The sequence below is a fragment of the Moschus berezovskii genome, chromosome 2 (genome assembly GCF_049115385.1).
Source record: "Moschus berezovskii isolate FMDL1 chromosome 2, NW_MosBer_1.0, whole genome shotgun sequence".
Lineage (NCBI taxonomy): Eukaryota > Metazoa > Chordata > Mammalia > Artiodactyla > Moschidae > Moschus > Moschus berezovskii.
Window position 1 is genome coordinate 138,507,168 of NC_142461.1, and position 72,089 is coordinate 138,579,256.

Here is a 72,089-nt window from a genome sequence, read left to right on the forward strand (position 1 = left end):
GGCTCCAAAATCACGGCAGATGGCGATTGCAACCATGAAATTAAAAGATGCTTTCTCCTCAGAAGAAAAGGTATGACAAACCTAGACAGTGATTAAAAGGCAGAGACATTACATTGCCAACAAAGGTCCATATTGTCAAACCTATGGTTTTTTCCAGCAGTCATGTATGGATGTAAGAGCTGGACCATAAAAAAGACTGAGCACTGAAGAACTGATGCCTTACAACTGTGATGCCGAAGAAGTCCCTCGAGAGTCCCTTTGGACATCAATGAGATAAAACCAGTTCAGTTCAGTTCAGTCTCTCAGTCGTGTCGGACTCTCCGCGACCCCATGAATCACAGCACGCCAGGCCTCCCTCTCCATCACCAACTCCGGAGTTCACTCAAACTCATGTCCACAGAGTCGGTGATGCCATCCAGCCATCTCATCCTCCGTCGTCCCCTTCTCCTCCCGCCCCCAACCTTTCCCAGCATCAGAGTCTTTTCCAGTGAGTCAACTCGTCGCATGAGGTGGCCAAAGTATTGCAGTTTCAGCTTTAGCATCAGTCCCTCCAATGAACATCCAGGATTGATCTCCTTTAGAATGGACTGGCTGGATCTCCTTGCAGTACAAGGGACTCTCAAGAGTCTTCTCCAACACCACAGTTCAAAAGCATCAATTCTTCGGCACTCAGCTTTCTTCACAGTCCAACTCTCACATCCATACATGACCACGGGAAAAACCATAGCCTTGACTAGACGGACCTTGGTTGGTAAAGTAATGTCTCTGCTTTTTAATATACTATCTAGGTTGGTCATAACTTTCCTTCCAAGGAGTAAGCGTCTTTTAATTTCATGGCTGCAATCAGCATCTGCAGTGATTTTGGAGCCCAAAAAATAAAGTCTGACACTGTTTCCACTGTTTTTCCATCTCTTTCCCATGAAGTGATGGGACCAGATGCCATGATCTTTGTTTTCTGAATGTTGAGTTTCAAGCCAACCTTTTCACTCTCCTCTTTCACTTTCATCAAGAGGCTTTTGAGTTCCTCTTCACTTTCTGCCATGAGGGTAGTGTCATCTGCATATCTGAGGTTATTGATATTTCTCCCAGCAGTCTTGACTCCAGCTCGTGCTTCTTCCAGCCCAGCGTTCCTCATGATGTACTCTGCATATAAGTTAAATAAGCAAGGTGACAATATACAACCTTGACACACTCCTTTTCCTATTTGGAACCAGTCTGTTGTTCCATGTCCAGTTCTAACTGTTGCTTCCTGACCTGCATACAGGTTTCTCAAGAGGCAGGTCAGGTGGTCTGGGATTCCCATCTCTTGAAGAATGTTCCACAGTTTATTGTGATCCACACAGTCAAAGGCTTTGGCATAGTCAATGAAGCAGAAATAGATGTTTTTCTGAAATTCTCTTGCTTTCTCAATGATCCAGCGGATGTTGGCAATTTGATCTCTAGTGCCTCTGCCTTTTCTAAAACCTGCTTGAACATCTGAGAGTTCACGGTTTACATACTGCTGAAGCCTGCCTTGGAGAATTTTGAGCATGACTTTACTAGTGTGTGAGATGAGTGCAATTGTGCAGTAGTTTGAGCATTCTTTGGCATTGCTTTTCTTTGGGATTGGAATGAAGACTGACCTCTTCCAGTCCTGTGGCCACTGCTGAGTTTTCCAAATCTGCTGGCATATTGAGTGCAGCACTTTCACAGCATCATCTTTCAAGATTTGAAATAGCTCAACTGGAATTCCATCACCTCCACTAGCTTTGTTCGTAGTGATACTTTCTAAGGCCCACTTGTCAGAGGGCAGACACACTGAAATCATAATCACAGGAAACTAGTCGATCTGATCACATGGACCACAGCCGAATGTGGTCCACTGGAGAAGGGAATGGCAAACCACTTCAGTATACTTGCCTTGAGAACCCCATGAACAGTAACAAAGGGCAAAATGATAGGATACTGAATGAGGAATTCCCCAGGTCGGTAGGTGCCCAGTATGCTACTGGAGCTCAGTGGAGAAATAACTCTAGAAGGAATAAAGGGATGGAGCAAAAGCAAAACCAATACCCAGTTGTGGATGTGACCGGTGATAGAAGCAAGGTCTGGTGCTGTAAAGAGCCATATTGCATAGGAACCTGGAATGTTAGGTCCATGAATCAAGGCAAATTGGAAGTGGTCAAACAGGAGATGGCAAGAGTGAACATAGACATTCTAGGAATCAGTGAATTAAAGTGGACTGGAATGGGTGAATTTAACTCGGATGACCATTATATCTACTACTGTGGGCAGGAATCCCTGAGAAGAAATGGAGTAGCCATCATGGTCAATAAAAGAGTCCGAAATGCAGTACTTGGATGCAATCTCAAAAATGACAGAATGATTTCTGTTCGTTTCCAAGGCAAACCATTCAATATTACAGTAATCAAGGCCTATGCCCCAACCAGTAATGCTGAAGAAGCCAAAGTTAATCGGTTCTATGAAGACCTACAAGACCTTTTAGAACTAACACCCCAAAAAGATGTCCTTTTCATTATAGGGGAGTGGAATGCAAAAGTAGGAAGTCAAGAAACACCTGGAGTAACAGGCAAATTTGGCCTTGGAGCACGGAATGAAGCAGGGCAAAGGCTAATAGAGTTTTGTCAAGAGAATGCACTGGTCATAGCAAACACCCTCTTCCAACAACACAAGAGAAGACTCTACACATGGACATCACCACATGGTCAACACCGAAATCAGATTGATTATATTCTTTGCAACCAAAGATGGAGAAGCTGTATACAGTTAGCGAAAACAAGACCAGGAGCTGACTGTGGCTCAGATCATGAACTCCTTATTGCGAAATTCAGAGTGAAATTGAAGAAAGTAGGGAAAACCACTAGACCATTCAGATATGACCTCAATCAAATCCCTTATGATTATACAGTGGAACTGAGAAATAGATTTAAGGGACTAGATCTGATTGATAGAGTGCCTGATGAACTCTGGACGGAGGTTTGTGACATTGTACAGGAGACAGGGACCAAGACCATCCCCATGGAAAAGAAATGCAAAAGAGGGAAATGGCTGTCTGAGGAGGCCTTACAAATAGCTGTGAAAAGAAGAGAGGCGAAAAGCAAAGGAGAAAAGGAAAGATATAAGCATCTGAATGCAGAGTTCCAAAGAATAGCAAGGAGAGATAAGGAAGACTTCCTCAGTGAGATAAAACCAGCCCATCCTAAAAGAAATCAGTCCTGAGTATTCATTGTAAAGACTGATGCTGCAGCTGATGCTCCAATACTTTGGCCACCTGATGTGAAGAGCTGACTCACTGGAAAAGACTCTGATGCTGGAAAAGATTGAAGGCAGGAGGAGAAGGGGATGACAGAGGATGGGATGGTTGGATGGCATCACTGACTCAATGAACATGAGTTTGAGCAAACTCTGGGAGATACTGAAGGGCAGAGAAGCCTCTCGTGCTGCCATCGGAAGGCAAAGAGTCAGATCCTACTGAGCGACTGAACAACAACACAGTAAAGGATTTTCAAAAGATCAAAAATAGAATGAGAAAACACAAGAAATTGTTAACTCACTTAACAAAGATCTAGAAGAAATAAAACATAAGCAAACAGTAATGAACAACACAATTATTGAAATTAAAAATACTCTAGAAGGAGTTATTGATTTAAAAAATATGCACAATGTAAGAGTCTTGAGTTTTATTTGGGGAAAAATGATGGCCAGGGCCCAGGGAACAGTACAGATAACTCTAAGAAACTGGCCCAATGAGGTAGTTGGGGAATGTCAATATATGTGATTTTGGTGAAGAAGGAGTTCATGCAATCAGGCACTTATTTTACAAAAGGTTTTCTGCTAATCGTCAGAAGCTGATGTCACCAGGCAGGGATTTAGTGCTTTTCTAGATACGAGGAGACACAAACATTGTGATTATGAAATCAGTTCCTGGAAATAGCTAGCTATCTAAAGACCTGTTCCACTAGTTTACCAGGAGCACAAAGTGCACTCCTTCTCCACCCTAAACTTCCTTCAGGACATGTTGCAGGTCAATAGCTGCAGCAGCACAGGATTCAATCTCCGGAGAGACAAATGGAAAATGCCCTTGACAATCACCAATGTGTAGTTGATAGGGCCCCCCTCTTAGTCATAAATTTGACCATAATTTGGGAGGCATTTCACGACCGTTTCATCCCACGTTGTTAGGATGGCTCATTCCTAGTTCTGGAGAAGGTTTTGCTGATAGGCCACTCAATGTGCTATTACTGGACTGGGTCTTTAACAGTTAAAGATCTCTGGACACCTGTCTTCTGTCCAGGAAAGTATTCTCTCCTATTGCATCTTCCCATATCTGGAGTTACACTATTACAATCATTGATTGTATACAGAACTATATGTTTCATCAACCACTGCAAGTCTCCTAGTCATTATTACTTTCATTGGAGACTCAGTTACATATTTGGTAATTGCAAGAAACAACAATCTTGTAAAACTGGCAAATACAAATAATATCATTGGTCGTATTATTAAAGACCTAAGTGAGAATTAAGCTTAGAACTTACATTAGGTGTACCACAGTACATTCTTGGGTCATTTTACTTAGTCTATTCTGTACCAATAAAATATTTTTTATTTTTAAGAAAATTATATAAGACTCTTAGCCCAATTTCCTAGTGTTACTAGGTTGATTATTCTAGTTCCCAAGATAAAGGCGGGGGCTTAAAGCTTAAATGACCACAGACTGATGCTAACCATATAGATCCATCCCATTATTATGGGAGTTTTCCTTTAAACAGATGAGAGGTTACAGTTTTTGATTGAGACTTAGGTCATCATTTTGACTGAGTTTGAGTGACCTGAAAAGAAAATTTGAGAATCCCAGGGACGGCGGAGCCTGGTCGGCTGCCGTCTATGAGGTCGCGCAGAGTCGGACACGACTGAAGCGACTTAGCAGCAGCAGCAGCATGGTCAGGGTCAGAGCAGCTATTATCAATAGGCCATCTGAGAGGGTCCCATCTAGTAATATGAGTAGATAGAACGAGACTGAACTCTCATTCTTCTAAAATAAATTTCCTAAAGGTCATCCAATTAGAGCCTTGGAGTGGAGAAATCCGCCAAGGTAATTTGGAAGTATTAGACTCAGGCAATCAGCCACAAACCCAACAATTGGATTGAGTTTTAAAACTAGCATAGGATGATGTCCATGATAGAAAACATTTGATTTGTGTGTGAAGCCCCGAGAAGTCAAGAAAACATTATAAATTATCATGAGTCGGGTCCAGCATCTTGGGCAAACTGTCTACTTCTGATATCTTCCTCTTGTCCTGGTGTAATGTAGTTTTCTCTGACAAAAAAAGTCCTTCCATTTGGGTTGGAGACAGTCCCTTAAATTATTTTCCAGTCCTGGTTGCAAGTTGTGAGGCATCTGATCTTTGTCCAATGATACATTACTGAGATAAGCTTCAGAAACAAACTTAGAGTGTCCTTTAATAACTCAATTAAAGTTTATGTTAATATGATAAAGAACTATCCAGGAAATGAGTCTTAGTAGATACAGACCTCCATTAACAAAACTAGGACTTAACATTTATTGAAACATCTTTTTCTCCCTAAGATTACCCTCATTTTTACCAAATATAGCCAAATTAAGATGACATTTTTTGAAAAATGTATAGTCTCGGCAATGGCAAGCCAATCCAGTACTCTTGCCTAGAAAATCCCATGGATGGAGGAGCCTGGTAGGCTGCAGTCCCTGTGGTCACTAAGGGTCGGACACGACTGAGTGACTTCACTTTCACTTTTCACTTTGACACATTGGAGAAGGAAATGGCAACCCACTCCAGTGTTCTTGCCTGGAGAATCCCAGGGACGGGGGAGCCTGGTGGGCTTCCGTCTATGCGGTCACACAGAGTTGGACACGACTGAAGTGACTTAGCAGCAGCAGCAGTAGCAGTAGCAGCGATAAACTTGACCTGATGATTTATATAGCCGTAATTGATTATAGACATTTTTTTTTTTTTTTCGCTTTGCTGAGTCTCAGTCTGAACTTTAAGAAAAAAAAACAAAAAACTGAAGGCTAGGAAAGTTATGCCAAGGGCTTATCACAGATTTTGCTTAATAAATTTATGTGAATTTCTCCCTTCTCAAGAGCGCCAAGATTCTTTGAGATTTCTGTTCTTGTTAGTGAGATAGGCTTCCTAATTTATCTGATAAAGCTACTGGAAATCTAAGAGTTCCCAGTCTCTAGAGGGATCAGAGAGAGAGAAAAGATAAATGTTTTACTTTTGCTTACAAAAGAATAATTTTACCAAACTACGGTAAGTCATAATTAGTTTGAGGGGAAGGGTTTCCTTGCACCTAGAAAACATATATTCAAACCAGTAACTTTTTCAGATAGAAACCATAAAAGTTATAAGCATATTCACCAGTTCATTAAGTCCTTTTGTTAATTTTTATGAAGTCATCAGGTTTCCCAATAGAATCCTTTAATTTTTTACCCAGTTCAGCATTATGGTCTGAAAGTAAGAAACATATGTTTATACAAAAGTTCTTTCTAGAAATCTTCTTGAAGAGGAAGCATTTTGCAAAAGCAATATTATTTATCTATTAAATAAAAAATAACCATAACTGCCTATAATGACAAAAAACTTAAGAAGGCACATTCAAAATCTGACTACAATATAATTGACAAAGAAACCTGGTTACTGCTATAACAACACTTTAAGATAGTAACTGGAATCATGACTGACAATATTTTGCAGGACGTATCAGAATTTTAGAAACTCCATAGAATTTCTAGGATATCTATATTAGTAACATTTATCATACTATATCGGAGAAGGTGATGGCACCCCACTCCAGTACTCTTGCCTGGAAAATCCCATAGACGGAGGAGCCTGGTAGGCTGCAGTCCATGGGGTCGTGAAGAGTCGGACACGACTGAGCGACTTCACTTTCACTTTTCACTTTCATGCACTGGTGGAGGAAATGGCAACCCACTCCAGTGTTCTTGCCTGGAGAATCCCAGGGACGGGGGAGCCTGGTGGGCTGCCGTCCAAGGGGTCGCACAGAGTCGGACACGACTGAAGCGACTTAGCAGCAGCAGCAGCAACAACCATACTACATAACCGAAGGATATTTATTACTCATTTGACAATACTTCCCTGCAATTCAATATACCAGATGAACCTAATAAGTTTAATATCGCTCTTTGGGATGCTTCAGGGGCCCTTTGAAGCATCCCAAAGTTAGCTATAGGTCAAAAAAATGTTTCATTAGAATTTTATTCACTTAGCCAAAGAAACAATAAGGTATTTCAAAGTCAAATATGGAACAGATCATTTAAGAGGTAAAGAAACATTTAAGTGGTAAAGAAACTGTTATCAAAGTTCAACATCTGAAGAAAGCTTGTCCTCTTAATACAGAGAAAAGTCAAAATTCACATTTTGCACCTACCTACTTTTAATTTACTCAATTTCATTTATTTTAAACTTAGTCATTTCTGAGCATGCACAAAACTTTTTTCTCAGGGTCAACTTTCCACAAAACTTTTTTTTAAATCATTTTCTGTACCCATTAATTAGTTCTCCTATCCTGAAAAAGCCATCTGTAAGCCAAACCTACTTCCTTTTCCTTTAACAAAATGAAATTCCATTCATCAACCTTGTTTACTAAAAACACACATCCTACTTTCCCTAAGTAACCATGAACTATCCTTTGTAGTAGCATTCAAAAGATTGATGAACATAAATACCACTGATAATTTCTAAAAAACATTTGCTTCCTTATAGAGGACATCTCAGGATGGCATCAAACATATTCATTAATTGTCCAAAATCTCTTTAGTTTCTCTGTAAGAGGAAGATACTGTTCAGTAATTGCTGTTATAACAAGATTTTACTTAACTTTTATTAAACCAAGGCACAATGAAAATACTATGCTTAATGTGAATGATGCTTATATTAATTAGATCAACAAACACATTAATACCAGGTATTTAATGTTAAATATTTTCCAGTTCATGTGAACATAAAATTCATTTAGGTTAATTTTTCTTGTATTTAGAATTGTTTGAGTTGTAAGTGCTTACTTTTCTTAAAGCCAATTAAACAGAGCTCATTTACAAATATCAGCAACAATATCCGAAGACAAACACACATACTGAGACATACATATATCCAAATGGAAACAAGAGATCTCACAGCTTTGTTTTCCAAATTTAGTTATGAATCAGATAGCACAATATAAAACTCACTAGGTTATAAATAACAGTTGGAATAAAAAAGGTTTTTAAAGGCTTCTTTTCCTATTTTTTCCCTCTCAGTTTCAGGAATTAAAGATGGTCTAGATAGGTGTCCCTGAAAGCCATAGTCTCAAGGTACAAGAAGAGGAAAACATCTTCTCCTAGTAGGACAATTTCAAAAAAATTTTTAAAATCAATTTTCTCTGGATCTAAAGAATATCATGGCCACACTGTCAAAAAATCTTTATTTTTTCTGTGATCATAGTTTCATAACCAAAATTTAGACCAGATAGTTCTCAATTGGCCCTGATAACAAAGGCAGACTAATAAAATGTTCTATCAAGAATTGTCCCTCTGGGAGGTAAGGATCTTGTTTTGATCAGCCCCATACTGTTGATTGTAGGAGAAAAGTCCTGAACGTAAGGGAACGTCTGTCCATTTTCCCATCCTGTGGCAATAAAGATCTAATATTTTTAGGCCATTTTTCTTTGTCATTGGATCATAAGCTATAGGTTGACCAGCCATTTAAAATTTTTCCTGAGGGATTCTTAGGTGTGGGGTGGTGGTGGAAGCTTAGAGGAAGCACTTCCTATATAAACTGCTCAAGCAGTTTGTACAGCTGTCTGCACAATCAAGCCAATCTGTGTGCTCAAACCAAAATAACGAAACCGTACCAAAATATCACCAGCCAAAATTTACACTCCAAATAAAACAAATGGCAAAGAGATGCCCAGAAATCAAAAACCAAATGGAACAAATGGAAAAACGATGCCCAGAAATAAAAAGCTACATGGCTTAAATGCCCTAAATACGAGTTTCCAGTCCCACTAGACCTGAGTCACTGCTAGTGGCCTTTTTGAGTTCTTATATAGTTTCATGTAACTTCTTGGTAGTTTCCTGCAAAGAAGTTACTCTATTGTTTCCTCTTTTAGAATGTTCTGCATACCAAAGTAAGCATTTCATTCAGGCTATCTGATCTTACAGCCGACTTTTTCTAACTGTGTGCCCAAAAATGTCAATTTTGGAATATCAAAAGACCCTCAATTTGGACATTTTAGCATAACTTCCCCAATTAAGTAGGTACTTGCAAGTATAACTGAACCCTGGCTGGAGATAGAGGCTGCTTTCTGATGTCCCTCATTTCTGTGTTTCAGAGGCTCTACTTATTTTAAGTTGAACTTGCTGAGGAAAAAATTCACTCTTGAAACTGTGGTGGGCCAGTACACTGCTTGTGAACTTAACTTCCTCCAGGAGTCACTCCAGAGTCATTTGAGCCCTCTTACACGTCTTAGTTACTCACTTTGGCAGTCTAAGACCACCACAGTGCTCAGATCACTGAGTGGTCAATTCTTATCTGTGACCCCTGGATAAGCAAGTGTTTTAATTAATGAGTGAGTTTCCCTATGGGATCATTGCATGGTAAGAGGACTCGGCTTCGACCCATCCTATAAATTTCTCAGTTACCTGAGTAAGCTGTAGCAGCTGAGAGGAGTCTTGTCCCTTTTCTATGATGTAAAGCTCTCATGTAGTATCTTAAATTTTATCCCCCCAAATTCTATTAAGGCAGCCAATTTAAAGAAAAGCATCAGATTAGCCTCTTACTTAACTACTCACTACAGACCACTCAGTCTCCTACAACTGAGCAACCTCAGGATCTTTCAGTTGAGCCCTGCATATTCCTAGTATCTTTCAACCAAGCCCTGCCCCCAGACCTTTCCGCTTAGTGGGTATTGCCCTGGTATCTTTCAACCAGCCCATCCCAGTATCTTTCCACTCATTTTCTATATACTAAGTGGGTATGCTCCGGTATATTTCAATCACCCCCTCTCCCTACCCAGTGCCTTTCAACTGGGAGGGAATAAATAATCTGCTCCAGTGCCAAATAAAAGTCACAACCATCAATCAATATGGGATATCTGAGAACCAGGAAAGGCTTAACCAAATTCATCTGGACTACCTGAGAAGGTAGATGGGTTCAAGGGGCTGCTGCTGGTACCAAAGCTCCAGTTCCTTGTAGAGTTCAGGTGAAGAAGGGATGATCACTCTCGGTTCCTTCATGGTTGCCATAACTGTAAACTAAAAAAAGATGTATAACATGAGAGTTGTGAGTTAAGTTTTATTTGGGGGCAAAATGAGGACTACCGCCCAGGAGATGGTACCTCAGATAGCGTTGATAAACTGGTCCAAAGAGGTAGCGGATGAAGGTCAATATATGTGATTTTGGTGAAGGGGGAGTTTATGCAATCAAGTAATTATTTTAGAAAAGATTTCCTGTTAGTCAAGAGGACCTAATATAGCCATGAAGAAATTTAATACTTTTCTAGATATGAGGAAATGGAAGGATTGTGATGATGAAATCAGTTCCTAAAACATCAAACTATCTGAAGACCTGTCCCACCAGCCTCCCTGGAGCACAAAGTGCCTCATTCTCCACCCTCAACTCCCTTCAGGGTGTGTCAAAGGTAAATAGCTGCAGCAGCACAGGATTAACTCTCTGCAGAGGCACATCACAAATGCCCTCGGCAAACATCAATTTGTAGTTGGCAGAATAACTGAGACAGAAGAATGTATAAGTGGGCTGAGAGAAAATTAGAAATAACTGCAAAGGAGCAGAATAAAGAAAAAAGAATGAGAAGAATGGAGGACCATCTTAAAGACCTCTGGGGCAATATTAAATGCACCAACATTTGAATTATAGCGTTCCCAGAAGAAGAATAAAAGAAAGTATATGAGAAAAACTTGAGGAGATTATAATCAAAAAATTTCCTAATATGGAAAATGAAATAGCGACCCAAGTCCAGGAAGCTCATAGAGTCCCATACAAGATAAACCTAAAGAGAAATATGCCACAAAGCATCTTAACCAAACTAACAAAAATTAAACACAAAGGAAAAATACTAAAAGCATCAAGAGAAAAGCAACAGATAATATACAAGGGAATACCCATGAGGTTAACAGCTGAACTTTCAGCAGAAACTCTGCAGGCCAGAAGGGAGTGGCAAGATATATTTAAAGTGACAAAAGATAAAAACCTACAACCAAGATTATTCTATCCAGCAGGGACCTCATTCAGATTTGATGATGAAATCAAAACTTTATGGACAATCAATAGTTAAGAGAATTCAGCAGCATCAAACCAGCCTTACAATAAATGCTAAAGGAACTCTCCAGGGAAAAAACACAATAGAAGAAAAGGACCCACAAAAATAAACCCCAGGTTCTTCCCTGGTGGTCCAGTTGCTAAGACTCCAAGCTTCCAAATCAGGGGCCCCAGAATTGATCTCTGATAGGGAACTAAATCTACTATGCCACAACTAAGAGTCTCCAAGCTGCAACTAAAAGATCTTGCATGCTGCAACTAAGACCCAGTATAGCCAAAGAAATAAATATTTAAAAACCCAAATAATTAAGAAAATGGAAGTAGGAACATATATATTGATAACTCTTATAAATGTAAATGGATTAAATGCCCCAAACAAAAGACACAGACTGGCTGAATGGATACAGAAAAAAAAAAGACCTGTATATATGTTGCCTACAAGAGACCCACTTCAGACCTAAGGACACAAACACATTGAAAAGGGATAGAAAAACACAGTCCATGTGAATAGGAAACAAAAAGAAAAAAAACAGGAGTAGCAATACTCATATGAAACAAAATAGACTTTAAAATAGGAACTGTTACAAGAGATAAGGAAGGGCACTACATAATGATCCAGGAGTCAATAAAAGAAGAAGATATAACAATTATCAGTATTTATGCACCCAGCATAGGAATACCTCAACACATAAGTCAAATACTAACAATACAAAAGTGGAAAGTGACAATAAGACAATAATAGTATGGGGCTTTAATACTCCACTTATACCACTGGGCAGATCATCCACACAGAAAATTAAAATGTAAACACAAATCTTAAGTCACATATTAAACTAGATGGAGTGAATTGATATCTTTATCATATTCTATCCAAAAGTATCAGAATATACTTTTTTCTCAAGTGCACACAAAACATTCTCAAGGATAGATCACATCTTCGGTTCACAAATCAAGCATTGGTAAATTTAAGAAAACTGAAATCATATCAAGTATCTTTTCTGACCACAATGCTATGAGATTAGATATTGATTACAAGAAGAAAAAAGTGAGGGGGGGGCGGCATGGAGGTGGCTTCCCTGGTGTCTCAGACAGTATAGAATCTGCCTGTGATGCAGGAGACATGAGTTCCATCCCTGGGTTGGGAAGATCCCCTGGAGAAGGGAATGGCAACCCATTCCAGTATGCTTGCCTAGAGGATTTCATGGACAGAGGAGCCTGGTGGGCTACAGTCCATGCAGTCACAGAGTCAGATGCGACTGGGCAACTAACACAAGAGCAACAGAAAAAAAACACCCTGAAAAGCACAGACACAAGAAAGCTAAACAACACACTTCTAAATAAGCAAGAAGTCCCTGAAGAAATCAGAGGAAATAAAGCAATACCTAGAAAAAAATGACAGTAAAAACACATGACCCAAAACCTATGGATGCAGCAAAAGCAATGTTAAAATGGAGGTTTATAGCAATGTATTGCTTGTAAGCCTACCTCAAGGAATGAGAAAAACTTCAAATAAACAACATGACCTTACACCTAAAGCAACTGGAGAAAGAAGAACAAAACAAAATTGGAGAAAGTTAGATAGTTTAAGGAAATAAATCATAAATACTATAGCAAAAATCAGTAAAATGAAAAGCTGGTTCTTTGAGAAGATAAACAAATTTGACAATTACCCAGACTTGTCAAGGAAAAAAGGGGGAAACACTCAAATCAATAAAACTAGAAATGAAAAAGGAGAAGTTACAACAGACAATGCAGAAATACCAAAGATCATAAGAGACTACTCTGAGCAACTATATGCCAAAAAAATGAACCACATGGAAGAAATCAACAAATTCTTAGAAAAGTACAACCTTCCAAGACTGAACCAGGAAGAAATAGAACTCATGAAACAATCATAAGCACTGAAATTGAAAATGTGGAAAAATCTTCCAACAGACGAAAGCCCAAGACCAGATGGTTTCCCAGGTGAATTCTGTCAAATGTTCAGAGAAGAGCGAATACCCGCCTTCTCAAACTCATCCAAAACATTGCTGATGGAGGAGCACTCTCAAACTCACTTTATGAGGTCACCAGCACCCTGGTACAAAAATCAGACAAAGATGCCACAAAAAAAGAAAATTATAGGCCAATATCACAGATGAACATAGATGCAAAATTACTCAGCAAAATACTAGCAAACAGAATCCAATGACACATTAAAAGAATCATACACCATGATCAAGTGGGATTTATCCCAGGAATACAAAGATTCTTCAATATATGCAAATCAGTCAATGTGCTACACCATATAAACAAATTGAAAGGTAAAAACCATATGATCATCTGCATAGATGCAGAAAAAGCTTTTGACAAAATTAAACACCAATTAAAATTCTACATGAAATAGGCATGGAAGGAACCTATCTCAACATGATAAAAGCCATATATGACAAATCCACAGAAAGCCCTATTCTCAATGGGGAAAAAATTAATACATTTTTTCTGAGATCAGAAACAAGACAAGGGTGCCTATTCACACCACTATTGTTCGATATAGTTTTAAAAGTCCTAGCCAGGGCAATCAGAGAAGAAAAAGGATAAAAAGGAATCCAGACTGGAAAGAAGGAGTAAAACTGCTTACAGATGACATAATACATGTGTCAGACTCTGTGTGACCGCATAGACAGCAGCCCACCAGGCTCCCCCATCTCTGGGATTCTCCAGGCAAGAACACTGGAGTGGGTTGCCGTTTCCTTCTCCAAATACTATACATAGAAAACCCTAAAGTAACACCAGAAAATTACTAGAGCTAATCAACAAATTTAGTAAAGTTGCAGAGTACAAAATTAAATCCTTCGCATTCTTATACATTAAAACAAAAAATCAGAAACGGAAATTAAGAAAGCAATCCCATTCCCCAGTAAAGCAAAAAGAATAAAATACCGATGAATAAACCTACCTAAGGAGATAAAAGACCTGTATACAGAAAACTATAATCACTGATAAAAGATATCAAAGGCAACACAAGTAGATGCAGAGATATACCATGTTCTTAGATTGAAAGAATAAATATTGTGAAAATGACCATACTACCCAAAGTAATCTACAGATTCAATGCAATCCCTAACAAATTATGAATGTCCTTTTTTCCTAGAACTAGAACAAAAAAAATTTTAATTTGTATGGAAGCTCAAAATTTTAAATTTGTATATTGCATCCTGACTAGCCAAAGTAATCTTGAGAAAGAAGATAGGAGCTGAAAGAATCAGCGTCCTTGACTTCAAATTACAGTACAAGCTACAGTAAACACGAATGAAGAAAAAATTTAAAAAGATGGAATATTACTGGCACAAACACAGTAATATGGATCAATAGAATAAGATAGAAACCCAGAGATAACCCACGCCTATGGTCACCTTGTCTGTGACAAAGGAGTCAAGAATATATGATGGAGAAAAAATAGTCTCTTTGATAAGTGGTCCAGATGCATGTAAAAGAATGAAAATAAAAACTTCCTTACATTATACACAAAAAATAAACTCAAAATGAATTAAAGATCTAAATGTAAAGCCAGAACCTATAAAACTCTTAGAGGAAAACAGGTAGAGCACTCTTTGACATAAATCACAGCAAGATCCTTGCTGACCCACCTCCTAGAGTAATGAAAATAAAACCACAACAATATTGTAAAGTAATTAGTCTCCAATTAAAACAAATTAATTAATTTACAAAAAAAGAAAAGCAAAGCAAAAATGAACAAGTGGGGCCTAATTGAACATAAAAGCTTTTTCACAACAAACGAAACTGTAAACAACATAAAAAGACAACCCTTAATATGGGAGGAAATCATTGCAAACGAAACAACCAACAAAGGATTAATCTCTAAAATATAGAAGCAGCTCATTCAGTCAATATCAGAAAACTAAACAATCATACCAAAAAGTGGGTGGAAGACCTAAATAGACATTTCACCAAAGACATTCAGATGACCAACAAAGAAAAAGTACTCAACACATCCCATTATTAGAAAAATGCAAGTCAAAACTGCAATGAAGTATCAATTGAATTGATACAGCCACTATTTATTCCATGTCCTGGCTATTGTAAATAGTGCTGCAATGTCTATTGGGGTACATGTGTCTTTTTCCATTATGGCTTTTTCAGGGTATGTGCCCAGTAGTGGGATTGCTGGGTCATATGATAGATTTGTTCCTAGTTTTAAAAGGAATCTCCATACTGTTTTCCATAGTGGTGGGGTCAATTTACATTCTCACCTAGAGTGAAAGAGGGTTCCCTTTTCTTCATATCCTTTCCAGCATTGTTTGTAAATTTTTGATGATAGGCATTGTGATGGGTTTGACATGATACCACATTGTAATTTTAATTTGCATTTCTTTATTAATGAGGGAAATTTAACACCTTTACATGTGTTTTTTGGTCATGTGTATGTCTTTTTTGGAGAAATTTCTGTTTTGATCTTCTGCCTATTTTTTGATTGAGTTATTTACAATGAGCTTCTTATATATTTTGGAGATTAGTGCTTTGTTCCTTAATTTGCAAATATTTTCTTCTATTCTGAGAGTTGTTTTGTCATCTTTTATAATTTCTTTTGTGGTTCATAAATTTTTGAGTTTACTTAGGTCCCATTTGTTTAATTTTATTTTTATTTTCATTACTCTAGTAGGTGGGTCAAAAAGATCGCGCTGTGGTTTATTTCCAAGAGTGCTCCGCCTATGTTTTAATCTGAGTTTTATAGTGTCCAGCCTTACATTTATGTCTTTAATTTAGCTTGAGTTTATTTTGTAGGCTTCTAGTGAATGTTCTTGGAGAAGGCAATGGCAAGCCACTCCAGTACTCTTGCCTAGAAAATCCCATGGATGGAGGAGCCTGGTAGGCTGCAGTACGTGGGGTCGCTATGCGTCGGACACGACTGAGTGACTTCACTTTCACTTTTCACTTTTCACTTTCACACATTGGAGAAGGAAATGGCAACCCACTCCAGTGTTCTTGCCTGCAGAATCCCATGAACAGGGGAGCCTGGTGGGCTTCCGTCTATGGGGTCACACAGAGTCGGACACGACTGAAGTGACTTAGCAGCAGCAGCAGAGAATGTTCTAATTCTACTCTTTTACATGCACCTGTCCAGTTTTCCTGGCCCCACTTATGAAGAGACTGTCTTTTCTCCATTCTATATTCTTGCCTCCCTTGTCATAGACAAGGTCACCTTGGGCACGGATTTATCTTTGGACTGTCTATCCTGCACCATTGGTCTATATGTCTGTTTTGTGCCAGTACTATACTGTCTTGACTACTGTAGCTTTTTACTATAGTTTGAAGTTGGGGGGCCTGATTTCTTTTATTTGTTTTCTCAAGATTACTTTGGCTAGTCAGTGTCCTTAGGGTTTCCACAGAAATTGCAAAAAAAAAAAAAAAGTTTTAATTCTGTAAATAATGCCATTGGTAATTTAAGAGGAACTGCACTGAATAGATTGCTTTGGGTAGTATACTCATTTCCACTATATTGACTATCCAATCCACCAACATGCTAATCTCTCCATCTGTGTCATCCATGGTTCCTTTCATCAGTGTTTTATAGTTTTCTGAGTAGAAGTCTTTTGCCTCCTGAGGTTAATTTATTCCTAGGTATTTTATTCTTTTTGTTGTAACAGTAAATGGTATTGCTTCCCTGATTTCTCTTTATGATATTTCATTATTAATGTATACATACACAAGAGATTTATGTACATTAACTTTGTATCTTGCAACTTTACCAAATTCTTTGAGTAGCTCCAGTACTTTTCTTGTGTTATCTTTAGTATTCTCTATGTGGTAGCAACATGTCATCCATAAACAATGAAGGTTTTACCTATTTTTCAAATTGCATTCTGTTTATTTCTTAATCTTTTCTGATTTCCATGAGGAGGACTTCCAAAACTATGTCAAATAAGAGTGGCAAGAATGGACATACTTGCCTTGTTCCTGATTTTAGGGGAAATGCCTTTAATTTTTCACCACTGAGAATGATGGCTGCTATGTGTTTGTTGTATAAGAGCTTTATTATGCTGGTTACATTACCTTGATGCCCATGTTCTGGAGAGCTTTTTTCATATATGGGTGTTGAATTTTATCAAAAGTTTTTTCTATATCTATTGAGACGATTATACGGTTTTTATTCTTCAAGTTGTTAATATATTGTATCACATTGCTTGATTTGTATGTATTGAAAAATCTTTACATTCCTGATATAAATTCAACTTCACTATGATGTATGATCCATTTAATGTGTTATTGGATTTTGTTTGCTAGTATTTTTTTGAGGAGTTTTGTGTCTATGTCCATCAACAATATTCATCTGTAATTTTCTTCTTTTGTGATTTCTTTGGTTTTGATATTTTGTGATCATTACCTAGTAGAATGAATTTGGTAGTGTTCCTTCCTCTTCAAGTTTTGGGAAGAACAGGAGCTTAGAAGAAGAACAAGCGTTAGATCTTTCCTAATTGTTTGATAGAGTTCACCTGTGAAGCCCTCGAGTCCTAGACTTTAGACTGTTGGAAGATTTTTAATTATAGTATCAATTGCATTACTTGTGATTTGTTTCTTTATATTTTCTGATTCTTCCTAATTCAGTCTAGGAAAGTTGTACATTTTCAAGAATTTGTCCATTTCTTCCATTTTACTAATATATAGTTGCTTTTAGAAGCCTTTGAACAAGATGGTAGGTGAAAAGAAGAGAAGCGAAAGGCAAAGGAGAAAAGGAGAGGTATACCCATCTGAATGCAGAGTTCCAAAGAATAGCAAGGAGAGATAAGAAAGCCTTCCTCAGCGATCAGTGCAAAGAAATAGAGGAAAACAATAGACTGGGAAAGACTAGAGATAGCTTCAAAAAACTTAGAGATTCCAAGGAATTTTTCAAGCAAAGATGAGCACAGTAAAGAACAGAAATGGTATGGACCTAACAGAAGCAGAAGATATTAAGAAGAGGTGGCAAGAATACACAGAAGAGCTATACAAAATATATCAGGACCCAGATAATCACAATGGTTTGATCACTCACCTAGAACCAGACATCCTAGAATGAGATGTCAAGTGGGCCTTAGAAAGTATCACTATGAACAAAGCTAGTGGAGATTATAGAATTCCAGTTGAGCTATTTCAAATCTGAAAAGATGATGCTGTGAAAGTGCTGCACTAAATATGCCAGCAAATTTGGGAAAACTCAGCAGTGCCCACAGGACTGGAAAAGGTCAGTATTCATTCCAATCCCAAAGAAAGGCAATGCCAAAGAATGCTCAAACTACCACACAATTGCACTCATCTCTCACGGTAGCAAAGTAATGCTTAAAGTTCTCCAAGCCAGGCTTCAACAGTATATGAACCATGAACTTCCAGATGTTCAAGCTGGATTTAGAAAAGGAAGAGGAACCAGAAAGCAAATTTCCAACATCTGTTGGATCATCGAAAAAGCAACAGAGTTCCAGAAAAACATCTGGGGCTGCTATTGCTAAGTTACTTCAAATGTCTGACTCTGTGCGACCCCATAGACGGCACCCCACCAGGCTCCCCCATCCCTGGGATTCTCCAGGCAAGAACACTGGAACGGGTTGCCATTACCTTCTCCAATGCATGAAAGTGAAAAGTGAAAGTGAAGTCGCTCAGTCATGTCCGACTCTTCACGACCCCATGGACTGCAGCCTACCAGGAAATCCGCCCATGGGATTTTTCCAGGCAAGAGTACTGGAGTGGGTTGCCATTGCCTTCTCCGAGAAAAACATCTACATCTGTTTTATTGACTATTCCAAAGCCTTTGACTGTGTGGATCACAACAAACTGTGGAAAATTCTTAAAGAGATGGGACTACAAGACCACCTGACCTGCCTTCTGAGAAATCTGCATCAGTTCAGTCTCTCAGTCGTGTCCAACTCTCCATGACCCCATGAATCACAGCACGCCAGGCCTCCCTGTCCATCACCAACTCCCGGAGTTCACTCAAACTCATGTCCATCGAGTCGGTGATGCCATCCAGCCATCTCATTCTTGGCTGTCCCCTTCTCCTCCCGCCCCCAACATTTCCCAGCATCAGAGTCTTTTCCAGTGAGTCAACTCACCGCATGAGGTGGCCAAAGTACTGCAGTTTCAGCTTTAGCATCAGTCCTTCCAATGAACACCCAGGATTGATCTCCCTTAGAATGGACTGGTTGGATCTCCTGGTGGTACAAGGGACTCTCAAGAGTCTTCTCCAACACCACAGTTCAAAAGCATTAATTCTTCGGCGATCAGCTTTCTTCACAGTCCAACTCTCACATCCATACATGACCACGGGAAAAACCATAGCCTTGACTAGACGGACCTTGGTTGGCAAAGTAATGTCTCTTCTTTTTAATACATTATCAAGGTTGGTCATAACTTTCCTTCCAAGGAGTAAGCGTCTTTTAATTTCATGGCTGCAATCAGCATCTGCAGTGATTTTGGAGCCCAAAAAAATAAAGTCTGACACTGTTTCCACTGTTTTTCCATCTCTTTCCCATGAAGTGATGGGACCAGATGCCATGATCTTTGTTTTCTGAATGTTGAGCTTCAAGTCAACCTTTTCACTCTCCTCTTTCACTTTCATCAAGAGGCTTTTGAGTTCCTCTTCACTTTCTGCCATAAGGGTGGTGTCATCTGCATATCTGAGGTTATTGATATTTCTCCCAGCAATCTTGATTCCAGCTCGTGCTTCTTCCAGCCCAGCGTTCCTCATGATGTACTCTGCATATAAGTTAAATAAGCAAGGTGACAATATACAGCCTTGACGTACTCCTTTTCCTATTTGGAACCAGTCTGTTGTTCCATGTACAGTTCTGACTGTTGCTTCCTGACCTGCATACAGGTTTCTCAAGAGACAGGTCAGGTGGTCTGGTATTCCCATCTCTTTCAGAATTTTCCACAGTTTATTGTGATCCACACAGTCAAAGGCTTTGGCATAGTCAATGAAGCAGAAACAGATGCTCTTCTGGAACTCTCTTGCTTTCTCCATGATCCAGAGGATGTTGGCAATTTGATCTCTGGTGCCTCTGCCTTTTCTAAATCTGCGTGCCGGTCAAGAATCAACTGTTAGAACTGGACATGGAACAGACTGGTTCCAAATCAGGAAAGGAGTATGTCAAGGCTGTATATTGTCACCCTGCTTATTTAACTTATATGCAGAGTACATCATGAGGAACGCTAGACTGGATGAAGCACAAGCTGGAATCAAGTTTTCCCGGAGAAATATCAACAACCTCAGATATGCAGATGACACCACCCTTATGGCAGAAAGTGAAGAACTAAAGAGCCTCTTGACGAAAGTGAAAGAGGAGAGTGAAAATGTTGGCTTAAAACTCAACATTAAGAAAACTAAGAACATGACACCTGATCCCATCACTTCACAGCAAATAGATGGGGAAACAGTTGAAACAGTGGCAAAATCACTTCAGATGGTGACTGCAGCCATGAAATGAAAAGATGCTTACTCCTTGGAAGAAAAGTTATGACCAACCTAGACAGCATATTAAAAAGCAGAGACATCACTTTACCAACAAACGTCCGTCTAGTCAAGCCTATGGTTTTTCCAGTAGTTGTATATGGATGTGAGAGTTGGACTATAAAGAAAGCTGAGAGCTGAAAAATTGATGCTTTTGAACTGTAGTGTTGCTTGAGAGTCCCTTTGACAGCAAGGAGAATCAACCAGTCCATCCTTAAGGAAATCAGTCCTGAATATTCATTGGAAGGACTGATGGTGAAGCTGAAACTCCAATCCTTTGGCCACTTGGTGGGAAGAACTGACTCATGCTGGGGAAGATTGAAGGCAGGAGGAGAAGGAGACATGGCATCACCAATTCAACGGACATGAGTTTGAGTAAACTCCATGAGTTGGCGATGGACAGGCAGGCCTGGCGTGCTGCGGTCCATGGGGTCGCAAAGAGTCAGACACGACTGAGCGACTGAACTGATTGAGTGGTCTTTAATGATCCTTTGTATTTCTGTGTTGTCAGTTTTCATTTATCCTTTTTCATTTTTAAATTTACTAATTTGAGTCCTCTTCCTGTTTTACCCGAGGATTCTGTCTAAAGGTTTATGTTTTTATCTTCTCAAACAACCGACTTTTATGAATCTTTGCTATTGGTTTCTTCATTCCTATTTATTTCTGTTCTGATCTGTATGATTTCTTTCCTTCTACTGACACTGGGGGTTTTTTATTCTTCTTTCTCTAGTTGCTTTATATGTAACATTAGATTGCGTATTTGTGATTTTTCTTGTTTCTTGAGGTGAGATTGAATTGCTATAAATTTCCATCTTAAAAGTGCTCTGGCCACACCCCACAGGTTTTGGTTCTTCATGTTTTCATTATCATTTGTTTCTATGTATTTTTTAATTTCCTCTTTAATTTCATCAGTGTTCTCTCGGTCATTTAGCAGCACACTATTTACCCTCCTTGTGTCTGTTTTTACAGCTTTCTCTTGTAATTAATAACCTCATAGCATTGTGGTTGGAAAAGATGCTTTGGACAATTTTAATTTTCTTAAATTTTCTGAGGCTTTTGCCCTGCCCTGCATGTGTACTCTATTTAACCTAATAAATTAGTCACAACCTGAAAGTAGACAGTGTTTTATTTGGTGGGAATATTCAGACTCGAAGCCTGTGAGACAATATTTCACGCAGCCCTGAAAAAGTGCTCCAAGGAGGCAGGAGAGGGAATCAGGCTATATACAAGTTTGCAGAATTGTGGCAGGCAGTCTGAACATCAAAGATTATTTTAAGTAAGGAAAGCAAGATATTAAGGAATTTAGCATTCTTTTATGTATGGGAAGATGCAAGAATATGGAATTGTTGGTCTTTGGTATCACATGTATCTAAACTATCTGGGACCAGCATCTAGTATATTTACAGATATTTTTCTCTTTCTTAAATTCCCTTAGAACCTTCTTGCTCACCACAGAGGGATATAATCGCTAATGATTTTATCATTCTTAACTTTCTCATGTAGGGAATGGTGCCACTTATCTGCATGACTCAGAAATTCATATTGGATGGCAGAAATTGCAGATAGCTATTGTTGCTGCCAAAATCTTGGCTTTCTCTGCCCAATGGAGCTAAATAAGAAAGTATGGAGACAGTGTTTGGAGGAACTCGGAAGATGGCAGAGTAGAGAACACAGTAGGCTGCTCTCTCAAGAATTGTGTCTCTCTCCATAGGGAATCTGCTGCTGCTGCTGCTAAGTCACTTCAGTCGTGTCCTACTCTGTGTGACCCCATTGACGGCAGCCCACCAGGCTCCCCCGTCCCTGGGATTCTCCAGGCAAGAACACTGGAGTGGGTTGCCATTTCCTTCTCCAATGTGTGAAAGTGAAAAGTGAAAGTGAAGTCGCTCAGTCATGTCTGACTCGTAGCAACCCCATGGACTGACGCCTACCAGGCTCCTCCGTCCATGGTATTTTCCAGGCAAGAGTATAGGGAATCTAGGGGATCATATAGTTGGGGCTTGCAGTCAGAGATGGAGATAAAGAACAAAGGTGTGGGCATCCTATATTCTTTCTTTTTGCCTTGTTTCCAAACAGTCATTAGGCCAGCATCAGGTAGCCTGGGTGTGGCAGTCAGTCCTGGTAATTGGGTCCATTGTCCTTTATGGATGGCACTGTGACTTTCTTTCTGCAATGCAAAAAGAGAAAAAGAAGGAAAAAAACTACAAGGGATGGTTTCCAAGAGCACCATAAAGTTAAGCATCGAGATATGGTTAGCTTAAAGGAAAAAGAGGGAAAAACAAATTACAAGGGGTTGTTTACAAAGAGAGAGAGTACCATAAAGTTAAGCATCAGTATGTGGCTAGCATAAAATTAAAAGATGCAGAGTGTGGCCCATTCAGAATTAGAGGGTGATAGATGTGGGATGTAGTTTACATAACAGGTTAGTCTTCTGAAAAGAAGAAACTTAGTAATCAATGCAGACTGTAGATCAGGAACAGGTAAAATAGAGAAGGACTCAAAGGGCAAAAGAGAAAAAGGAAACTTCTTAATTCACTGCAGCACTATGATATTCTTGTTTATTGATAAGGCAGGAGACATTCCATTTCATATCTGCATGTCATAGAGATGGGCTGAAGGTTAGGGCTCCCTCTGCTCTGAGTCCAGCAAAGATCCCCTCCCAGACTCTGGCTGTCAGTGTTCTCTTTCACAGATCCCTGTCTTATAGCACAAATTCCCAGGAAGAGGGAGACCCATTATAGCACAATCCCTCAGTAAAAACCTGGCTGGGAGCTCAACCCTTCCAATAGCCAGCAATAGGCAACAGCTGGAAGGAACGAGAAAGGGACTAATTTCCATGATGAGTGAACTGCTATGTGTTAAAGAATTTGCCTTATGTTCAGTTCAGTTCAGTTCAGTTGCTCAGTCGTGTCCAACTCTTTGCGACCCCATGAATCACAGCACGCCAGGCCTCCCTGTCCATCACCAACTCCCGGAATGCCCTGGCCGCCATGGGAATGACCTAACCAAGGAGATGACCTAGCACTACCTGTCCCTGGCTAGTGACCCCAGAGCCTTAAAATGCTCTGTCCCTTCCATTTTCTGCATTCATTACTGGTCAGAACAGCCTGTCCTGGCAGCCTTGTGGGGGCCACTCACCACCACACATGTGCTGACACAGGGCAGATGTACAGAACAGGTTAGTGATCTACATGTAACTTTGGAAATAAATTCTTCACATTTGTGTCATTTCAAGGGCCTTGGGATGCTGAGACTGTTCCTGTCCTGGGACTGGTCAGAAGGTACCCTCCAGGAAGCTGAAGCAAAACTGAAAGTGTGGAAGGCTCAATGCAAACAGATTCAAACTGCAGTAGATGGACACATTGATCCTGCCCCCGAGGGAGAGGTAAGGTAAGAGTGACTGCACACCACCTCCTTGTGGAGCATCCACTGTATGCACAATCTCACAGGAAGCAACCTTAAGCTGCCAAACTGGTATCAGATGAGAAACGGACCCAGCGAGGTTAAGTGTCTTGCCAAGTGTCACATTTTGAGGAGACTTAGGATTTTTCCCTAGACATGCAGAGTCCCCATTGCTGTGTCCCCCTGAGTTGCCAGAGGGATAGGAGTTACTCACTGTGCTAAAAGGGTGAGACCAGCAGGCAGTGGATGAGGTACTGAGATGCTCCCAGGAGCTCCCACCTCACAGCTGCTCCCACAGACAGCCAATTTGCAGAAGATGATCTAAACAGAGGCTTTTAGTTTTCTGGCAGCCGTATAATGCCCCTCGGTCTCTGAGCATGTCACCTGACCAGGCTGCAGAATTGAAGCAGTGGAGGGACTCTCCACCCATAGGCTCTCGTCACAGGCCTGGCTGCATGTGTGTGTGTCACGGAGACACTAGGGAGCTAACTTTGCAACTACTGGGTGCAAAGCACTCTTATACACATCACTTCATCTTCAGGAACCCTTCTGAGGATAAATAAATTGAAGCACTGCTGCTGCTGCTGCTGCTGCTAAGTCACTTAAGTCGTGTCCAACTCTGTGCGACCCCATAGACGGCAGCCCATCAGGCTCCCCCATCCCTGGGATTCTCCAGGCAAGAACACTGGAGTGGGTTGCCATTTCCTTCTCCAATGTGTGAAAGTGAAAAGTCAAAGTGAAGTCGTGTCTGACTCCCAGCGACCCCATGGACTGCAGCCTACCAGACTCCTCCACCCATGGGATTCTCCAGGCAAGAGTACTGGAGTGGGGTGCCATTGCCTTCTCCGAAATTGAAGCACACATGAGGTCAAAGCACTTTCTCATTCCAACCAGCAAATAAGTGGCAGAGTACCAGGTGTGTCTCCCTTCAAATGATGTGTTGTTTCCATCCTCATTCCTGCCTTCTTAAGCAGGTAGTGGTACTGGACCCTTCATTATCTGCCCATCCTCATCGGCATCTCAGGTAACAGCATCATCATTATCACCATGTCATTATCACTCCTATGTTGTGGTCACTCTCATCCTTATGTAAACGGCCTCATTACTATCATTATCCTCACCATCACCATAGTCATCTACCATCATCACTACCGCCATCACCTTGCTTCTCTTCTTCACCATCTTCACCACCACCCTGACCACCGCCACGCCATCAGCACGCTGCTTTCATTAAATGAAACTCTCCACTGGTTCCTCATTGCTCTTAACACAAAGACTAAGATCTTTACCCTAACACCCGAGACCAAGAACAGCCCATCCTTGTCCCTCCCTCCCTCTTCAGTCTCCGTGCTCCACCTCACTTGCCTCCTGTTGACTCCTTAAACAACACGAGAACCTTGCCACCTGAGAACATTATTGCCCACTTTGCAGATCAGCCAATGTCAGTTTGAAAGACCCTTCAAGCAACTATCTCTTGACACCTAGAATGGAACACAGCTCTCTGTTTTACACTCATATATTGGTCCTTATTTCTTTCATGTGATTTACCACAATTTGTCTCAGTTCCCTTGCAGGACTCATGTCTAACTTTACTATCAGAATCAGCTCCATGGAAATAAGAATTAAGTTTGTCCTGCTCTCCAGCATATTCTTACAGCCAGTCATGCAGAGGGCTCATGTAAATGCAAAGGTGGGGGTTAAATGGCTTGTTCTTAAGGCCAGTGGACTCAGACAAAGGAAGAAAAAAATTAGAAAGCAAGTTTCCACTTGATAGGGGAGGATAAAAGGGGAGGCAACTAGGGGGTCTGGGACAGTGCAGATGGTAGGAACGTTGAGGGGCCACAGCTAACAATAATAAAATAGTAGGTACAAGGAAACCTGTGTATCCAAGAGTATGAACACCATGATTTTATGTACTAGGTCTGAACATACAAGCTAGGTAAGACAATGACAAACAGTTTAATACTGCCACCTCATGGCAAGGCTCAGAGCAACGTATTCTTGCAGGAAAGAGAAGGGAAAACCCCATGAAAATGCGAAAAGGGAAGAGAGAGAGATCAAGAGGCAGAGTAAGGGACTCTGGGGCTCATCTCCCATCAAAAACACATCAAAACTACAATTACATGTAGAGTGACTCTTGCTGCAATTGATCTATGGACTAAAACAACCAGCTCTTCTACAACCAAAGAAAACACAGATCCACATGGAGTCTGGTAGGAAGGGAGGAAATGGGACACACTGGGGGACACAGATGGACTAGTTTCCTGTGATTATGATTTCAGTGTGTCTGCCTTCTGATGGTGATAGAAGCAAAGTCTGGTGCTGTAAAGAGCCATATTGCATAGGAACCTGGAATGTTAGGTCCATGAATCAAGGCAAATTAGAAGTGGTCAAACAGGAGATGGCAAGAGTGAACATAGACATTCTAGGAATCAGTGAACTAAAATGGACTGGAATGGGTGAATTTAACTCAGATGACCATTATATTTACTACTGTGGGCAGGAATCCCTTAGAATAAATGGAGTAGCCATCATAGTCAACAAAAGAGTCTGAAATCCAGTACTTGGATGCAATCTTAAAAATGACAGAATGATTTCTGTTCGTTTCCAAGGCAAACCATTCAGTATTACAGTAATCCAGGCCTATGCCCCAACCAGTAACGCTGAAGAAGCCGAAGTTGAACGGTTCTATGAAGACCTACAAGACCTTTTAGAACTAACACCCAAAAAAGATGTCCTTTTCATTATAGGGGACCAGAATGCAAAAGTAGGAAGTCAAGAAACACCTGGAGTAACAGGCAAATTTGGCCTTGGAGCACGGAATGAAGCAGAGCAAAGGCTAATAGAGTTTTGTCAAGAGAACGCACTGGTCATAGCAAACACCCTCTTCCAACAACACAAGAGAAGACTCTACACGTGGACATCACCAGATGGTCAACACCGAAATCAGATTGATTCTATTCTTTGCAGCCAAAGATGGAGAAGCTGTATACAGTTAGCAAAAACAAGACCAGGAGCTGACGGTGGCTCCGATCATGAACTCCTTATTGCGAAATTCAGACTGAAATTGAAGAAAGTAGGGAAAACCACTAGACCATTCAGATATGACCTCAATCAAATCCCTTATGATTATACAGTGGAAGTGACAAATAGATTTAAGGGACTAGATCTGATAGATAGAGTGCATGATGAACTCTGGACGGAGGTTCGTGACATTGTTCAGGAGACAGGGACCAAGACCATCCCCATGGAAAAGAAATGCAAAAAAGCAAAATGGCTGTCTGAGGAGGCCTTACGAATAGCTGTGTAAAGAAGAGAAGCAAAAAGCAAAGGGGAAAAGGAAAGATATAAGCATCTAAATGCAGAGTTCCAAAGAATAGCAAGGAGAGATAAGAAAGCCTTCCTCGGTGATCAATGCAAAAAAATAGAGGAAAACAACAGAATAGGAAAAACAAGAGATCTCTTCAAGAAAATTAGAGATTCCAAGGGAACATTTCATGCAAAGATGGGCTTGATAAAGGACAGAAATGGTATGGACCTAACAGAAGCAGAAGATATTAAGAAGAGGTGGCAAGAATACACAGAAGAACTCTACAAAAAAGATCTTCATGACCAAGATAGTCACGATAATGTGATCACTGACCTAGAGTCAGACATCTTGGAATGTGAAGTCAAGTGGGCCTTAGAAAGCATCACTACGAACAAAGCTAGTAGAGGTGATGGAATTCCAGTTAAGCTATTTCAAATCTTGAAAGATGATGCTGTGAAAGTGCTGCACTCAATATGCCAGCAAATTTGGAAAACTCAGCAGTGGCCACAGGACTGGAAAAGGTCAGTCTTCATTCCAATCCCAAAGAAAGGCAATGCCAAAGAATGCTCAAACTACCGCACAATTGCACTCATCTCACACGCTAGTAAAGTCATGCTCAAAATTCTCCAAGCCAGGCTCCAGCAATATGTGAACCGTGAACTCCCAGATGTTCAAGCAGGTTTTAGAAAAGGCAGAGGCACCAGAGATCAAATTGCCAACATCCGCTGGATCATGGAGAAAGCAAGAGAGTTCCAGAAGAGCATCTATTTCTGCTTCATTGACTATGCCAAAGCCTTTGACTGTGTGGATCACAATAGAACATTCTGAAAGAGATGGGAATCCCAGACCACCTGACCTGCCTCTTGAGAAACCTGTATGCAGGTCAGGAAGCAACAGTCAGAACTGTACATGGAACAACAGACTGGTTCCAAATAGGAAAAGGAGTACGTCAAGGCTGTATAGTGTCACCCTGCTTATTTAACTTATATGCAGAGTACATCATGAGGAACACTGGGCTGGAAGAAACACAAGCTGGAATCAAGGTTGCTGGGAGAAATATCAATAACCTCAGATATGCAGATGACACCACCCTTATGGCAGAAAGTGAAGAGGAACTCAAAAGCCTCTTGATGAAAGTGAAAGAGGAGAGTGAAAAGGTTGACTTGAAGCTCAACATTCAGAAAACAAAGATCATGGCATCTGGTCCCATCACTTCATGGGAAAGAGATGGAAAAACAGTGGAAACAGTGTCAGACTTTATTTTTTTGGGCTCCAAAATCACTGCAGATGCTGATTGCAGCCAGGAAATTAAAAGACGCTTACTCCTTGGAAGGAAAGTTATGACCAACCTTGATAATATATTAAAAAGCAGAGACATTACTTTGCCAACCAAGGTCCGTCTAGTCAAGGCTATGGTTTTTCCCGTGGTCATGTATGGATGTGAGAGTTGGACTGTGAAGAAAGCTGATCGCCGAAGAATTGATGCTTTTGAACTGTGGTGTTGGAGAAGACTCTTGAGAGTCCCTTGGACTGCAAGGATATCCAACCAGTCCATTCTAAGGGAAATCAATCCTGGGTGTTCATTGGAAGGACTGATGCTAAAGCTGAAACTGCAATACTTTGGCCACCTCATGCAACGAGTTGACTCACTGGAAAAGACTCTGATGCTAGGAAAGTTTGGGGGCGGGAGGAAAAGGGGACGACAGAGAATGAGATGGCTGGATGGCTGGATGGCCACAAACTCTGTGGACATGAGTTTGAGTGAACTCCGGGAGTTGGTGATGGACAGGGAGGCCTGGCGTGCTGTGATTCATGGGGTCGCTGAGAGTCGGACACAACTGAGCGACTGAACTGAAGCAAACCAATCACAAGTAATGAAATTGATACTGTGATTAAAAATCTTCCATAAATCAAAAGTTCAGGACCAGATGGCTTCACAGGAGAATTCTGTCAAACATTTAGAGTAGAGCTAACACCCATTCTTCTTCTAAACCCCTATTCTTCCAAAACCTTGCTGAGGAAAGAACATTCCCAAATTCATTCTACTAGGCTGCCATCACCCCAATACCACACCAGAGAAAGATACCACACAAAAAAAGAAAATTGCAGATGACTATCACAGATGGACATAGACACAAAAATCCTCAATAAAATATTAGAAAACAAAATACAACACATTAAAAGGACGATACACCATGATCAAATGGAATTGATAGCAGGAATATAAAGATTTTTCAATATATAAAAATCTAGCAATGTAATGCACAATATTAACAAATTGAAGAATAAAAACCATTTGATCATCTCAACACATGCCAAAAAAACTTTTGATAAATTTCAACACCCATTTATGGAAAAAAAACCACTCCAGAATGTGGGCATCAAGGTAATCTACCTCAAAATAATAAGGTCCATATATGGCAGACACAGAGCAAATATCATTCCCAATTGTGAAAAATTAAATTATCTCCCCAAAGGTCAGGAACAAGACAAGTATGTCTATTCTTTCCACTCTTAATTCAACATAACTTTGTAAGTCCTACCCAGTAATCAGAGAAGAAAAAGAAAAGGAGTAAAACTTGGGAAAGAAAAAAGTCATCACTTCGCAGATAACGTGTAACTATACATGGAAAATATTAAAGATATCAAAAGAAAACTACTGGAGCTACTCAATCGAATTTAGCAAAGTTTCAGGATACAAAATTAATGCACAGAAATTTCTTGCATACTATACACTACAATGAAAGATCAGAAAGGGAAATCAAGGAAACAATCCCATTTATCATCACAACAGAAAGAATAAAATACCAAATAATGAATCTACCTAAGGAAGCAAAAGACCTTTACTCAGAAAACTGTAAAACACTGATGAAAGAAATCAAATATGACACAAGCAGATCGATAGATTACCATGTTCTTGGATTGGATGAGTCAATATTGTGAAATTGAATATATTAATACTACCCAAAGCAGTCTACATGTTGAGTGCAATTCCTCTTAAATTATCAATGACATTCTTTACAAAATTAGAACAAAAACTTTTACATTTTCTATGGAAACACAAAAGACCTTGAGAAGCTAAAATAATATTGAGAAAGAAAACTAAGCTAGAGGAATCAGGCTCCCCGCCTCCAAACTATACTACAAAGCTACAGTGGTCAAGACAGGATAGTACTGGGACAGAACAGAAACACAGACCAACGGCACAGGATAGGAAGCCCAGAGATAAACCCACATCCTAGGTCACCTAGTCTATGACAAGGGTGGCAAGAATGTACAATGGAGAAAAGACAGTCTCTTCAATAAGTGGGGCCGGGAAAACTGGACAGCTACATATAAAAGAGTGAAATTAGAACATTCTCTAATACCAAACAAAAATAAACTCAGCATGGATTAAAGGCCTAAATGTAAGGCTGAACACTATGAAATTCTTAGAGGATAACACAGTAAATTCACTCTTTGATGTAAACTGCAGCAAGATCTTTTTTGACTCATCTCCTAATGAGTCAAAATTAGGAGTAATGAAAATAAAAGCAAAATTAAACAAATGGGACCTAGTTAAACTCAAAAGCTTTTGCACCCCAAAAGAAATCATAAACAAGATGAAAAGAGAATCCTCAGAATGGGAGAAAATATTTGCAAATGAAACTGAAAACGATTAATCTCCAAAATATACATGAAACCTAGATGTCCATCAATAGATAAATGGATGAAGAAGATGTGGTACATATATACAATGGAATATTAGCCATAAAAAGAAAGAATTTAGTCAGTTGTAGGGGGTCTGGGTGTACCTAGAGTCTATCATACAGTGTGAAGTAAGTCAGATAGAGAAAAACAAATAACGCATATATACTTTTAATTTATTTTTAACTGTTGGATAATTGTTTCTGCCATACAACAATGTGAATCAGCCATAAGTGTCCCCTCTGTCTTCAAACTCTCTCCCACCCTTCCACATCACATCCCTTTAGCTTATCAGAGTACTGGGTTGAGTTCCCTCTGTTATAAGATAACTTGCCATTAGCTATCTATTTTACATATAGTAATGTATTGAGTGAACTCCGGGAGTTGGTGATGGACAGGGAGGCCTGGCGTGCTGTGATTCATGGGGTCGCAGAGAGTCGGACACGACTGAGCGACTGGACTGAGCTGAACTGAATGTATATATTTCAGTGCTACTCTCTCAATTTGTCCCACCATCTCCTTCCCCCACTCCATCAGTTCTGCTCTGCATCTCTACTCCTGCCCTGCAAATAGATTCATCAATACCATTTTAGAGTCCATACATATGTATTAATATATGATATTTATTTTTCCCTTTCTGACTTACTTCACTCTGTATAACAGGCTCTAGAATCATCCACCTCACTTCAACTGACTCAAAAATCTTTCTTTTGTGGGTGAGTAATATTCCATTGAATATATGTACCACAACTAACTTATCCATTCATCTGTCAAGAGACATCTAAGTTTCTTCCATGTCCTGGATATTATAAATAGTGAGGAATGAACATTGGGGTACTGTGTCTTTTTCAATTATAGTTTTCTCAGAGTATTTGCCCAGTAGTGGGATTGTTAAGTCCTATGGTATTAATAGTTTTATTCTTTTAAAGGAATCTCCATACTGCTTTCCATAATGGCTGTATCAGTTTATATTCCAACCAGGAGTGCATGAACACTCCCTTTTCTCCACATTTTCTCCAGCACGTATTGTTTTTAGATTTTTTAACTATGGCCATTCTAACCAATGTAGTTTTGATTTGCACTTTTTCATGCCTTTGTTGGTTATCTGTATGTCTTCTTTGGAGAGAAATGTCTTTAACGCTTCTGGCTATCTTTTGATTAGGTTGTTTTTTTAAAAAAAAAAAAAAACACTTAGCTTCTTTTATATTTCAGAGATGAAACCTTTATAAGTTGCTTCATTTCCAAATATTCTTTCCCATTGTGAGGGTTGTCTTTTCATCTTCTTTACAATTTCCTTCACTGTGCAAAAGCTTTTAAGTTTTTTTAATCTTTTTTTAAATTAATTTATCTTATATTGAAGAATAATTGCTTTACAGAATTCTGCTGTTTTCTGTCAAACCTCAACATGAATCAGCCATAGGTAAACACATATCCCCTCCCTTTTGAACCTCCCTCCCATCTCCCTCCCCATCCCACTCCTCTAGGTTGATACAGAGGCCCTGTTTGAGCTTCCTGAGTCATACAGCACATTCCCGTTGGCTATCTATTTTATATATGGTAATGTAAGTTTCCATGTTACTCTTTCCATACATCTCCCCTCTCCTCCCCTCTCCCCATGTCCATAAGTCTATTCTCTATGTCTGCTTCTCCATTCTTGCCCTGTAACTAAATTCTTCAGTACCATTCTTCTAAATTCCGTATATATGTGTTAGAATAAGGTATTTATCTTTCTGACTCACTTTACTCTGTATAATACATTCTAGATGCATGCACCTCATTAGAACTGACTCAAATGTGTTCCTTTTTATGGCTGAGGAATATACCATTGTGTATATATACCACAGCTTCTTTATCCATTCATCTGTCAATGAACATCTAGGTTGCTTCCATGTTCTGGCTATTGTAAATAATGCTGCAATGAACAATGGGATACATGTGTCTTTTCCAATTTTGGTTGCCTCAGGGTATATGCCTAGGAGAGGGATTGCTGATCATATGGTCGTTTTAGTTTTTCAAGGAATCTCCATAACATCTTCCATAGCGGCTGTATCAATTTACTTTCCCAACAACAGTGCAAGAGTGTTCCCTTTTCTGCACATCCTTTCCAGCACTTATTATTTGAAGGCTTTTTGATGATGGCCATTCTGACCAGTGTGAGGTGATATCTCATTGAAGTTTTGATTTGTATGTCTCTAATAATGAGCAATGTTGAGCATCTTTTCATGTGTTAGCCATCTGTATGTCTTCTTTGGAGAAATCTCTGTTTAGATCTTTTTCCCACTTTTGATTGGATTGTTTGTTTTTCTGGTATTGATTTGTATGAGCTGCTTGTATATTTTGGAAATTAATCCTTTGTCAGTTGTTTCATTTGCTTTTATTTTCTCCAATTCTGAGGGTTGTCTTTTCACCTTGCTTATACTTTCTTTTGCTGTGCAAAAGCTTTTATGTTTAATCAGGTCCCACATGTTTACTTTTTTTATTTCTGTTACTCTAGGAGGTGGGTCATAGAGCATCTTGCTTCGATTTATGTCATCGAGTGCTCTGCCTATGTTTTCCTCTAAGAGTTTTATAGTTTCTGGTCTTACTTTTGGGTCCTTAATCCATTTTGAGTTTATCTTTGTGTATGGTGTTAGGAAGTGTTCTAATCTCATTCTTTTACATGTAGCTGCCCAGTTTTCCCAGCACCATTTAATGAAGAGGCTGTCTTTGTCCCATTGTATATTCTTGCCTCCTCTGTTTAAATAAGGTACACATAGGTGCATGGGTTTATTTCTGGGCTTTCTATCTTGTTCCATTGGTCTATATTTCTTTTTTTGTGCCAGTACCATACTGTCTTCATGACTGTAACTTTGTAGTATAACCTGAAGTTTAGGAAGCTTGATTCCTCCAGCTCCATTCTTCTTGCTCAAGACTGCTTTGGCTATTCAGGGTCTTTTGTGTTTCCATATTAATTGTGAATTTTTTTGTTCTAGTTCTATGACAAATGCCATTGGTAATGTGATAGGGATCACATTGAATAGGTAGATTGTGTTTGGTAGTATAGTCGTTTTCACAATATTGATTCTTCCTGCCCAGGAACATGGAATATCTCTCCATCTGTTTATGTTGTCTTTGATTTCTTTCATTCAGTTCAGTTCAGTCGCTCAGTCGTGTCCGACTCTTTGCGACCCCGTGAATCACAGCACGCCAGGCCTCCCTGTCCATCACCAACTCCCGGAGTTCACTCAAACTCATGTCCACAGAGTCGGTGATGCCATCCAGCCATCTCATTCTCTGTCATCCCCTTCTCCTCCTGCTCCCAGTCCCTCCCAGCATCAGAGTCTTTTCCAGTGAGTCAACTCGTCGCATGAGGTGGCCAAAGTATTGGAGTTTCAGTTTAGCATCAGTCCTTCCAATGAATACCCAGGACTGATCTCCTTTAGAATGGACTGGTTTCTTTCATTAGTCTCTTATAATTTTCTCTGTAAAGTTCTTTTGCCTCTTTAGGTAAGTTTATTCCTAGATATTTAATTTTTTTTGTTGAAATGATGAATGGGATTGATTCCTTAATTGCTCTTTCTGATTTTTCATTGTTAATACATAGAAATGCAAAAGATTTCTGTGTATTGATTTTGTATCCTGCAACTTTACTAAACTCACTGATTAGCTCTAGTAATTTTCTGATACTGTATTTAGAGTTTTCTATGTACAGTATCATGTCATCTGCAAACAGTGAGAGATTTACTTCTTTTCCAATTTGGATTCCTTTTATTTCTTTTCTTTTCTGATTGCTGTAGCTAGGACTTCCAGAACTCTCTTGAATAATAGTGGTGAAAGTGGGCGCCCTTGTCTTGTTCCTGATCTTAGGGGGGATGCTTTCAGTTTTTCACCATTGAGAATAATGTTTGCTGTAGGCTTATCATATATGGTCTTTACTATGTTGAGGTAGGTTCCTTCTATGCCTGCTTTCTGGAGAGCTTTTCTCATATATAGGTATTGAATTTTGTCAAAGGCCTTTCTGCATCTATTGAGGTGATCATATGGTTTTTGTCTTTCAATTTGTTAATATGGTGTATCACATTGATTGATTTGCATATATTGAAGAATCCTTGCATCCCTGGAATAAACCCAACTTGATCATGGTGTATAAGCTTTTCGATGTGTTGCTGAATTCTATTTGCTAAAATTTTGTTGATGATTTTTGCATCTATGTTCATCAGTGATACTGGCCTGTAGTTTTCTTTTTTGTGTGTTGTCTTTGTCTGGTTTGGTATAAGGGTGACGGTGGTCTCATAGAATGAGTTTGGAAGTGTTCCTTCCTCTGCAATTTTTTGAAAGAGTTTTGGAATGACTGACATTATCTCTTCTCTAAATGGTTAATAGAATTCTCCTGTGAAGCCATCTGGTCCTGGGCTTTTGTTTTATGGGAAATTTTTTATCACAGCTTCAATTTCAGTGCTTATAAGTGGGTTCTTCATAATTTCTATTGTTTCTTGGTTCAGTCTTGGAAGATTGAACTTTTCTAGGAATCTGTCCATCTCTCCAGGTTATCTATTTTATTGCCATATAGTTATTCATAATACTCTCCTATAATCCTTTATATCTCTTCATTGTCTGTTGTAACCTCTCCTTTTTCATTTCTAATTTTGTTGATTTGATTCTTCTCTCTTTCTTTCTTGATGAGTCTAGCTAAAGGTTCATCAGTTTTGTTTATCTTCTCAAAGAACCAGCTTTTATTTTTATTAATCATTACTATTGTTTCCTTTCCTTCTTTTTCATTTATTTCTGCTCAGATCTTTATGATTTCTTTCCTTCTACTAATTTTGTTTTTTTCCTTCTTCTTCTTTTTCCAGTTGTTTTAGGTGTAAATGTAGGTTGTCTACTCAATGCTTTTCCTGTTTCTTGAGGTAGGATTGTCTTACTATAAACTTCTCTCTGAAAACTGCTTTTGCTGCATCCCATAGGTTTTGAGTTATCTTGTTTTCACTGTCATTTGTTTCTATAAATTTTTTTATTTCCCTTTTGATTTCTTCAGTTATCTGTTGATTATTTAGAAATGTTTTGTTTAATCTCCATGCGTTTGTGTTTCTTACAGTTTTTTTCTTGTAATTGATATCTAGTCTCATAGCATTGAGGTCAGAGAAGTTGCTTGATATTTCAATTTTCTTAAATTTACTGAGATTTTATTAGTGACCCAAGATGTGATCTGTCCTGGAAATGTCCCATGTGCTCTTGAGAAGAAGGTGTTTCTTCTGCATTTCAATGGAAAGTCCCAAAGATACCAATGAGATCCATCTTGTCTAATGTATAATTTAAGATTTGTGTTTCCCTACTAATTTTCTGTTTTGATGATCTGTCCATTGGTGTGAGTGGGGTGTTAAAATCTCCTACTATTATTGTGCTAATTTCTCCTTTTATGTTTGTTAGTGTTTGTCTTATGTATTGCAGTGCTCCTATGTTGGGTGCATAGATATTTACAATTGTTACGTCTTCCTCTTGGATTGCTCTCTTGATCATTACATAGTGTCCTTCCATATCTCTTGTAATATTCTTTTTGTATTAAGGTCTATTTTGTCTGATATGAGGATTGCTACTCCAGCGTTCTTTTGCTTCCCATTTGCAAGGAATATATTTTCCATCCTCTCAATTTTGGTCTTTATGTGTCTTTAGGTCTGAAGTGGGTTTGTTGTAGACAGCATATATATGGGTCTTGTTTTTGTATCCATTCAGCCAGTCTGTGTCTTTTAGCTGGAGCATTTAATCCATTTACATTTAAAGTAATGATTGATATATATGTTCCTATTGCCATTTTCTAATTGCTTGGGGTCAATTTTATAGATCTTTGTTCTTCTGTTGTATTTCTTGACTATATAAGTCCGTTTAACATTTGTTGTAAAGCTGGTTTGATGGTACTGAATTCTCTTAAATTTTGCTTGTCTGAAAAGCTTTTTATTTCTCCATCAATTTTGAACGAGATCCTTGCTGGGTACAGTAATCTTGGTTGTAGATTTTTCTCTTTCAGTACTTTAAATATACCCTGCCATTCCCTTCAGGCCTGCAGACTTTCTGCTGAAAGATCAGCTGTTAAGTGTAGGGATTTCCTTTGTATGGTACTTGTTGCTTCTCCCTTGTGGCTTTTAATATTCTTTCTATGTGTTTAGTCTTTGTTAGTTTGATTAGTATGTGTCTTGGTGTATGGATGTGAGAGTTAGACTGTGAAGAAAGCTGATCGCCGAAGAATTGATGCTTTTGAACTGTGGCACTGGAGAAGACTCTTGAGAGTCCCTTGGATGACAAGGAGATCCAACCAGTCCATTCTAAAGGAGATCAGTCCTGGGTGTTCATTGGAAGGACTGATGCTAAAGCTGAAACTCCAATACTTTGGCCACCTCGTGCGATGAGTTGACTCACTGGAAAAGACTCTGATGCTGGGAGGGATTGGGGGTAGGAGGAGACGAGGACGACAGAGAATGAGATGGCTGGATGGCATCACCGACTCGATGGACATGAGTTTGAGTGAACTCCGGGAGTTGGTGATGGACAGGGAGGCCTGGCGTGCTGTGATTCATGGGGTCACAAAGAGTCAGACATGACTGAGCGACTGAACTGAACTGAACTGAACTGGTGTATTTCTCCTTGGGTTTATCCTGTATGGGACTCTTTGTGTCTCTTGGACTTGATTGGTTATTTCCTTTTCTATGTTGGGGAAATTTTCAACTTTAATCCCTTCAAAAATTTTCTCATACACTTTCTTTTTCTCTTCTTCTTCTGGGAGTCCTATAATTTGAATGTTGGTGCATTTGATATTGTTCCTGAGGTCTCTGAGACTATCCTCAGTTCTTTTCATTCTCTTTACTTTATTCTCATCTTTAGAAGTTATTTCCACCATTTTATCTTCCAGGTCACAGACTCATTCTTCTACTTCAGATATTCTGCTATTGATTCCTTCTAGAGTATTTTTAATTTCAGTAATTATGTTGTTTGTCTCTGTACGCTTATTCTTTAATTCTTCCAGGTCTTTGTTAATTCATTCTTGCATTTTTTCCATTTCATTTTCAATGTTTTGATCATCTTTATCATTCTTCTGAATTCTTTTTCAGGTAATTTTCCTATTTTCTCTTCATTTAGTTGGACTTCTGTGTTTCTAGTTTGTTCCTTCATTTATGCAGTATTTCCTTGCCTTTTCATTTTTCTTTTAATTACTGTGTTTGAGGTCTCCTTTTCCTAGGCTTCAAGGAAAGTTGAATTTCTTTTTTGAAGAAGGTTGAATTCTTTCTTCCTTTTGGTTTTTACCTTCCTAGGGGTGGTTCAGTGGTTTGTGTGAGCTTTGTATAGGGTGAGACTTGTGCTGAGTTTTTGTCTGTTTGTTTTTGTCTGATAAGCAAGGCTGAGTGAGATGGTACTCCTGTATGTTGATGATTGGGCTTATATTTTTGTTTTGTTTGTTGTTTAAATGAGGCATCCTGCACAGGGTGCTACTGGTGGTTGGATGATGCTGGGTTTTGTATTCAAGTGGTTTCCTTTGTGTGAGTTCTATTTGCTAATCCCCTGGCATCACCGACTCAATGGACATGAGTTTGAGTGAACTTCGGGAGTTGGTGATGGACAGGGAAGCCTGGTGTGCTGTGATTCATGGGGTCACAAAGAGTTGGACACGACTGAGTGACTGAATTGAACTGAACTGACTGAGGGTTAGTTCTCTGGTAGTCTAGGGTCTTGGAGTCAATGAAGTGAAGTGAAGTGAAGTCGTTTAGTCGTGTCTGACTCTTTGCCACCCCATAGACTGTAGCCTACCAGGCTCCTCTGTCCATGGGATTTTCCAGGCACTAGTACTGGAGTGGATTGCCATTTCCTACTCCAGGGGATCTTCCCAACCCAGGGCTCGAACTCGGGTCTCCCGCATTGTAGACAGACGCTTTACCATCTGAGCCACCAAGGAAGTCTCTTGGAGTCAATGCTCCCACTCAAAGGCTCAGGGTTTGATCTCCGGTCAGGAAAGAAGATTCCACAAGTGGTTTGTATGGCATTAAGGGAGAGTAAAACAAATATTCAAAAGCGAGAAACCAAAGATGAACCTGAGACCAATAACAGTTACAAAATCAGGCAAATGAGCAAAGTGAAAACAGTCCAACAAATATAAAGTATAGTAGATTGATCCAGTGCACAAAGGAAATCAAAAATTATATTTACCAGTTAAGAACAAAACTAACTTAAGCACAAACTGGAAAACAAAACTAAAACAAGGTGCCAAGTGGGGAATAAAGCAATGAAAACAAGACTAACAAATATGTTGAGAGGAAAGGAAAGAAAGAATAGATATGCAAAGTTAAATACAGGTAGATGAAGAAGATTTTTATACATTAAAGATTAACTGCAAGGAGAAAAGAGCAGTAGGAAAAGCAAACGAAGGAATAAGTGTCAAAAAAATATAATAGGTTCAAAAAATTAAAATTATAAAAAAGAGAAAAGAGTAAAAAAGGAAGGAGAAAGGAAAAAGGGGAATAAAGGAGAATTCCACAGAACTGCAAAAGTTCCATGTAGAGGCAGAGGTTTATAACAACAATAGAAAATGTGACTGAATATACACATATACATATACACCAATAAGCAAAATCAAAACGGTCCAACAAAAATTAAATACAGTCCAAAAAAATTAATTAAATAGATTGACCCAGTGAACAAAGGAAACCAAAAATTATATCTATGAGAACAAAATTAATTAAAGCACAAACTGGACAACAAAACTAAAGCAAGGTGCCAATTGGGGAATAAAGCAATGAAAATAAAACTAACAAATATGTTGAAAGGAAAGGAGAGAAGAAAAGAAAGAAAGAATAGATACACAGTATTAAAGAGAGGTAGATAAAGGAAGATTTATACACATTAAAGATTAACTGCAAGGGGTAAAAAACAGTAGGAAAAACAAACAAAGGAATAAATGTAGAAAAATAATAATAACTTTAAAAAATTTTAAAAAGAGAAAAGAAAAAAAAAAACCTTCACAGAACTGCAAAAGCCCAACATAGAGGTTTATGACAATAAAAAATGTGACTGAGGAAAAAGAAGAAAAAAGTTCAAAAGTTTAATTGGATTTCTTACTGCCAGTAAAATCAACAACTACAACTGAGGCAGGGAAAGGGGGGGTGGTAGAGAAAAAATCCAAAAGAATCTACAGAACAAGTTAAAAAATAAAAATAATAAATGTTTTTCTTGAGTCATTGCTGTCAGCGTCCTTTCCCTCACTGGGAGTAACAGTCCACCTTACCTCCCCAGGATGCCCTCCAACACTGTGCTGATCTCTGGACCTGCTGTGGGGGCAGCTCAGATTTTAATCTGGTCCTACTCCTGTGTTTTCTTGCCTCCAATGTCCAGAGCTATCAGAACTAAGCATTTTCTTTTGTGGGAGCTCTCAAATGCCTTTTATATATTCCATAGACACAGAGTCTGCTTCGTTGACCGTGTGGATTTAATCTGCAGCTTGTACAGCTGGTGGGAAGGTTTTGGATCTTCTTCCTTAGCCACACTGCTCTTGGGTTTCAACTGTGGTTTTACTTCCACCTCTGCATGTGGGTCTTCCCTGCATGTGTGGTCATGTATGGGGTTTAGCTCCTGAGGCTGCCCTGAAGGGCTTGGGTTTGCCCCTGTGAGGTCTAGGTGTGGAGGTGATGCAGTTGCTTGGATTGTAGGGGTTCTGGCAGCACCAGGTACTCCAGGGGATTGGCGACTAGGGTAGTAGGAAATATAATGCTCTAGAAGGGTATGGCAACCAGTATTGGCCAATACGCTCCAGTATTCTTGCCTGGAGAACCCCCTCTCTGACAAAGAAGCCTGGCGGGCCACAGTCCACAGGGTCCCAAAGGGTCGGACAGGACTGAAGCAACACAAGACTTCTTTTTCTTTTTTGCCTGTGGCAGCTCTGCCCCAGTGAGAGTTGAGCGTGAAGGTGGTGCAGCTGCTTGGCTTGCGGGGAACCTTGGCTGTGCCAAGTGTGCAGGGACACAGACTGCCTCTGCCACAGGAGTTATGGCCCGATCAGTCTTTTCTCAAGCCTCTTGTAGCTTGCACTCAGAAGGCCTCTCTGGCTGGTCTTGCTCCATAGCTCCACCCGTTCAAGCGCTTAGAGGGCTCCCTTGCCTGGGGTTCTTCTGTTTTTCTGCGCATGAGGCACATAGAGGGGCCCCTCCTGGCTGAGGTTCTACTCTGTATTTCTGCTCATCAGGCACTTAAAGGAGCACACTGGGTGGGGTCCTACTCTGTAGACCAGCGCCTCAGGTGTTTGATGGGTCAGCCCCTCTATTGTTCAGCTGCAAATGCTGGTGTGCGTGGAGAGACTACGGTGATGGCGCCACCCACTATGCGTGACGCAGCAGTATCACTTTGTTTCCATGGCTGACCGGCTTTCCTCCACAGGCATTTCCCACCAGGATCTCCTCCCTCACAACCCCTTGATCTGTCTCTCAGCAGTCAACAGCAGCCCTCACCCTGGGCATGCTCCACAATCCCTAAACTCCAGTTCCCAGCCACTGCGCCTTCCAGGGAACCTGTGTCCCTGTCTGGGTATGTATGGCTGTGCAAGGACTGTCTGACTCTCAGTCCATTTAGGCTGCCACAGATCAGCTGTTTCACTCTCAGCCTTAAATGTTTCTCCTCTGACTCAGACAATCGCCCCACTGTGGGGATCAGACCCCTGCTTCAGTTCCCCCACCTTTCAAGGGCAGGTCCAGTCCTACTAACACTCCTGTTTTTCCCCCTAGTTCCTTCATCCTATCGAGTGTTGTGTGGCTGTATATATTCTTTTCCACTGGTCAGGCACTTCTATCCACTCTCAGCTGGTGTTCTGCATGCACGGCTGTGTCTGAAGGTGTATTCCTGATGTATCTGTGGACAGAGATGTACTCCACGCTTCACCTACTCGTCCGCCATCTTGTTCTTCAAAAGATTTTAAGTTTAATTAAAAGCTTGTTTAATAACTTGTTTATTGTTTTTCTTTTCATTACTCTTAGAGATGGGTCAATGAGGATTTTGCTGTGATTTATGTCAGAGAGTGCTCTGCTTATATTTTGCTCTAAGAGTTTTGTGGTTTCTGGTTTTATATTTAGATCTTTAATTCATTTTAAGTTTATTCTTTGTATAGTGTTAGGAAGTGTTGTGTTTTCATTTATTCACATCTAGCTGTCCTGCCTGGAGAATCCCAGGGACAGAGGAGCCTGGTGGGCTTCCGTCTGTGGGGTCGCACAGAGTCAGACACGACTGAAGTGACTTAGCAGCAGCAGCTGTCCAGTTTTCCCAGAACCACTTCTTGAAGAAGTGGTTTTTGTCCATTGTATGTTCTTGCCTTCATTTTCATACAAGTTGCCCGTAGGTATGTGGGTTATCACTGGGCTTTCTATCCTCTTCCACTGATGCATATTTTTGCATTTTGCCAATACCATACTGTCTTGATTACGGTTCCATTGTACTATAGTCTGAAATCAGGGATCCTGATGCTTTCAGATCCATTCTTCTATCTCAGCATTGCTTTGGCTATTCAAGGTCTTTTGTGTTTCTGTGAAAAAAATTTTTTTTTAATTTTTTTCTAGTTCTGTGAAAAATGCCATTGATAATTAGATGGGAATTGCATTGAATGTGTGTATTGCTTTGTATAGTATCATATGGTCATTTTCACAATATTGATTCTTCCAACGCAAGAACATGCTATATCACTTCATCTATTTGTGATGTCTTTGATATCTTTTATCAGTGTCTTATAGTTTTCTGTATACAGGTTTTTTTGTCTCCTTAGGAAGGTTTATTCCTAAGTATTTTATTCTTTCTGTTTCAATAGTTAATGGGATTGTCTCCTTCATTTCCCTTCGTGAATTTTTGTTATTAATGCATAAGCATGTAAAGGATTTCTGTGTATTAATCTTGTATCCTGCAACTTTATTAAATTCATTGATTAGTTATAGTAATTATCTGGTGGCTACTTAAGGGTTTTCTATGTATAGTATCGTGTCGTCAGCAGTGAGAATTTTAATCCTTCTTTACAATCTGGATTCCTTTTTTCTTTTTCTTCTCTGATTGATCTGACTAGGATTAGCAAAATTATACTGAATAATAATGGGGTGAGTAGGCACCCTTGTCTTGTCCCTGACCTTAAAAAAAGATATCACTTTTGTACCATTGAGAATAAGGCTTCTTGTGGCTTGTCATAGATGACCTATATTTTGCTGAGGTAGGTTCATTCTGGGGCCTCCCTGGTGGCTCAAACAGTAAAGAATTTGCCTGCCAATGCAGGAGACCCAGGTTCAATCCCTGGGTCGGGAAGATCCCCTGGAGGAGGGAGTGGCAACCTACTCCAACATTCTTGCCTGGAGAATTCCATGGACAGAGATACAGTCTGTAGCTGGCAGGCTACAGTCCATGGGGTTGCAAAGAGTCAGACATGACCGAGCAACTAACACAAAGGTTCTTTCTATGCCCATTCCCTGGAGAGATTTTTTTGTCATAAATGAGTGTTGAATTTTGTCAAAGTCTTTTTCTGCATCTATTGAGATGATCTTATCGTTTTTACCTTTCAGTTTCTTTATATGGTGTGTCACATTGATTTGCATATGCTGGAGAATCTGCATTTCTGGAATAAACTTCACATGATCATGGTATGACCCTCTTAAAGTGTTGTTAGACTCTGTTTGCTAGTATTATGTTGAGGAATTTTGCATCTGCGTTCATCAGTGATGTTGGCCTGTAATTTTCTTTTTTGTGTGATTATCTTTGCCTAGTTTTAGTATCAGGGTGATGGTGACCTCATAAAATGAGTTTGGGCATGTTCATCCCTCTGCAATTTTTCAGGAGAGTTTGAAAAGGTAGGTGTAAGCTCTACTCTATGGAGAAGGAAATGGCAACCCACTCCAGTGTTCTTGCCTGGAGAATCCCAGGGACGGGGGAGCCTGGTGGGCTTCCGTCTATGGGGTCACACAGAGTCGGACACGACTGAAGTGACTTAGCAGTAGCAAGCTCTACTCTAAACATTTGACAGAATTTAATTGTGAAACCATCTGGTCCTTGGATTTTGTTTGTTGGAAGATTTATTTTATCACAGTTTCAGTGCTTGTGATTGGTCTGTTCATGATTTCTATTTCTTCCTGGTTAAGTCTTATAAGGTTATACTTCTCTAAGAATTTGTCTATTTCTTCCATGTGGTTCACTTTATTGGCATATGGTTTCTCATAGTAGTCTTTTATGATCCTTTATATTTCTGTATTGTCTCTTGTAACTTCTCCTTTTCCATTTCAAATTTTATTGATTTGAGTCTTTTCCATTTTTTTAATGAGTCTGTCTAATGGTTTATCAATTTCATTTATCTTCTCAAGGAACCAGCTTTCAGTTTTATTGGTCTTTGCAGTTGTTTCATTTTTCATTTATTTCTACCAGAGTAGAAATCTTTATAATTTCTTTCCTTCTACTAAGCTTGGGGGTTTTTTTGTTCTTTTTCCAGTTGAGTTATGTGTAAGATTAAGTTATTCGATGTCATTCTCATTTCTTGAGGTAGGGTTGTATTGCTGTAAATGGCCCTCTTAGCACTGTTTCTGCTGCATCCCATAGGCTTAGATCATAGTATTTTCATTGTCATCTGTGTCTAGGTATTGTTTTATTTCCTCTTGATTTCTTCACTGACCTCTTAGTTATTTAGAATCATGTTGCTTAACCATGTGTTTGTGCTTTTTACAGTTTTTTCCCTGTAATTGAAATCTAATTTCATAGGATTGTGGTCAGAAAAGATGCCTGATATGTCAATTTTCTTAAATTTACCAAGGCTAGGTTTGTGACCCAAGATGTGATCTATCCTGGAGAATATTCTGTGTGCACTAGAGAAAAAAATGTATTCTGATATTTTTCTATGGAATGTCCTGAAGATAACAATTTCTTCCATCTAGTCTAATGTGTGACTTAAGGCATATTTCCATATTAAATTTCTGTGTGGATGATCTGTCTCTTGTTGTAAGTGAGGTTTAACATCTTTTATTATTATCGTGTTACTTTGATTTCCCCTTTTATACTTGTTCAGTTCAGTCACTCTGTCATGTCTGACTCTTTGCAAGCCCATGGACTGCAGCACTCCAAGCTACCCTGTCCTTCACCAACTCCCAGACCTTGCTCAAACTCACGTACATCAAGTTGATGAAGCCATCCAACCATCTCTTCCTCTGTCATTCCCTTCTCCTCCTGCCTTCAATCTTTCCCAACATCAGAATCTCTTCTAATGAGTCAGTTCTTCACATCAGGTAGCCAAAGTATTGGAGCTTTAGCTTCAGTATCAGTCCTTCCAATGAATGTTCAGGACTGATGTCCTTTAGAACTGATGGATTTGATCTCCTTGCAGTCCAAAGGACTTGCAAGAGTCTTCTCCAATACCACAGTTCAAAAGCATCAATTCTTTGGCATTCAGCTTCCTTTATGGTCCAACTCTCACATCCATACATGACTACTGGAAAAACCATAGCCTTGACTAGACAGACCTTTGTTGGCAAAGTAATGTCTCTGCTTTTTATTATGCTATCTAGGTTGGTCATAGTTTTTCTTCCAAGGAGCAAGTGTCTTTTAATTTCGTGGCTGCAATCACAATCTGCAGTGATTTTGGAGCCCAAAAAATTAAAACAAAACAAAACAAAAAAACAGTCTCTGTTTCCACTATTTGCCATGAAGTGATGGGACCAGATGCCATGATCTTAGTTTTCTGAATGTTGAGTTTTAAGCCAACTTTTTCACCCTCCTCTTTCACTTTCGTCAAGAGGCTCTTTAGTTCTTCTTCACTTTCTGCCATAAGGCTGGTGTCATCTGCATATCTGAGGTTATTAATATTTCTCCTGGCGATCTTGATTCCAGCTTGTGTTTCATCCAGCCCAGTGTTTCTCATGATGTACTCTGCATATAAGTTAAATAAACAAGGTGACAATATACAGCCTTGACATACTCCTTTCCTGATTTGGAACCAGTCTATTGTTCCATGTCCAGTTCTAACTGTTGTTTCCTGACCTGCATACAGATTTCTCAAGAGGCAAGTCAAGCGGCCTGGCTTTCCATCTCTTTAAGAATATTCCAGAGTTTGTTGTGGTTCACACAAAGGCTTTGGCATAGTCAATAAAACAGAAATAGATGTTTTTCTGGAGTTCTCTTGCTTTTTTAATGATTCAATGAATATTGGCAATTTGCCCTCTGGTTCCTCTGCCTTTTCTAAATCCAGCTTGAATATCTGGAAGTTCATGGTTCAAATACTGTTGAAGTCTGGCTTGGAGAATTGTGAGCATTACTTTCCTAGCATGTGAGATGAATGCAATTGTGTGGTAGTTTGAGCATTCTTTGGTATTGCCTTTCTTTGGGATTGGAATGAAAACTGACCTTTTTCAGTTCTGTGGCCACTGCTGAGTTTTCCACATTTGTGGGCATATTGCGTGCAACACTTTCACAGCATCATATTTTAGGATTTGAAATAGCTCAACTGGAATTCCATCACCTCCACTAGCTTTGTAGTGTTGCTTCCTAAGACCCACTTGACTTCACATTCCAGGATGTCTGGCTCTAGGTTGATGATCACATCATCATGATTACCTGGGTTGTGAAGATCTTTTTGTATTGATCTTCCACTACCACCACACAAAGCTGAAATTCTCCTTAAATTATTCCCTGAAAAATTACACATGAACAGTGAGACATTATTAGGAACATATTATTAGGAACATATTCTAGACAAAGAACTTTATACCTTTCACATAAATTAGCTCAAAATGAATCACAGATCTGTAGAATGCAAAACTATAAGACAGAAGAATATGTATGACAATATACATAACTTTGAGTTTGGTGATAACTTTTTAGATATAGCACCATAGGCACAAACAATGAAAGAAGTAATTTATAAGCTGTACTTCATTAAGACAATGTGAACAGAATTAAAGCCCAGCTACACTCTGGGAGAAAATATATGCAAAAGACAAATATTTGGACAACAGACAAAAAAGGGACAGTTATCCAAAATACACAAAAATCTCTCCAAGAAGAAAACCAACAACTTGACTTTTAAAAAATGGGCTGAAGACTTCAACAGACAACTCGTTAAAGAAGAGAGACAGATGGCAAGTAAACATATTAAAAGATGCTCCACATCATTTGTCTTAAGAGAGTGATTCCCAGCCTTTTAGGCACCAGGGACCAGTTTCGTGGAAGACAATTATTCCACCACACATTACATTTATTGTGCACTTTATTTCTATTATTATTACATTCTGATATATAATGAAGTATGCAACATACCAAAATGAAGAATCATAGGGAACCTGAGCTTGTCTTCCTTCAACTAGACAGTGCCATCTAGGGGTGATGGGAGACAATGGCACCCGAAGTGTGTTGCTTATGTCCAGTTTTTGGATGATGTCACTGCAGCAAATTCTACTTCACAAAAATAGGATGCTGGAAATGGAAGCAGACTTTTTAGTGCTTTTGTGGCAATCTCAGGCTATTCCACCTTGACTTTAATCCAGAGTATATGGAGATTTGAAGTTGTCTTAAACATACTTTCAAGGCCACCACCATTTCTGATCTCAAGCAGTTGATCTTCTGGCATGAACAAAGTTGATTCATTGAAACCTGAAATAGGTTCATGCAACAGCTGGGATAAAGAAGGCCCTGGCTCATCAGTCTCCTTCAAAATCTCTGCTAATGTTTCAATCAGTTCAGTCACTCAGTCGTGTCCCACTCTTTGTGACCCCATGGACTGCAGCACGCCAGGCTTCCCTGTCCATCACCAACTCCCAGAGCTTGCTCAAACTCATGTCTGTGGAGTCGATGATGCCATCCAACCATCTCATCTTCTATCGTCCCCTTCTCCTCCTGCCTTCAATCTTTTCTAGAATCAGAGTCAAAATTTTCCAGTAAGTCAGTTCTTCGCATCAGGTGGCCAAAGTATTAGAGTTTCAGCTTCAGCATCAGTCCTTCCAATGAACACCCATTATTGATCTCCTTTAGGATGGACTGGTTGGATCTCCTTGCAGTCCAAGGGACTCTCAAGAGTCTTCTCCAGAACCACAGTTCAAAAGCATCCATTCTTTGGCACTCAGCTTTCTTTATAGTCCAACTCTCATATCCATACATGACCACTGGAAAAACCTTAGCCTTGACTAGATGGACCTTTGTTGACAAAGTAGTGTCTCTGCTTTTTAATGTGCTGTCTGGATTGGTCATAGTTTTTCTTCCAAGGAGCAAGTGTCTTTTAATTTCATGGCTGCAGTCACCATCTGCAGTGATTTTGGAGCCCAGAAAAAATAACGTGTCTCACTATTTTCATTTTTTCCCCATCTATTTGCCATGAAGTGACGGCACCAGATGCCATGATCTTCATTTTTGAACGATGAATTTTAAGACAGCTTTTTCACGCTCCACTTTCACTTTCATTGAGGCTCTTTAGTTCTTTCTGCCATAAGGGTGGTATCATCTGTGTATCTGAGGTTATTGATATTTCTCCCGGCAATCTTGAGTCCAGCTTGTACTTTCTCCAGCCCAGCATTCCTCATGATATACTCTGCATATAAATTAAATAACCAGGGTGACAATATACAGCCTTGATGTACTCCTTTCCCAATTTGGAACCAGTCTGTTGTTCTAAGTCTGGTTCTAACTGTTACTTCTTGGCCTGCATACTGATTTCTCAGGAGGCAGTTAAGGTGGTCTGATATTCCCATCTCTTGAAGAATTTTCCACAGTTTGTTGTGATGTACACAGTCAAAGGCTTTTTACATAATCAATAAAGCAGAAGTAGATATTTTTCTCTTCTGTTTTGATTTAAATTTCTCTAATAATAAGTGTTATTGGGCATCTTTTCATATTTATTAGCCACCTGTGCATCTTCTTGGGAGAAATGTCTTCTGCCCACTTTTTGGCTGGGTTGTCTGTTTTTCTAATATTGAACTGTATGTTTTGAAGATGAATTGTTTGTCAATTGCTTCATTTGCAATTATTTTCTCCCATTCCAAGGGTTGTCTTTTCAACTTGCTTATGGTTTACTTTGCTGTGCAAAAGCTTTTAAGTTTATTTACATCTCATTTATTTTTATTTTTATTTATCTGGAAGTCAGAGAGAATCTTATTGTGATTTATATGAAAGAGTGTACTATGTGTTCCTCTAAGAGCTTTATACTTTCTGCTTTACATTTAGGTCTTTAATTCATTTTGATTTTTTGTTTGTTTGTTTTTGAGTGCATGGTGTTAGGGAGAGTTCTAATCTCATTTTATACCTAGTTATCCAGTTTTGCCAGCACCACTTATTGAAGAGGCTGTCTTTTCTCCATTGTATATTCTTGCCTCCTTTGTCAAAAATACGGTGTGCATAGGTATGTGAGTTTATCTCTGGGTTTTCTGTCTTGTTCCATTGGTCTTTATTTCTGTTTTCGTGCCAGTACCATACTGTCTTGATGACTGTAGCTTTGTAATATAGCCTGACATCAGGGAGGCTGATCCCTCTAGTTCTGTTTTTCTCTAAAGATTGTTTTGGCTATTTGGAGTCTTTTTATGTTTCCAAACAAATTGTGAAATTTTTTGTTCTAGTTCTGTGAGAAATGGCAGTGAAAATTTAATAGGAATTTCATTGAATCTGTAGATTGCTTTGTGTAGTATAATCATTTTCCCAGTATTGATCTTCCAATCCAAGAACATGGTATATCTCTGCATTTGTTTGTGTCATTTTTTATTTCTTTATTAGGTAGGTTTATTCCTAGGTATTTTATTCTTATTGATGCAATGGTGAATGGGATTGTTTCCTTAACTTCATTTTCTAATTTTTCATTATTAGTGTATAGGAATGCAAGTGATTTCTGTGTATTAATTATATCCTGAAACTTTACTAAATTCATGGACTAGCTCTAGAAGCTTTTTGGTGACATGTTTATGATTTTCTATGTATTGTGTCATGTCATCTACAAACAGTGAGTGTTTTACTTCTCCGTTTCCAATCTGAATTCTCTTAGTTTTTTTTTTTCTTCTCTGATTGCTGTGACTAGGACTTCCAAAATTATATTGAATAATAGTGATGAGAGTGGGTACCCTTGTCTTCTTCTTGATCTTGGAGGAAATGGCATTTATAATATTAATGTCATGGCCTGCAGTTGACATCTGGTTAACAACTGTGGTAGCCTGACCATTCAAAGGTAGCATGATAAGGACTTGTTTGAATGGTATCCTGAGGTTTTACTGTCTCTTACTTTGAATCAATGAAATTGACCAGTCTGTGAACAGGCAGGAATGACCAAATATGATGAGAAGACTGTGGAGTTTTAATTAGTCCAAAAACAACAAACAACAACCAAAATAAGTGATAACAAAACTTTACATGGGGTAATAATTTTGGTTGGGGAGAACAAAAAATAAAATGATCTTTTTGTTCTGTTCTGTTCTGTTCTGTCGCTCAGTAGTGTCTGACTCTTTGCGACCCCGTGGACTGTAGCCTACCAGGCTTCTCCATCCATGGGATTCTCCAGGCAAGGATACTGGAGTGGGTTACCATTTCCTTCTCCAGGGGATCCTCCCAACCCAGGGATCGAACCCAGGTCTCCCGCATTGGAGGCAGACGCATTAACCTCTGAGCCACCAGGGAAGCCCAAAATGATCTTTAGATGATTCAAATCTACACCAGTTAGCTACATATTGATCTAAAATAATGATCAGTGGAAGAAGCTGCCACCTAGAGTTTATTTCAGTAAAAGAGTTTATGACCTTGAAGTTGGATCAGGACATCTCAATGGTACAGCCACTGTTAATGGTTTATTTGTACAGCAATTAGAGTTCGGCATGATTCGAGTTTGGACCAAAGCAATGCAGGTCAATTTCTATCAATTCTACATTTCTTCTAGTAGGAAAATGCAAAAGAAATATGACCTCCTTTACAAAAGTGCCGTCAACCTAACAATGTTATAATGTATAATCTTAATCTAACTAATTTTTATATTGATCTGCTAAAGAACAGGGTTTGTTGGAGTGGCAGAGACCAGTAACTGCATGAAACTTAAACCTTTATCACCAGAAGGTCAATTCTTCTCCCTAACAGAATGTTCATAACCAATTTTCTTCCATTTTGTCCATATTGTCACAGCATTCCTTAGACTAGTTGACCCAAAGCATTAGGTTATATCCAGTTCTTTAAGGGACCTGATATTACAACATATCCCTGATGAGATCAAACTAGTCAGGAAAAACCTCTACAAGCACTATCATCCATGTCTGTATTCATTGTGCCAACCCTGACTTTCACTCTAGCCCTAACATATGACTCAATACTGTATTCCATACCATATTCATTTATTAACATAAACCTAGGCATAGTATTTACATTTGATATATTGAGTTGGCTGGGATTCAAATTTAAGATATATAAAAGGCTGTGTTCCTTTGATTTGCCTGGCCCAAGGTGACAAGTGAACAGAAGTGATGTGTGTTACTTCTAGAGTTCATTGGCAAGACTTTTAAAAATGAACTGATTAGCCGGGGAACAAGATGGCAGAGGAATAGGATGGTGAAACCACTTTCTCCCCCACAAATTCATCAAAAGAACATTCGAACGCTGAGTAAATTCCACAAAACAACTTCTGAATGCCAGCAGAGGACATCAGGCACCCAGAAAAGCAGCTCCCATTGTCTTCAAAAGGAGGTAGGAAAAAACATAAAAGATAAAAAGAGAGACAAAAGAGGTAGGGATGGAGCTCCATCCCGGGAAGGGAGGCTTAAAGAAAAAGAGAGAGAGAAGTTTCCAAACACCAGGAAACACTCTCACTGGCGAGTCTGTGGCGAGCCTTGGAACCTCAGAGGGCCACATAACTGGGAGGAAAAAGAAAGAAATAATTAAAACCCACAGATTACATGTGCAAAAGTAACTCCCAGTGGAGAAGCAGTGCAGATGCCTGCATCCGCCATTAGCAAGTGGGGGCTGGGCAGGGAGGAGCCAGCTGAACTGCTTAGAGTGAGGACCGTGCCTGAATGCCACAAGGGCAATCTGAGACAGCTAACTGGAGATAGCAAAGCAGACTGTGGGATAACTACCCCGCAAAAAGGTGAAAAGCCCTAACCTAAGACTCTGCCAGTCCCGCTCACAGAACAGAGGACTGAGCAGAGCTAGCTGGCTGCAGAGAGCCCATCCTCCGCTGAGACAGGCAGGGGAGGGCAGCCAGAGCCATAAGTGGGCAATCGCAGCCCCAGAGAGGCATCCGATACCAAACTGCAGGCAGGCTTCGTTGCTAAGCAAGACTTCTTGGGTTTCTGGCCGGTCGACATCTGCCTGAGAAGGTGCACCGGTTGTACACCCAGAAAAGCCAGCAGCAGGGACCGGGGAGGTGATAAGTTGCAGCAACTGCGCTCACTAAACACGTGGTCACCTGAGCTGCTCAGACTGGGGAAGGGCACAAAACGCAGGTCCAACCAAGTCAGGGCCTTTGTGGAGTACCCGAGAACCTGAACCTGAGCAGCTTAGACCTGGGATGTTCATGCAACCCAGCACCGGCCTCAGACAGTTCCCGACAGAGCAACCTAGAGCCTGTGCAGTGTAGACTGGGACAGCACACACACCATGAGCGGGGGCAAACCCAGTGTGGCCGAGAAACTGCAAGCACTCCCCACAGACGCCAGAGATATTTGTCTGCAGCGTTCCTCCCTTCCCAGAACAGGACTGAACAAGTGAGCCTTAAAAAGTGTCCACCACTGCACCTAGCGTAAGGGCGGAAATTAGACACTGAAGAGACCAGAAAACAGAAGCTAAAACAAAAGGAACCACCTTGGAAATGACAGATAGAGAAGTCTAGAGGCTACTGCAAGAATAAGACCAAAAATCAGAGGCAAGAGGCTTAAGTCCAAATCCTGAGAACACCAGAGAACTCCTGACTCTAGGGAAATCCTCCTGCTCCATTAATCGATAGGAGCTCATCAAACGCCTCCATACCTACACAGAAACCAAGCACCACCCAAGGGTCAACAAGTTCCAGAGCAAGACATACCACGCAAATTCTCCAGCAACACAGGAAAATAGCCCTAAGCTTCAATATACAGGCTGCCCAAAGTCACTCCAAACCCATTGACATCTCATAACTCATTACTGGACACTTCATTGCACTCCAGAGAGAAGAAATCCAGCTCTACCCACCAAAACACCGACATAAGCTTCCCTAACCAGGGAACCTTGACAAGCCACCTGTCCAAACTCACCCATAGTGAGGAAACTCCACGATAAAGAGAACTCCACAAACTGCCAAAAGACGGAAAGGCCACCCCAAACACAGCAATATAAGCAAGATGAAGAGGCAGAGAAATACCCAGCAAGTAAAGGAACAGGATAAATGCCCACCAACACAAACAAAAGCGGAAGATACAGGGAACCTACCTGATAAAGAATTTTGAATTTTAATTGTGAAAATGATTCAAAATCTGGAAAGCAAAATGGAGTTACAGATAAATAAACTGGAGAAAAGGATTGAGAAGATGCAAGAAATGTTTAATAAGGAATTAGAGGAAATAAAAAAGAGTCAATATACAATGAATAATGCAATAGATGAGATCAGAAACACTCTGGAGGGAACAAACAGTAGAATAACGGAGGCAGAAGACAGGATAAGCGAGCTAGAAGATAGAATTGGAGAATGGCATTGAAACACGTATGTTGTCATATGTGAAACGAATCACTAGTTCAGGGTTGATGCATGTTATAGGATGCTCGAGGCTGGCATGTGGGGATGACCCAGAGGGAGGATAAAGGGAGGAGGGAGGTGGGAGGGGGGTTCAGGAGGGGGAACTTACGTAAACCCGGGGTGAATTCATGTCAATGTATGGCTAAACCAACCAATATAATATTGTAAAATAATTTGTCTCCAATAAAAAATTAATTACTTAAAAAGAATTTAAAAATTTTTTAAAAATAAAAGAAAAAAGAAAAAAAAGAAATAAATGAAACAGAGAAGGAAAAAGAAAAAAGAATTAAAAGAAATGAGGACAATATTAGAGACATATGGGACAATATTAAACACCCCAACATTCGAATCATAGGAGTCCCAGAAGAAGAAGACAAAAAGAAAGACCATGAGAGAATACTTGAGGAGATAATAGTTGAAAATTTCCCTAAAATGGGGAAGGAAATAATCACCCAAGTCCAAGAAACACAGAGAGTCCCTAACAGGATAAACCCAAGGCGAAATACCCCAAGGCACATATTAATAAAATTAACAAAGATCAAACACAAAGAACAAATATTAAAAGCAGCAAGGGAAAAACCACAAATAACACACAAAGGGATCCCCATAAGGATAACAGCTGATCTTTCAGCAGAAACTCTACAGGCCAGGAGGGAATGGCAAGACATACTTAAAGTGATGAAAGAAAATAACCTACAGCCCAGATTACTGTACCCAGCAAGGATCTCATTCAAATATGAAGGAGAAATCAAAAGCTTTACAGACAAGCAAAAGCTGAGAGAATTCAGCATCACCAAACCAGCTCTCCAACAAATACTAAAGGATCTTCTCTAGACAGGAAACACAGAAAGGGTATATGAACTCGAACCCAAAACAATAAAGAAAATGGCAACGGGATCATGCCTATCAATAACCACCTTAAACGTAAATGGGTTGAATGCCCCAACCAAAAGACAAAGGCTGGCTGAATGGATACAAAAACAAGACCCCCATATATGTTGTCTACAAGAGACCCACCTCAAAACTAGGGACACATACAGACTGAAAGTGAAGGGATGGAAAAAGATATTCCACGCAAATAGAGACCAAAAGAAAGCAAGAGTAGCAATACTCATATCAGATAAAATAGACTTTAAAACAAAGGCTGTGAAAAGAGACAAAGAACGAAACTACATAATGATCAAAGGATCAATCCAAGAAGAAGATATAACAATTATAAATATTTATGCACCCAACATAGGAGCACCGCAGTATGTAAGACAATTACTAACAAGTATGAAAGGGGAAATTAACAATAACACAATAATAGTGGGAGACTTTAATACCCCACTCACATCTATGGATAGATCAACTAAACAGAAAATTAACAAGGAAACACAAACTTTAAATGATACAATAGACCAGTTAGACCTAATAGATCTCTATAGGACATTTCACCCCAAAACAATGAATTTCACCTTTTTCTCAAGCGCACACAGAACATTTGCCAGGATAGATCACATCCTGGGCCATAAATCTAGCCTTGGTAAATTCAAAAAAAATTGAAATCATTCCAAGCATCTTTTCTGACCACAATGCAGTAAGATTAGATCTCAATTACAGGAGAAAAACTATTAAAAATGCCAACATGTAGTGGCTGAACAACACTCTGCTGAATAATGAACAAATCATAGAAGAAATCAAAAGAGAAATCAAAATATGCATAGAAATGAATGAAAATGAAAACACAACAACCCAAAACCTCTGGGACACTGTAAAAGCAGTGCTAAGGGGGAAGTTCATAGCAATACAGGCACACCTCAAGAAACAAGAAAAAAGTCAACTAAATAACCCAACTCTACATCTAAAGAAACTAGAAAAGGAAGAAATGAAGAACCCCAGGGTTAGTAGAAGGAAAGAAATCGCAAAAATTAGGGCAGAGATAAATGCAAAAGAAACAAAAGAGACCATAGCAAAAATCAACAAAGCCAAAAGCTGGTTCTTTGAGAAGGTAAATAAAATTGACAAACCACTAGCCAGACTTATCAAGAAACAAAGGGAGAAGAACCAAATCAATAAAATTAGAAATGAAAATGGAGAGATCACAACTGACAACACAGAAATACAAAGGATTATTAGAGAATACTATCAGCAATTATATGGCAATAAAATGAATAACTTGGAAGAAATGGACAAATTCCTAGAAAAGTACACCTTGCCAAAACTGAACCAGGAAGAAATAGAAAATCTGAACAGACCCATCACAAGCACGGAACTAGAGGAAGTAATCAGAAATCTTCCAGCAAACAAAAGCCCAGGTCCAGACAGCTTCACAGCTGAATTCTACCAAAAATTTAGACAAGAGCTAACACCTATTCTACTCAAACTCTTCCAGAAAATTGCTGAGGAAGGGAAACTTCCAAACTCATTCTATGAGGTCACCATCACCATAATCCCAAAACCTGGTAAAGATCCCACAAAAAAAGAAAACTACAGGCCAATATCATTGATGAACATAGATGCAGAAATCCTTAACAAAATTCTAGCAATCAGAATCCAACAACACATTAAGAAGATCATACATCATGACCAAGTGGGCTTTATCCCAGGAATGCAAGGATTTTTCAATATCCGCAAATCAATCAACGTAATACACCACATTAACAAACTGAAAATTAAAAATCATCTGATTATCTCAATAGATGCAGAGAAGGCCTTTGACAAAATACAACATCCATTTATGATAAAAACCCTCCAGAAAGTGGGAATAGAAGGGACATATCTCTACATAATAAAAGCTATATATGACAAACCCACAGCAAACATTAGCCTCAATGGTGAAAAACTGAAAGCATTTCCCCTAAAGTCAGGAACAAGACAAGGGTGCCCAGTCTCACCACTACTATTCAACATAGTTCTGGAAGGTTTGGCTACAGCAATCAGAGCAGAAAAGGACATAAAAGGAATACAAATTGGAAAAGAAGAAGTAAAACTTTCACTATTCGCTAATGACATTATTCTCTACACAGAAAACCCTAAAGACTCTACCAGAAAACTACTAGAGCTAATCAATGAATACAGTAAAGTTGCAGGATATAAAGTCAACACACAGAAATCCCTTGCATTCCTATACACTAATAATGAGAAAATAGAAAGAGAAATTAAGGAAACTATTCCATTCACTGTTGCAACGAAAAGAATTAAATATTTTTGTTTTTTAAAACTCATTTTTATTTATGTACTTTGGCTGAGCTGTGCAGCATGCAGGATCTTTTCCCCAACCAGAGAGTGAACCCATGCCCCCTGCAATGGAGGCATTGCAATAACTTTTAATGGAAATGTCAGGAAAAAAATGTGTATAAGCTCTAGACTGAGATTCTGAGGATTGAGAATCTTTTACCATGATATGACTATTCCGAAGTGGGACTGTGATGGAGACAAAGCTCTGTGCATGAACTGACACAAAAATCAAAGGATTGTGTATTTAATGAGTGATGATATGACATGTAAATTATACCTCAAGAAATCACCTGCATAATAAAAGAGTATATTTCTTTAGCACATATCTAATAAATAGTGCTACTCCCAAAAAACTATTCACAATACCCCACATTTCAACTAGCCCAAATGTCTATTATTAAGATAATAGATTAAGATTTTGTGATATACTCTTGCAAGGAAAAGTTATTCAGCCCTAAAAACAGAAAGAACTGCTTTCTCAAATAAAATTATGCGACTCTTGAAAAAAAAAACAACCTTACCTGAAGCAAAAGACACAAACATCAAACTGTGCATTGTGATTTATTTCGTGTTTGTTAAGTTCAACTCCTGCCAAACTGATCGATGTTTGGAAAAACTGAAACTGAGACAGCATGGCCTTAAAGTGCGTGTATTTCAACTGAAATGGGAGAGGTCTTTTCTGTTCCAGTGGATACGATTGATATTTATGTTGATACATTGAACTTTAAGATACTGTAGAACTTATGAATTTTAAAGATTTGTGAAGCTATAAGGACTGACACATTTCACCATATTGCAATTATATATTGATACAAGCACTGTAAGAAAGAGGTAAAGAAAAACTACCATTAGAAAATAACAGAAGCATATTTTATTTACAAATCTCCCTGTGACCCCTACTTCCCCTAAATACTGTCCATTCCAGGATGCCGGTTGGCGGTTGGGTTCCAGGTGGAATATTGGCGTTTGTTGTGGCTGCTGGTCCCATGGTAACCGGGCAGAGCACTGTGGTGAGTGAGTGCCATGGAGGGGCTGCCGTCCTCTGTGGAGCTTGGCTTTGGGCTGATCCTTGAGAAGCTGAGTGAGATGGTGATGTTGCTGCTGCCAAACGGCCAGAGTTCACAGCTCACTTTCCAGAGCCTCCAGTGGGAGACAGTGGTGTATCTGCCTGTCGTCAGCTTATTGGTGGGTCTCTTATTTACATTCAGACTTGTTCAGTCTGTTAGAAGTCGACTGTATGTAAGACACGAAAAGCAGCTCACAGAAACACTGGCTGCACAGATTGATGAGAAATGCCAACTCATTGACAAGTACTGTGCTGCCAAAAATGAGTATGCAGAGATGGAGACATCTTTGGAGAATGCCAGGCTAGAGAGTGAGCCAATAAATGTACTCAGTCTTACTGACACTTACAGAAAATTGAGCACGGTCAACCTGATATTGAGGCAGGAGCTCAACTCTCTGTTTCAAGAACTGATCAAAGAGAGATTCATGCAGTCTAAACAAGAAGATGAGATGGAAGAGATGCTAAAAGTGCTCAAGTCCCTGGAAGAGGTCATGAGAACCTCCAGACCCCGAGGCCTTTTCCAAACCAGCCAGGAGGCCAAGCACTAAGCCCTGATGGTCTCTTCCCTAGGAGTGGGCCTGAATATTAACTGTGCTGCTCCTTACCCTCCTCTCCGGCCTCCCAACATACCGGGCTGCATTCACCCACCTCCATCACATTCCACAGGAGCTATACTCAGACCAGTGGATGCATGAGAGCCTCCTCCTTGGGCTGCAGTTCCTCATACTTTATATGCTGAGCACAGTGGTGAGCTCCTTCATGGTTAACTTCTTTCATCTAAATATATTGGAATTCCTAGGACATGCCAAAATATGTGGGACTTTCTCCATTTACAGAGTTTGGATTATCTCTTATTATAGTGAAATAAAAGTACTTTATAAACTAATGTTTTACTCAGCTTGAATCTTCATTAAGTCACAATTCTTAATAGTTTTGGTTATCTATATCAATCTTATAGGATATATATATAGTATATATAATATTTTCTGTGTAAATATTGCACTATAATGTGAAAATACATATAGTTCATCAAAATTGACTTCTAGCTGGCAATATCAATACTTATAGAGCTAAATTCCCAACAGTTATAAGTCTAATTCAAAGGACCTTGTCTGCTTTTTGTTATTAAAAAATGATAATCCCTCTTTGAGAGGCTCTTATATAGATCACACACAATAAAGGTGGCATAGAAATACAAGAAACTATTCTTAAGTAATCTTTTAAAACTTTGAACAGAGTTACAGATTTTACCATTTGTTATAAACTGGTATATATAATTTAACCAGAACCAAAAGAAAATTAGTATTGTGTGAATTCTGAAGCACTTTCAACATGTTGTAGGAATAATGTGGACTTTCTTGAGTTTTACACATTCATAAGTGAATGGTCTGTATCTCGTGCCTTTGTTGGTTTTCTCTGAGCTGTAGTTTCTGGGAAGTGAGCAGCTCTCATTCCTGTAACTCTTGTAACCCAGTCATTCGTGTGCCTCCTTCATGAGGATTCAGTGCGGCTGTGGTGCTATTATCCCTCTGATAGGAACTCTAACTCGGTGTAAAGCCCCAAAGGTCTGTTACTTACTTTTATTTTATATTGTACTATATTTCATTTACAGTGTTGTGTTTGCTTCAGGTGTATAGCAAAGCGATACAGTCATATACACATATATATGAATTAACAAAAGCAGTTCCTGTCTTTTGATGGGGTGCTCATGGTTTATAACATAAATGGCATTATTTTGAGAGGGATAACTTAGGTATGGCATTGGGTTTTTTTTCTTTTTGCAGCTTGAGGCAGTTGTAAAATAACTTAATGTAGCTTTTTGCAACTGTGTATTCTATAGTATTTTTTCATTTGGTGACATTTTAACTGTTAATGTTTTTGGCATTGTGCTTTGTACCATTTATTAAATAAAAATTAAAATTTTTTTCTATTACTTAATAATTATATTTCAATTTAACAATGGCTACATTTGAAAAATTAGGTGGAGATTGTTTCCTTTCACTGCAAGAGTGTTAGTATGAGTTTTTTGAACAAGAAGAATTCCATCTGGACAATCTGTGGGAATTGCCAGTTGCTACTCCTCATCCTTCACTCCCCATCAAGCACTTATTCCTCAGTAGAAATCTAGGGAATCCTCAAGGGTTTTTTCCTTACATAATTAAGTCCAAGCTCCATAATTAGCATCTTTATTCACAAATGATATCCTCTCATTAGACAATGAGCACAAACTGGTTTTTATCATGGTGTAAGGAAAGCAGTGCGTAACATTTTCATAATTAGAGGGACTCACGTGAGTAAATGACATCAAGATATGGTAATGGTAATTCCTCACAACTGATGGAAAAAAGTGTGCTTGGATTGGAGAAGACTAATAAAAACCATAAAGAAAGTCCATGTCTTTTTACTGGGGGTAAGGTGGGAAGAGGAAGGTTTTAGACATGAAAATTAAACTGAAGTCGTGGTTTGTGTTGGGATGTGATAGGTTTTCTGAAGAAATATGAAGAGGGATAGTGGAAGCAGTGGAATGGAGGGATGGTCTTGGTAGAAGTGGTCCTCGAAGGCTGCTCCGAGGAGGGGCCACTTGAGCATTGAGGACACCGGGGGAGAAGCTTTGTAATCTGAAGGGACAGTTGCAAGTGATACCTCTGAAGGAGGCAGGATCACGGTGGGTGTGAGGACCAGCCGAAGTGCAAGGTGGCCAGGATGCAGTGAGGGGATGGCGGAAATGGGGGTGAGGGCCACCAGGTGTCAGAAAATGGAGGGAGCTGACACCACAATAAAGAGTTTGATTTCCTGGGATTATTTGGGAGGATGGCATTGAAACATGTATATTATCGTATGTGAAACAAATCTCCAGTCCAGGTTGGATGCATGATACAGGATGCTCGGGGCTGGTGCACTGGGATGAACCAGAGGGATGGGATGGGGAGGGAGGTGGGAGGGGGGTTCAAGATGGGGAACACAAGTACACCCGGGGCAGATTCATGTCAATGTATGGCAAAACCAATGCAATTAAAATAAATAAATTAAAACAAAAAAATTAAAAAAAATAATAAAGAACATTGGCTGCCATTTTGAAAAAGGCTTAACCCAATGGGATTCTGTGACAATGATCTGCAGCTGAGAACAGTGATGGCTGGACCAAGGGGAGAAATGAAGGGGAGATGGAGAGATAGAATCAGATCCAGGATAGCTCCTCCAGGCAGAGACCATGAGCTATGATGATGCCTGTTCTTCCTAGGGAAGAGGACTTGGGATGAAGTCAAGAGTTCCTACCTGAGCATCTGCGTCAGAGATGGTGTTTTCTAGTGAAATGGAGCCAAAGGCAGAGGAGTGTATTTGGACGGGAAATTGAGAGGCGATTGTTCAGAGGAGACTACACCAGGTCCCATGGCACCAGAGCAGAAATACCAGTGTAAAGAGTGATACAAGGGCCTTGGGGGTTAGAAGGTGATTACAGATGTAGCTATCAGTATGAAGGGTCATCAGGGAGTAAAGTTACTTTAACAGAGAATTAGCCCAAGGGCCGGGTTAATTTTATGGGGTGAACTCTGTGGGCCTGTTTGTGCTCAGAGGCCTATTTGGGTTTCCCAGTATCAAAACAAGTTTCTGCAATAGTGGTTTCCTTGATTCTGTCCCCACAGGTTTGGGCTTCAGTTGTGCAGAATCCCCATCCTAGTCCCTTTTCACAGCATGGGAAGGGACATATCAAGTAGTCATAGAGCCCTGAGAGAAATGAGGAATATGGTCTGAACCATCATACAGAGTCATGGTACAGGAAGTGCTGCTCTTGTCTTTGCCCCTTGTCAAATGACTCCAACCAGTGTCTGACCTGGAGACTCAGCCTACAATTGGGTTTTGAACTCTGGTCTGCCTCTGTATATCCTAACCCTCACGGTCAGGTGATCTTCAGATGATAAGAGTTCTCACCTTCCCTTATGCTTCTGAGGGAAATTTCCAGCCCTATAAGCCTATGAACCATTAAATCCATTCCCTTCCACTTCCCAAGGCTGGAATTCAGTATTCTTTAGGCAGGAAGTCAGAACCCATGCAAGCCACATGAGTCTTTTATTACTGCCGAGCAACTAGCCAGAAACATTCAGATGAGAGAAGAAATTAAAAGTATACGTTATTTGGATCTCAGTCAGTCCTCACGAGGACAAAATAAGGTAGTTTCTGCTATAACCTCGTATCATAGAGGTCTAACCTGAGATGCAGGAAAATTCAGTCATCATTCCTAGTTGACCACTCGTGTAAGACAAGGCCAGCTTTCAGGGCTCTAACATGAAGACCCTGCATGTGAATATTAGTCACATGGGTCCCCTGGGAGCCAACAGACAAGGGAGCAGAGGGGGATTTTCTAAACTGCCCTGAATATATAGTTGACAATAAAACCATTTGTGCTGCTGTGTGATGGGGGTACGCATGATGACATACGTACTGAGAGTGCATTTTCAGTGTATACTGTAAATCCAAGTGGTTCTGTTCAAATTCTCCAGGGTGAGTCAGGAGCTTTCTATTCCATGTAGGTATGTAGAGCTGCAAAGGAGGGTAGCAAGCCTCGTGGTGGAACTTTCTGGGTTGTTGAGAAACCACATACATATGCATATTATGTGTCCACGTATACCTCAATGTACATATACACTCACACACACATATGTATAGTTGTAGCATATGTACAAGAGAGGGCTCAGTGGATAGAATATATTCCCTGTTTTCTAAAATACATTAAGAGATAATGTTTTCCTAAGAGTTTTTCTTTCTTTTTTTTTTTTCTGTTCTTTAGGGGACCACTCTGCGATTGTTTTAAATCATCTTTCATACTAGAAGATGCCCTCCCCTGCTTACTCACATTTGTGTGCAGGGTAGGAATCAGCTGACTATGAACTCTATGTGCCCGGATGATAGCCTGAGTCTCTCAGTGCTCCTCACTGTGTTAACTGATGGGAAGCAGACAGAGCTGCAGGTCTTTGACCTGGTTGTCTCCAAATGTCCATACAAGTGTTCTTTAGTCTCCTGCGTGACAAGATTAAGCATGGGTGTCAGGATTCTGGAAGCTGATCAGGGAAAGAAGAGGTGGGATCCCATTTGTAATACGTGATTAAGGCTCTTGTTTCCAACAGGACAGCTTCTCCCCGCCCCTCACTTTTTCTCTTCATGATTTTCATGAGATTTAACCAATTGTTGTATTATAAAACTGACACATTTTAAAGCTGAGTTTCCCAATTTAAACCTAATATAGCTGTACTGTATTATACCTTTTCTAGTCGCTGGATGTGTCTCCACTTTTGGAAGGAATTTTAAAAGCTGCTGTAAACTTTCAGTCACACAATTTTGTGGACCTATTTTTTCCCTTGGATAAAAACTGGAAGGCAAAATGGCTGGTTCATGAAAAAGCTGTGTGTTTAAATTAATTTTTTTATCACCAGTGTAAGAGCTTAAGTTATGCCATGTCATTCCCAGTATTTGCTATTTTTGTCTTAGCTATTAGAATGGATCTGGTTGTTACTGTTATTTAGCACAAAAGTTGATATGTTTTGGTGGGGTTTACCTGCATTTTCTAAAGGAAGATGTTACCCATTAATTCACCGACCTGGCCAGGTAAACCTCTGCCACATGCACACTGAAGCCCACGGCTGCCATTTCATGGTTCAGGCGGGTGAGCCCAAAGCCCCAGTGAAGACTGCTGGGCTCTTTGTTGCTGCTGTTGTTGTCAGTCGCTCAGTCGTGTCCGACTCTTCAACCCATGGACTGCAGCTGCCAGGCTTCCCTGCCCTTCACTGTCTGCCAGAGTCTGCTCAGACTCGTGCCCACTGAGCTGATGACGCCATCCAACCATCTCATCCTCCTTTCCCCTCATCTCAGTCTTTCCCAGCACCAGAGTCTTTTCCAATAAATTGGCTCTTCACATCAAGGGGCCAAAGTATTGGAGCTTCAGCTTCAGCATCAGTCCTTTCAATGAATATTCAGGGTTGATTTCCTTTAGGATTTACTAGCTTCATTTTCTTGCTGTCCAAGGGACTTTCAAGCGTCTTCTCCAGCACCACAGTTTGGAAGCATTATTTCTTTGGCACTGAGCCTTCTTTACAGTCCAGCTCTCACACTGTACATGACTGCTGGAAAAACCTTGGCTTTGACTACATGGACCTTTGTTGCCAAAGTGATGTCTCTGCTTTTTAATACACTATCTAGGTTTGTCATAGCTTTCCTATGGAGCAAGTGTGTTTTAATTTCATGGCTGCAGTCACCACCCACAGTGATTTTGGAGCCCAAGAAAATAAAGTCTGTCACTGTTTTCATTTTTTCCCCATCTATTTGCCATGAAGTGATGGGAACAGATGTCATGATATTCGTATTTTGAATGTTGACTTTTAAGCCAGCTTTTTCAATGTCCTCTTTCACCCTCATCAAGAGATTCTTTAATTCCTCTTTGCTTTCTGCCGTAGGGAGGTGTCATCTACATATCTTAGGTTATTGATATTTCTCCAGGCATTCTTGATTCCAACTTTAATTCATCCAGCCCGGCATTTCTTGTGATGTGCTCTGCATAGAATAATAAGCAGAGTGACAACATACAGCATTGATGTACTCCTTTCCAAATTTTGAACTGGTCCATTGTTCCGTGTTCGGTTCTAACTGTTGCTTCTTGACAGGTTTCTTAGGTAAGATGGCCTGATATTCCCATCTCTTTAAGAATTTTCCACAGTTTGTTGTGATCCACACAAAGGTTTTAGCATAGTCATTAAAGCAGAAGTAGATGTTTTTTCTGGAATTCTCTTGCTTTTACTATGATCCAACGGATTTGGCAAATTGATCTCTGGCAATTTGAGTCCTCCTCAGAGCTGATTTCAACTCTTAAGCAAACATAGATGGGACATTTGTCCTATTTCTAGCCTCAATCCTATCTTGCTGGTAAGACATTCCCCTCCTTTTTCTACAGTTTCTATTTGTAAGACACATATTTTCCAAACCTTATTTGACATAGGAAATATCATGATGTCTGTTATTTGCCTATAAAACTTCAAGAGAAAAAGTGCTGGGGATAATCAATGAAGTAAGATTGGCAATGGTTGCCTGTTAAACCCAACTGATTTAAAGTCATAAATGTAATTACTTTTGTATGTAACTAAATTATGCAACTAACAAGTAGCAACCATTACATCTAAAAGTATATTTGTCTTGACTTCCATTAGAAATGTTTCATGAAGTCATGAGAGAACCTCCTCTGTATGTTTTGTCCACTCAGATCCATGGGTCCTGGTCCTGGCAGCTCATGGACCCAACTTTTGGGAGGCCTCATGACAGCCTACTAATTTATTTCACAGCCTCTTTAATTAACCACCCATCTAAAGGTTTAAAATATTTAATCAGTATCAAAGACTATTTCGTCTTTGAAGGAAGCATATCATTTTTAGAAAACAGTTTTTAATACTAAAACCATGGAATGATTTGTATCAGAGTTGAAAGGCATCCTCTGTACTGTGATACAAGGGCCCCAGTCCCTATTTTGGGAATTAGAAAAATTGAAAGTTAGCAAGTCACAGAAGAAGCCTCCAAACCACTCCCCTCTTGGTTCAGAGCAGACTCCTCATCAGACACTAGTGAAACATGAGGGAGGGGGCAGGGCACAACCTTTGAAAAAATGATGAGAGTCCATTGGGTCCAGGATAGCAGACAGGTGAACTTGGATGAGACCTTGATTCTCAGTATAGGCTCAGTTTAATACATCAGCAAGCTAAATGACACACTCATAGATGCCATAACAGTTCTAAGGCCAACCCTTAAAGATCAAAAAGTGGTGCACGCCATCACTTCAGTCATGTCTGACTATTTGCGACCCTATGGACTATATAGCTTGCCAGGCTCCTTTGTCCATGGGATTCTTCAGCCAAGAACACTGGAGTGGGTTTCCCTCCTTCAGAAGATCCTCCTGACCCAGAGATCAAACCCAAGTCTCATTTGTCACTTGCATTGGCAGTGGGTTCTTTAGCACCTGCTAGCACCTCCTGGGAAGCCCCTCAGTTCAGTTCAGTTGCTCAGTCGTGACCGACTCTTTGCGACCCCATGAATCACAGCACGCCAGGCCTCCCTGTCCATCACCAACTCCCGGAGTTCACTCAAACTCATGTCCATCGAGTCGGTGATGCCATCCAGCCATCTCATTCTCTGTTGTCCCCTTCTCCTCCCGCCCCCAATCTTTCCCAGCATCAGAGTCTTTTCCATTGAGTCAACTCTTCGCATGAGGTGGCCAAAGTATTGGAGTTTCAGCTTTAGCATCAGTCCTTCCAATGAACACCCAGGGTCGATCTCCTTTAGAATGGACTGGTTGGATCTCCTTGCAGTCCAAGGGACTCTCAAGAGTCTTCTCCAGCACCACAGTTCAAAAGCACCAATTCTTCAGTAATCAGCTGGGATCAATTGAAAAAATAAAAATTACTACAAGAATACAGTTTCCTGTGCTATACAGCAGGTCACTGTTGGTCACCTATTTTATATATGGTGGTATGTATATGTTAAGCCCAAGCTCCTAATTTAATCTCTCTCCCCATATCCACTATCCCCTTTGGTAACCATAATTTGGTTTCCATATCTGAGAGTCTATTCCAGTTTTGTAAATAAGTTCATGTGTATCACTATTTTCAATTACAAATATAAGTGATATATGGTATTAGTCTTTCTACATCTGACTTATTTCACTCAATATGATAATCTATGTCCATTCATACTGCTGCAAATGGCATTATTTCATTCTTTTTATGGGTGGTAATATTCCAATACATATCATATCTTCCTTATCCACTCAGCTGTTAACGGACATTTAGGTTGCTTCCATGTCTTGGCTATTGTAAATAGTCCTGCAAGGAACACTGGGGTACATGTATCTTTTCTAATTCAAGTATTCTCTGAATCTATGTCCAGGATTGGATTACAGGATCATATGTTAACTCTACTGATGATTTTTAAGGAACCTCCATAGTACATGCTTGCTCCAGTTGTTCTTGAGTCTCTCAGACATGTCCAATTGTTTGCAACCCAGACTCTTTGCAGTCTGACTTCTGCAAAGGACTGCAGCAAGCCAGGCTTTCCTGTCCTTCACTATGTCCCGGAGTTTGCTCTAATTCATGTGCATTGAGTGATGACATCAAATTGTCTCATGCTCTGTAGTCCTCTTCTCCTCCTGCCCTCAATCTTTCCCAATATCTGGCTCTTTTCCAATGAGTCAGCTCTTTGCATCAGGTGACAAAATTATTGGAGCTTCAGCACCAGTTCTTCTGATGAATATTCAGAGTTGATTTCCATTAGCATTGACTGGTTTGATCCTCCTTACTGTCCAAGAGTCTCTGAGAGTCTTCACCAGCATCACAGTTCGAAAGCATCAATTCTTCAGTGCTAAGTCTTCTTTCTGGTCCAAATCTCATAACTGTATGTGACTCCGGGAAAAAAACATAGCTTTGACATTAAGGACCTTTTTCAGAAAAGTGATGATGATGCTTTTTAATACACTGTCTAGGTTTGTCATAGCTTTACTTCCAAGGAGCAAGCATCTTTTAATTTCATGGCTGCAGCCACTATCTGCAGTGATTTTGAGCCCAAGAAGATAAAGTCTGTCACTGTTTAAAGATATTCAAGCTGGTTTTAGAAAAGGCAGAGGAACCAGAGTTCAAATTGCTAACATTCACTGGATCATAGAAAAAGCAAGAGAGTACCAGAAAAACATCTATTTCTCCTTTATTGACTATGCCATAGCCTTTGACTGTGTGGATCACAATAAAGTGTTGAAAATTCTGAGAGAGATGGGAATAGCAGACCACCTGAAAATTCTGAGAGAGATGGGAATAGCAGACCAATCTGTATGCAGGTCAGGAAGCAACAGTTAGAACTGGACATGGAACAACAGACTGGTTCCAAATAGGAAAAGGAGTACGTCGAGGCTGTATATTGTCACCCTGCTTATTTAACTTATATGCAGAGTACATCATGAGAAACACTGGGCTGGAAGAAGCACAAGCTGGAATCAAGATTGCTGGGAGAAATATCAATAACCTCAGATATTCAGATGACACCACCCTTATGGCAGAGAGTGAAGAGGAACTCAAAAACCTCTTGATGAAAGTTAAAGAGGAGAGTGAAAAAGTTGGCTTAAAGCTTAACAGTCAGAAAACTAAGACCATGTCATCCCATCACTTCATGGCAAATAGATGGGGAAACAGTGCCTGACTTTATTTTTCTGGGCTCCAAAATCACTGCAGATGGTGACTGAAGCCATGAAATTAAAAGACGCTTACTCCTTGGAAGGAAAGTTATGACCAACCTAGACAGCATATTAAAAAGCAGAGACATTACTTTGTCAACAAAGGTCCATCTAGTCAAGGCTATGGTTTTTCCCGTGGTCATGTATGAATGTGAGAGTTGGACTGTGAAGAAAGCTGAGTGCTAAAGAATTGATGCTTTGCACTGTGGTGTTGGAGAAGACTCTTGATAGTCCCTTGGACTGCAAGGAGATCTAACCAGTCCATGCTAAAAGAGATCAGTCCTGGGTGTTCATTGGAAGGACTGATGCTAAAGCTGAAACTCCAATACTTTGGCCATCTCATGCGAAGGGCTGACTCATTGGAAAAGACTCTGATGCTGAGAATGAATGAGGGCAGGAGGAGAAGGGGATGACAGAAGATAAGATGGTTTGATGGAATCACCAACTCAATGGACATGGGTTTGGGTGGACTCCGGGAGTTGGTGATAGACATGGAGACCTGGCGTGCTGCGGTTGGAGTCGCAAAGAGTGACACAACTGAGTGACTGAACTGAACTGATTTGCCATGAAGTGATGGGACCATATGCCATGATCTTCATTTTTTGAACGTTGTGTTTTAAGCCAGCTTTTTCACTCTTCTCTTTCACCTTCATCAAGAGGTTCTTTTGGGAGAACAGATGAAACTGCAGAGGTGTTTGTTGGTGGGACCTAGGCAAGAAACGGCTTCTTTTTTCTGACTGAAGTAGGAGGCGGAACCCTCAGTCAAAAAAGCCCTTGTATCAGATATTGTCAGTAGAGACGCCCGGCTCCGGCGGCGCAGACGCGAGAGACGCCCGGCTCCGGCACAACAGACCACGTGCAGAATCGTGGCTGAGAGGAGCTGACCCACGCCCAGGTTTAGGGCGGTGGCCGAGAGGAGCTGTACCATGTCCAGGAGGCGGTGGCTGCTTGGGCACCGGAGGGCCTAGAGGAGCTGATCCACCTTCAAAGCAGGAGGGGCGACCTTGAGGAGATACCCCTCGTCCAAGGTAAGGTACAGCGGCTGCACCTTGCTGGAGCAGCTGGGAAGAGATACTCCATGACCAAGTGAAATATAAGAATCCAGTGTTCTGGGGAGGAAGGAACAAGATGGCAGAGGGATAAGACGGAGAGACCACTCTCTCCCCCACAAATTCATCAAAAGAACATTTGAACGCGGAGTAAAGTCCACAAAACAACTTCTGAATACTGGCAGAGGACATCAGGCTCCCAGAAAAGCAGCCCATTGTCTTCTAAAGGAAAGAGAAGAAATCTAGCTCCACCTACCAGAACACCAACACATGCTTCCCTAACCAGGGAACCCGGACAAGTCACCCATCCAACCCCACACACAGCGAAGAAACTACATAATAAAGAGAACTCCACAAACTGCAAGAAGAGGGAAAGGCCACCCCAAGCAAAGCAATATAAGCAAGATGAAGAGGCAGAGAAATACCCAGCAAGTAAAGGAACAAGATAATTGCCCACCAACACAAACAAAAGAACAAGATATAGGGAATTTACCTGATAAAGAATTTCGAATTTTGATGGTGAAAATGATTCAAAATCTTGAAAGCAAAATGGAGTTACAGATAAATAACCTGGAGAAAAGGATTGAGAAGATGGAAGAAAGATTTAATAAGGACTTAGAAGAAATAAAAAAAGAGTCAATATACAATGAATAATGCAATAGATGAGATCAGAAACACTCTGGAGGGAACAAACAGTAGAATAACAGAGGCAGAAGACAGGATAAGCGAACTAGAAGATAGAATTGTAGAAATAAATGAAACAGAGAGGAAAAAAGAAAAACGAATTAAAAGAAATGAGGACAATATTAGAGACCTCTGGGACAATGTTAAATGCTCCAACATTCGAATCATAGGAGTCGCAGAAGAAGAAGACAAAAAGAAAGACCATGAGAGAATACTTGAGGAGATAATAGTTGAAAACTTCCCTAAAATAGGGAAAGAAATAATCACCCAAGTCCAAGAAACCCAGAGAGTCCCCAACAGGATAAACCCAAGGCGAAATACCCCAAGACACGTATTAATCAAATTAACAAAGATCAAACACAAAGAACAAATCTTAAAAGCAGCAAGGGAAAAGCAGCAAATAACACATAAGGGGATTCCCATAAGGATAACAGCTGATCTTTCAACAGAAACTCTTCAGGCCAGAAGGGAGTGGCAAGACATACTTAAAGTGATGAAAGAAAATACCCTACAGCCCAGATTACTATACCCAGCAAGGATCTCATTCAAATATGAAGGAGAAATCAAAAGCTTTACAGACAAGCAAAAGCTGAGGGAATTCAGCATCACCAAACCAGCTCTCCAACAAATGCTAAAGGATCTTCTATAGACAGGAAACACAGAAAGAGTGTATAAACTTGAACCCAAAGCAATAAAGAAAATGGCTACGGGATCGTACTTATCAATAATTACCTTAAACGTAAATGGGTTGAAATTTTCAAAAAGGCTAGGAAACAATTCTCATAGCCATCAATAGTTCAGTGTTGAGTTCATGAATAGTTTTTAAAGTTTGGGACAAACTGTAGTATTTGCTATTTGAAGTACTATTTGTAATTGGCATATTACGGTGTAACATTGGTCTTCATTTCCAACTTAAAACGCCTAAAAATGCCTAACAGGTTTTTAGATTTGTGAATTTTAGTTGAAATGTATTTTACGATGTTACTAAACCTGCAGAAATATTGAAATATTTCAGAGAACTTATTCACTGTACATTTAATTTATTTTATTTATAAAAGTTATGAACTGTAGAAAGTTTTACTTGTTGGGTCAAATGCTTTTTGCTTCAAATGCTTGTTGCATTTGAAGTGCTAGTTACAAGAAAATCAAATACCTTCAATGTATAAATGCTATTAAGTTTTTAAAGGACTCTGGAGTATAAGTAAGTTTGTTTAAAGAAATTTAGTCTGTTCAACTTGAATCAGCTCTGTCAAACATTAATTAAAAGCCTCATTTAAAAAAAATAAATAAAAATAAACTGCATATATTATAAACAAAAAAAAAAAAAAAAAGAGGTTCTTTTGTTCCTCTTCACTATCCGCCATTAGGGTGGTTTCAACTGCATATCTGAGGTTATGGATAAATCTCCCAGCAATCTTGATTCCACCTTCAGCTTCATCCAGCCTGGTGTTTCTCATGATGTACTCTGCATATAAGTTAAATAAACAGGGAGACCACTTGCAGTCTTGATGTACACCTATCCCAATTTTGAACCAGTCAGTTGTTCCATGTCTGGTTCTAATTATTGCTTCTTGACCTACATATAGGTTTCTCAGGAGACCAGTAAAGTGGTCTGGTTTCCATCTCTTTAAGAATTTTCCACAGTTTGTTATGATCCACACAGTCAAAGGTTTTAACACCATCAATGAAGCAGAAGTAGGTATTTATCTGGAATTCTCCTGCTTTTTCTATGATCCAATGGATGAAGACAGTTTGACCACTGATTCCTCTCCTTTTCTAAATCCAGCTTGAATGTCCAGAAGTTCTCGGTTCACAGACTTTTAAAGCTTTGTTTGAATGATTTTGAGCATTACTTTGCTAGCATGTGAAATGAGTACAATTATGTGGTAGTATTAGCATTCTTTGACAATGCCCTTCTTTGGGATTGGAATGAAAACTGACCTTTTCCAGTC